Raw genomic sequence first — 72,089 nt, 5'->3', positions numbered from 1 at the left:
TTGGCATCACACCAGCTGATGCTATTTATTTATTGATTGTTTCTGGTATATACACCTTCACAACTTATCCCTTATTCCTTTGCACTATTTAAGCACATGTCACTTTTATCACGTGGCAGGCAGCACTTGATTCTTGTTGTTTGTACACCTTATGTATATGGTCATACATATATATGTTGAATTGGAGGTAACACAACATTCACAGTTACTTACACTTATATGTTTTTTATTAGCACAGCGCCATTTCCCTTTTCTCACGTTTTTACACTTCTATTGGGTTTCACATAGGTGGAACTTTTCTATAGGGAGGCAGCAGTCATATATTCCTAAGCGCGGATAACTTTGACATTCTTCAATGTGATTAACTTCCCCATAGGGGGTTAATACACATGAGATTAATAGTTAATGAATTGGGTATGACACTTGTGATGTTACACCCTGGGTTTGGATAAAGGCATGATGATATCCAACAGAAGGTTACACACAGCCTGACTAGCCTGACAAAGAACAGTGATGTTCATAACTGTACAGTAGTGCAATGGCATTAAAAGTTTGTATCTTTTGAAGATTTTCAGTAAATGGATTGCAGTATTGGAGCAATTGTCCCGTTTTTTTTGTCTATATATATATATATATATATATATATATATTGTGTTGGTATGCAAGGTGATGTAGTGGATAATCGCTATATTTCACCTCGCATTAGTTCTATTGTAAGGGACTGAACCGAAATCTGGCCCGGGTTTTTCCAGCCTCTGTGGCAGGCTAGGTTCTGGTCCGGATGTTTTGGACCACCTAAGTCCACATTCAGGTGGACTTTAAATGACCAGGAAGAGAGCACAGCAGAGCTCTGGCCTGAGTCTCAGAAGGGAATCTGAGAGAGATGAGCTCTGTTTGTTTGGATTAAAAAAAAAGGTTTGCTTTTCCTCATGTTTTGTGGGTGATGGGGACCAGCCCCGCACTGTATAAAGAGCAGTCTGCTGTTTAGTTTAGCGCTAGATGGCAAGGATTTGATTTACTGTTTTTGTTTTTTGTTTTTATGACTTGCAAACCATTTCTAAATAAAGCGGGCAACATGCCCGATTTTAAGAAAACTGCCTGTACGCGGACCTCCTTTCCGGGAAAAAGTGATCCACACGAGCTAATCTCCCACTATATAGATAGATAGATAGATAGATAGATAGATAGATAGATAGATAGATAGATAGATAGATAGATAGATAGATAGATAGATAGATAGATAGATTCAATAATTATAATCAATAATGTAAATTCAACATCAATCATGTGGTGGTTATACCACAATTAAATGAATGATTTACAACTGTAGAAGCTGGAGGTTTGGGTAGGAGGGGGGATTTGCAAAATCTAATGTAGCCCCCTGTTCCCAAAAATGGGGCTATAATGTAAATATTGTTTTTGGCTGAGCTGTAACCAACTCAGATTGATTGTACATAGTTTATTTGGTTCTGTCCTAAATTTGACTGTGTTGTGCATTTCCCACTGTTGCCAGTAGGTGTCACTGATACCACAGGACAGTGTGAGAATAGCAACTAAGTTAAAGTGGATGTAAACCCAATGTTATCCTTTCTAAACTACTGCCATAGGGGTTATCTATAAGGATATACATGCCTTCTGCATGTATCCTTACCTGTCAAATGTCTCCCCTCTGTCTGTTATTAGACCCGAAAAACTGCATATTCTGTGGGTGGGTCTGTTGTCCGGAGCTCGGTGGGTGGAGTTGTGATGTCAGTAGACTCCCTGCCCACCTCTACACTCCCCTTGTCAATGTGCATTTTCTCCTGTGTATTTCTAACACTGAACTTTTGCTATGATCTCTAACAGCCAGTGAAAAGACAGGAAAGTAATCACATGACTTCAGCATGCCAAATCATGCTGAGGTGTGGAATAGCCAATCCTTGCAGAGCTGCTGAAGAAAGGAGTGGGAGGGAATTAAAAAATAATGCATGTCTCTTAGGCTAGTGCAGATATGTAAATCACCTGTCACTCACAGCAAGGGGGAGGATTTGACAAGGTTTTTCTGTTCGTCAAGGTTTATCTCACTGAACAATAAAAGAGGATTGCTCAGAGATGGATTAACTCTGTGTGGCAAGACTGGGCTCAAATGATAGGAAATCTTATACTCTATATTATGACATCAAAAGAAAAAGCTGTAATGAATATTCTTTTTCCAGAAACAGCCCAGTAGGAGGTTCCTGCCGCTGTGCATTCTGGGAAGGGGTATTTTTTGGACAGATGCCATGTGCTTTAGTCAGTCCTCACCTCGTGGCCCTTCTGGCCTAAGGCTACGCTGCTGCAAGCTATGCAAGTAGACCCAGAAGCCTGTCTGGGGCCTACTACTTCTGAAGTGGTCCTTAGGCTGTCTTGCCTGAATGGAAGAAGCCGGGCCAAGCTGAGAAGATCCAGGGGAGGACCCTTGCTGGAGAGAGCCAGGATGCTCCTACATCTAACCTACCCTCACAGTACCACCAGATGGCTTAAAGGTTCTGGTACTGTGAAGCTGTTCTACAATTTAATCAAAGTAATACACTCCTGGCTGCTAAGTTTGTGGGAGAGACTTATCCAGGCATCTGCTTGCTGCTAAGTCTGTGAGAGAGGCTTATTCAGGCACTTACTGGTTGCTAGGTCTGTATGAGAGACCTACCCAGGTATTCAAGATCTGCTGAAAGAAAGTTGTTTGTCCTTTGATTCAAGGAGTCTGTAAGTGATCTGCTAAAAAGGTATCTGAAACCTCCCCTCAACCTCTTTTCTAAAACCTTTCTCAAGTTATAATTAAAGCATTGAAAAATACCTAAAGTGACTGGCGCCCACATTTGTTCTAACTTCCCATTATAGCCATGGACTCAGCCCTGGGGTGAATGTAAGTCCGCTCCCTGTATCTGGAGGTACCCTTTTTGCTCCCAGGATAGATAGATAGATAGATAGATAGATAGATAGATAGATAGATAGATAGATAGATAGATAGATAGATAGATAGATAGATAGATAGATAGACAGAGATATGTATAAATGTCTCACAATGTAAATGCAACACCAATCATGTGGTGGTTATACCACCACTAAATAAATGATTTCCAACTGTAGAAGCTTAAGGTTTAGGTGGGAGGGGGATTTGCAAAATCTAGTTATTTAGTTCTCCTGTTTGGAAAACTGTAAACAGCTTGGGTTTGCTGATCATGCTTTGCTTAAGCAAAGGCCACTGTAAAGAACCCAAATTCTGAAAAAAGATAAGGGCTCATATTTTATAATAATTGATTTTAATCGAAAGGAGAGCTACAAATGTTATTGTTAGTTCTTTTTAACCTTGTACTTTTTTTTCATTTCAAATGAAACAGCAATAAGAGAGATTTATCAATGACTGTTTACTATGCAGAATGCATACCTTAGGATTGATGCTCATGATAGACTGCCTTAGGGTTCAGGTTAGCACTGTGAAGATGCCTCTGTAAAAGACTAAAAGAGTGTTTCAGTTGTTTCATATTTTTGTAAAACAATAATATAAATATAATTGTAAATACATGAATATGTAATTTCCACATGCAGTTACACTATTATTCTTGCCTGGTGTAGGTCAAACTGTGAAGAATGAAAATGCCTAGAGGCAAAAATAAGGTTTTATTACAATTTTAAATATCATTTTTTTGCCCTATATCCTTTTGTATTCCGTTTTTTAGTTTGCAATTTTATCCTTGTTTTGTTTACCTTTTACATTCATTTGATGTCCAAGGCTGGTCTTAGATAAATAGATATCTTGATAGTTCTGACAAGACACAAGAATGATCCCTCAAAACTCGTTGATAACAAGTGACTTTCTCATTCAGTGCATGCACTAGGAAAATTCTGTTTCCTTTTCTTTGCAGAAATATGTTGAAACTTGTATCTACCTGATTAATACTGGAATGTTACATTTCTATTGGCCACTTTTTTTTAGACTGAGACATTCACCAACTAACATCAAAGTTCATGGCAGCCCATACTGTGTTTTAACTGCACGGGAGCCCACTTTTATTTAAGTGAAAAGCAAAGTCTTTACATCACGATTTCTCATACGGGTTTCAGTTTTACTTTGCAGAAAAACAATCAACTGAAAAACACCAAGCCATCTGGTTCTCTTCCCAGCAGTACCTCTGCTCTATTTGGTCTCCCAGACAATGGGCTCCTCAGGTTCTCTCAGCCTTGATTGCAGCACCTTGCTGTATTGGCACACTTCTAGCCTCATGACAGGGTTTGCCCAGCACCTCGAGCATGCACCTTCCAGAGACATCCAGATTTCCTTCAGCCCCTTGGACCCACTAGCCACCTCAGCTTTCTTGGCTTTCCAGACCTGCATAGCTGTCCCAACTTTCCAAGTCCTTGGGCAAGGCATCCCCTTCACAATGGATGCAGTCTCCAACAGGAACTCCTAGCTCTCTTGGCGGGGCTCTGTCTCTACATGGCAGCTACTACAACTGCAGTAGCTCTAATTAGGCTTTTATTGACCCTGCACACCTGTGTACACTTGTGTACTCCCCCAGGCTACAGGGATATAGCCAGAAACACGATTGAGCCCAGGTGCACAATGACTGCCAGTTAGAAATCAAAATTTCATAACTGCATGTCAGTCAGACTTCTGGAGTGATCTCAGAGACATCTGTGCGGGTTCTCACCCAAGGCAATTTGATACCTTCAAACTCTGAATCTAAATTCACATAATGGTAGGGCCTCACACTGTGTGTGTGTGTGTGTGTGTGTGTGTATGTGTATGTGTGTATAGATATAGATATATATATATATATATATAAAACTCAGGGCAGTGGGGGTTAGCTCAATTTGTCTGACTAAAACATCAGACTAAACTCCACCATAGGGAATTAATAACTGCTAATGTGTCATCCACTTCTGTGTGCACCTTTAACTAAACTAGGTGATAGAGATAAATATGTGAAAAGTAGCTTAAAGCTTTACCATCTGCAAAATGCAAGGACACGAAATATCTATATAAAATATTTCATATTTACTTGACTAATTAAAAAAAGCTACTGTATTTTTTTTTTAAATGATTATGCTAGTGCTGAGTATAATAATAATAATTCCAAATTCACTATACATTCCTTTAACCACTACCTGCACTAAGACACGTGTATAGTTTCTCACAAAAGTGAGTACCCCCTCACAATTTTGTGAATATTTTAATATATCTTTTAATGTGACAACACTGAAGAAATTATACTTTGCTACAGTGTAAAGTAGTGAGTGTACAGCTTGTATAATGCTGTGTACACACGAGCTGACTTTTCGACTGGACTGGTCCAACGGAACAAATCCAGCGGACAATCCGACCATGTGTGGGCTTCATAGGACCTTCAGCTGACTTTTTCTGTCGAAAATCTGACGGGCTTTAGATTTGGAACATGTTTCAAATCTTTCCGCCGGACACAGTTCCTATCGAGAAATCCGCTTGTCTGTATGCTGGTCCGATGGACAAAAAATGATGCATGCTCAGAAGCAAGTACGAGACAGAAGCGCTCGGTCTTGTAAAACTAGTGTTCGTATTGTAGCTAGCACATTCCTCATGCTGCAAATTCTGTGATCATTAAAAGCAGCGCAGTATTGTCTTCTTTATAATGCTAGAAGAACGAAGTTGTTTTGCTGCTCATATTCACACAGAGTTCTCACAAACAGATTTATGGATTATTTCTCTTGATTTCAAGAATGATATTGTATTTTTTAAAAGCCTGAACTCCATACTAATGTTTACACATTTTTTATTTGGAGACATCTTTTATTTTTTATTTCATCAAGATCTTTTTTTAGGATTGTTAAAAAATAATTTTCTAGTGAGCTCTGTGTCAAGTTACCACAATAACCTTTTTTTTTGTATTTTTTTTGGTGTAAAGTTACCACAATAACATTAGATATTTTTCATTTTTTGGAACCTCAAGGAGGTTGGTGTCCCTTGTTAATTTGACATTGTCCTTTAAAAATGTATTTAAATAAAAACACATAGGCACGTATTTTCAGAAAATAAAATATCCATTTATTCTGGTTAACAAAATAAAGATGAAGGCAACACTGGAGAAACTTTTGGAATTTGTGAAGCTTTTGGCCCCAGGGCACACATCAAGTCTGGAACCATGTCAAAGCACCAGCACCCCCCATCCCTGTGGAGGAAGGAGAGGTGGAGGAACTGGGTGACATGGGTACGACACCCCAGCTTCAGGTAATCTATGTATGCCTGCATACTTCTAAATACCGTATTTATCGGCGTATAACACGCACAGGCGTATAACACACACATTCATTTTAAGAGGGAAGTTTCAGGAAAAAAACTTACATTTTAAATAAGGAACTTTGAAGCAAAATAAGGGTCAGTGCCTGAGACATACCTAGCCGGGAAAGAGACTTTTGGAGGGGACTGTATGCTAGCCTCTTGCCGATCGATCGGGGGCCCTTGCATTTGGGGGAACGGTGCTCTTTGTGAGCTGTATGTCTGGGGACCCTGGATTTGCCATTTTGGAATAGTGGCTGATTCATAATGCTGGGACAGATACTGTTAGGAGATGCTGATATAAATTCCAACACCTGTCTGTCTATTGTCTGCTAAAAATGTGTATTGTAAATAAGTCTACTATGGGATCTAAGAGTCATTAGATCCCCAATGTTATTTGTGTTAATTAACTCTGCTATTGTGTGAAGAAGAGTCTATGTTGATTGTGATAATGTTGATTGGACTTTCTGAACTACAAGACGGCCAGTCTGGCCTAACGGTCATGTCTGAGTCATCTAGGCTGTCTAAAGGGATTAGTTAATTAGCTCATGTTAATTAGGTTAATTAGGTTACAGCTGTATTGTTAGAGTAATATGAGCAGGAGGTCTGCACCTACACTTTGAGTGTATAAAAGCCTGTATTTTGTCAATAAAGATATATTCCTGTTTGAACTTACATACAGCCTGCCTGGTGTTTGTTCTGAGCTATCACAACTGGACTAGAACGGCACAGAGCTGTGGTTCTAGTCCCGGACCATTGGATGACCGAACCATCAGACATTGCAATCTGATTCAATAGCTACAGAGGAGTGTCGGGAGAGTGGAACCGAGCGAGCAAGGGGCTCGTTACAGTGCCCATCTGCAGCCTCACCATTGCCATCAATGCAGCCTGATCAATGCCCATCTGCAGCCTCACAAGTGCCATCAATGCAGCCTCATCAGTACACATCAATGCAGCCTCACCATTGCCATCAATGCAGCAGCCTCAGCATTGCCATCAGTGCAGCCTGATCGATGCCCATCTGCAGCCTAGAGGGGACAGGGAGGGGGGCGGGACGAGCTCCGACAGATTACATACAGTGAGAATCTCCTATGATAGACAGAACAGTGGTCCAATAGCAGCCCAGGAGACGGGAGTTCCTATTACAGAGGCCGCCAAGTAAACAGGAGATTCTCACTTTATGTAATCAGACGGTGCTCGTCCTGCCCCCCCTCCCTGTCCCCTCCGAGGCAGCTAAAACTGAAGTATTGGCGTATAACACGCACGCACTATTTGCACCCGATTTTTATGGTGAAAAAGTAAGTGTTATACGCCAATAAATACAGCACATATTTTTTCATCAATTGTAGGTGATGTGCTGGTTGTGGAAGGGGAAGCCGCGGAACCCTTTTCAACAGACAGAGCACAAATACTGATTGGCCAGCTCATGGCCTGGAATGGGGATATTGATGTCATGCGCAATCAGCTGGACATCATGCGCAATCGGCTGGACATTATGCAACAGGAAATGAAGAATATGATCAATGTTTTGAGGAGAATTTAATCCCTTTGTCGAGCATGTTCTTCATTTCCTTTTAATATGACCAGATTCTGGCCTTACATTTTTTTACAATTGTGTACAATTTTCAAATCCAAATTTAGAAGATGCGCACGGTGTGTCAACATGTGCTATCTGCCATCAGGGGATCTCAATGTACGCATTTTGTGGGTGCAACCCCTTCCTCATAATGCTAGTAGGTGAGAAGAAGGGATTGCACACACAAAACACATTCATTGATCCCCCATGATGGGAGATAGCACATGTTGACATTACCCATTTGGAATCCCAATTTGTGTGCATCTTCAAAATTTGACTTTTACAGGGGTGACATCACCCCATCTGATTTTAGGGCAATATTAAGACATTTTTGTCACTACAATGTCTGATATTGCCTTCATTTTAGAGAACTTTGTTAACTGCCAGTTGTTGTGTGTGAGTTGTGTGTATGTTTTATATGTTTATAAAACATGTCTGTTTGTTAAATAAATATATAAATATATATATATATATATATATATATATATATATATATATATATATATATATATATATATATATATATATATATATATATATATATATATATATATATATATATATATATATATATATATATATTATTTTTTTAAGAAAAAAAATACTAAATAATTTTTTGTTTCAAAAAACAGAAAAAATATATAAATAAATAATAAAATAAAAACATATTTTTTCTAATAAAAAATAAAACAAAAATAATTTTAAAGAAAAAAATATATATATTTAATATATAATATATATAATTATTTTTAAAAAAAAATCTAAAAGCACATGGGAATGTGCACAGATTAAAAAGTTAGCTAATCAACAATGTGTGGCTTCTTCTTTCAATGCTCAATACCAGTTTTGTAAGTATAATTTTATGTTTACAGTGATAATGGGGCTTATTTACTAAAGGAAAATACACTTGGCACTACAAGTGCACTAGGAGAACCTAGGAGACAGCCAAAAAGAAAAGCAAGCAATAAATACATTTCTAGATTTTATCAGATATTTTTTTTATTAATAAAAATTAGAGATTGTCTGGCATTGCAATGGCCCCCCTACCCATAAAAAAATCAATATATCTATCCTGAATTTGACGGGCGATTTGGGGGGCCAAGTCAGTATGGGCAGTATCCAGGCCCGTCAGAGGAATCTCTGTAAGTCCAGCCTCAGGCCCAAGTGATGCAAGATAATTTCTTGAATTTTTGCTTAAAAAATTGTGCAGGATGCAGCATGCTAGGACAATGTGAATAAGTTTGTAGTCTGCTATGTGGATTGCTGTCTGAAACAGGCAGAACCGGCTGGCCATTATCCCGAAGGCATTCTCCACAACTCTTCCCACTCTGGCCAACCGGTAGTTAAAAACCCTCCTCTCCGGGGTGAAATGGTCGGCTGGTCAGAACGAACTTAACAGAACGCACTGAAGAACAGCAAGGCCTGTGAAGAGGGAGCTGAAAATTAGCAACGAGCGGACAAGAACACACTGAATAAATCAATGCGAACTGACTACGCGCACTGAAAAGCAGATACAAACCTCACAAGCACAAACTGGACAACAGTTAAATGATCTGAGTCTGAAAAGCACGAATCTTCTCTCACCAAACTTCTACTAACACAAGATAAACACAAAATTAGCAGAAGGGGCCCAAAGGGTGGCGCATGAGCTATTCTACTTCCTTTTTATAGTATCGTCGGACCTGGTGTACGTCACCGCTAGGGATGAGCTTCGTGTTCGAGTCGAACCCATGTTCGACTCGAACATCGGCTGTTCGATCGTTCGCCGAATTGCGAACGTTATGGGCCGTTCGCGCTAAATTCGTGTGGCGCGTCACGGCCCATAATTCACTGCGGCATCGCAGTGCATTGCTGGCTGATGATTGGCCAAGCATGCACTATGACCCGCATGCTTGGCCAATCACAGCGCTGTCAGTAGAGAGAGCTGTAATTGGCCAAAGCCAGGGTGGCTTTGGCCAATTACGGCTCAGGGCATTTAGTACACACCCCACACTATATAAGGCCGCCTGCACGGCGGCCCTGTGTAGTGTGTGTTCCGGTGTGCTGAGAGATAGAGAGAGAGAGAGACAGTGTCATTTGATTTGAGTTAGATAGATTAGGCAGAACAGTCAGTCAGTTAGCTGCACTTACAGTGTATTGTGTATATATATGCATCCCAGGTGTTGCATATATATATATACACTGTATTCAGTTTAGCTAGATCCGTTCCTGTTATCTTCTATCTAGACTATTTACATTTAATGCAGTGCGTCCTGCTCACAGTGTTCAGCTAGATCCGTTCCTGTTATCTTCTAGACTATTTACATTTAGTGCAGTGCGTCCTGCTCACAGTGTTCAGCTAGATCCGTTCCTGCTATTTACATTTAGTGCAGTGCGTCCTGCTCACAGTGTTCAGCTAGATCCGTTCCTGTTAAATTCCTACTGACCGGCAGGCTTGTCTGGTTACAGTATATAAAGCTACCTGAAGAAAATTACAGGTGTTCTATTTGATCCTATTAGTACCACGGTCAGGCAGCTAGACTATTTACATTTAGTACAGTGTGTCCTGCTCACAGTGTTCAGCTAGATCCGTTCCTGTTATCTTCCTACTGACAGGCAGGCTTGTCTGGTTACAGTATATAAAGCTACCTGAAGAAAATTACAGGTGTTCTATTTGATCCTATTAGTACCACGGTCAGGCAGCTAGACTATTTACATTTAGTACAGTGCGTCCTGCTCACAGTGTACAGCTAGATCCGTTCCTGTTATCTTCCTACTGACAGGCAGGCTTGTCTGGTTACAGTATATAAAGCTACCTGAAGAAAATTACAGGTGTTCTATTTGATCCTATTAGTACCACGGTCAGGCAGCTAGACTATTTACATTTAGTACAGTGCGTCCTGCTCACAGTGTTCAGCTAGATCCGTTCCTGTTATCTTCCTACTGACAGGCAGGCTTGTCTGGTTACAGTATATAAAGCTACCTGAAGAAAATTACAGGTGTTCTATTTGATCCTATTAGTACCACGGTCAGGCAGCTAGACTATTTACATTTAGTACAGTGCGTCCTGCTCACAGTGTTCAGCTAGATCCGTTCCTGTTATCTTCCTACTGACAGGCAGGCTTGTCTGGTTACAGTATATAAAGCTACTTGAAGAAAATTACAGGTGTTCTATCCCAGCTTAGTGCAGCTACAGGCCATTAGTATGTCTGGAAGGCCAAGAAGGAGAGGCAGACAGTCACAAGCCAATAAGAGAGGGCAAGCAGGCTCTGTGTCTAGTGCTGGTCGTGGAGACGGTGCATCCTCATCAGCACGTGGCCATGGGACACGCTTGGCCTTTTTTTCGGCAGCTGGCCATGTTGAGCCGCAACATGCGGAAGACTTGGTCGAGTGGATGACCAAGCCGTCCTCATCCTCCTCATCCTCTCTCACCCATGCCCAGGGTGCTTTGTCTGGCAAAGCAGCGGCCTCTTCCCTCAGCTCAATGTCATCAGTGACTCCTTCCCTAGCTCCACCATGTCCTCATGAGGATTCCCTCGAACTGTTTGACCACAGTGTTGGGTACATGCTCCAGGAGGATGCCCAGCGTTTGGAAGGCTCTGATGACGATACTGAGCTCGATGAAGGCAGTAACATGAGCGCGGACAGAGGGGGTGCCCAAGAAGGACAGCAATCTGGCAGTCATGCTCCCCCTGCTGCAGCATACTGCCAGGTTTGCTCCAGTGATGAGGAGGGAGGGGATGATGAGGTCACTGACTCAACGTGGGTGCCTGATAGGAGAGAGGAGGAGGAGGAGGAGGAGGAGGAGGAGGAGGAGGAGGCGGCAGCACATCACCAACGAGGCAGGATGCCCTCCAGGGGCCAGCCTAAGGGCAGCACATTGACTGCATCACACCCCAAAGCTCCACATGTGCAGGGCGCTGCAGTCTCTGCGCGTTATTCAAAAAGTTCTTTGGTGTGGGCCTTTTTTGAGACGAGTGCATCAGATCGCACCGCTGCTATTTGCAACATATGTCTCAAGCGTATCTCGCGTGGCCAAAATATCTCCCGCTTGGGTACCACATGCTTGACCAGACATATGTTGACCTGCCATGCAGTTCGTTGGCAAGCGTATCTAAAAGACCCACACCAAAGAACAAAGAGGATCTCTCCTTGCTCCTCATCAGCTGAGATTTCCAACCCCACTAGACCTTCAGTCCTCTCTGAGACCTGCAGTGAGAGGAATGAAGGTGTAGAATTAGGTGTGTCACAGCCAAGTACTTGTGGGCAATCTGCTTTTGGTACACCGACGTCAGATTGTACCAGGCAAATTTCCCTGCCCCAGCTGCTGCACCGCCGAAAGAAGTTTGCTCCCAGCCATCCACATGCCCAGCGGTTGAATGCTAGCTTGGCAAAATTGCTAGCACTTCAACTGCTGCCTTTTCAGTTGGTAGACTCTGCCCCCTTCCGTGAGTTTGTGGAATGTGCGGTTCCTCAGTGGCAGGTACCCAAACGCCACTTTTTCTCACGGAAGGCGATTCCGGCTCTCTACCGGCATGTGGAAGGCAATGTCCATGCCTCGCTGGACAGGGCGGTCAGCGGTAAGGTGCATATTACCGCTGACTCATGGTCCAGCAGGCATGGACAGGGACGTTACCTAAGTTTCACGGCGCATTGGGTGACTCTGCTGGCAGCTGGGAAGGATGCAGGACAAGGTGCAGTAGTGTTGGAGGTTGTTCCGCCACCACGCCTCCAAAATGCTGATTGTGACACACCTCTCTCCTCCACCCCCTCCTCTTCTTCTTCCTCCATGGCCTCTTCCTCGGAACCAGCGGTGCTCCGTAGGCGTTCAAGGGGCTACGCAAGTACGCAGGCCAAAAGATGCCATGCGGTGCTTGAGCTGGTGTGCTTGGGGGACAGGAGCCACACTGGGGCAGAGGTTCTGTCAGCTCTGCAGGGGCAGGTTCAGAGGTGGTTGACGCCACGCCAACTTAAGGCAGGAATGGTGGTTTGCGACAATGGCACCAACCTCCTCTCTGCCCTCCGACAGGGACAAATGACCCATGTGCCCTGTTTGGCTCACGTCCTTAACTTGGTGGTGCAGCGGTTCTTGGGCAGGTACCCGGGCTTACAGGATGTCCTGAGGCAGGCCAGGAAAGTCTGTGTGCATTTCCGCCGGTCATATAATGCCAGTGCTCGGCTGACGGACCTCCAAAAGGAGTTTAACCTGCCCAAGAACCGCCTAATCTGTGACATGCCCACCAGGTGGAACTCAACGTTGGCCATGCTGCAGCGGCTGCACACGCAGCAGAGGGCCATCAATGAGTACCTGTGCGACTATGGCACCAGGACAGGGTCAGGGGAGCTTGGTTTTTTTTCCCCACGCCAGTGGGCCATGATCAGGGATGCATGCACTGTCCTGTCACCATTCGAGGAGGCCACGAGGATGGTGAGCAGTGACAGTGCATGCATCAGTGACACTGTCCCCCTTGTCCACCTGTTGGAGCACACGCTGCGTGGAATAATGGACAGGGCACTTGAGGCAGAACAGAGGCAGGAAGAGGAGGACTTCCTTAGCTCTCAAGGCCCCCTTTATCCAGACAGTGTTCCTGCGTGCCCGCCGATCACACAGGAAGAGGACGAGGAGGAAGAGGAGGAGGAGGAAGATTGTGTCAGTATGGAGGTGGAGCCTGGCACTCAGCATCAGCAGCAGTCTTTAAGGGATCAGTCCCAAGAAACACATGGACTTGTACGTGGCTGGGAGGAGGTGGCTGCGGACCATGTCGTTCTTAGTGACCCAGAGGACTCCGGACCGAATGCCTCAGCAAACCTACGCTGCATGGCCTCCCTGATCCTGCAAAGCCTGCGTAAGGATCCTCGTATTCGTGGTATCAAGGAGAAGGACCAATACTGGCTGGCAACCCTCCTTGATCCACGTTACAAGGGTAAGGTTGCGGACCTTATCTTGCCATCGCAGAGGGAGCAGAGGATGAAACATCTTCGGGAGGCCTTGCAGAAAGGTCTGTGCAACGCGTTCCCAGAGACTGGGAGGTTACAAACTCCTGTTTCTGGACAACGTGTTGCTGAGGCTTCGGTCAGTCAAAGAAGGAGCGGTGGAGAAGGTGGCCGTCTGACCGATGCGTTCAGACAATTTTTTGGTCCGCAGCCCCAAGGTATGATCGGTTCCAGCAACCATCGCCAGCGTCTGTTTTACATGGTGCAGGAATACCTAGGGGCAAGATCAGACTTGGACACCTTTCCCACCGAAAATCCTCTGGGTTACTGGGTCTTGAGGATGGATCACTGGCCAGAGCTTGCACAGTATGCAATTGAGCTACTGGCCTGTCCTGCATCCAGCGTTCTTTCGGAACGCACATTCAGTGCTGCTGGAGGCGTGGTAACCGATCACAGGGTGCGTCTGTCCACCGACTCGGTCGATCGGCTGACCTTCATAAAAATGAATGAGTCTTGGATCACCACCAGCTACCAAGCACCTGATGCTGATGTAACCGAATAATTTTTTTTGAAATCTCAGATCCCTTCAAAGACTGCCTATGCTGATGCTGAGTGACTATCCCTGAGTAATTATCCTCTTCCTCCTCAATCATCACGCTGATAGCTTGTAAGAACATTTTTGGTTCTGGGCGCCACCACCAGTGCCTAAGGCACAATTTTTCAGCCCCTGTTTAACAGGGGCGTGTAATTACAATTTTTGATGTAATACTTTGCAGCAGGGCTCGTTCCTGCATTCCAACTAGAGTGTCTGTGAGGGGTTGCAGTGTTGTGGCACCAGCACCAGTGCCTAGGGCCCAATTTTTCTGCCCCTGTCTAACAGGGGCGTGTAATTACAATTTTTGATGCAATACTTTGCAGCAGGGCTCGTTCCTGCGTTCCAACTAGAGTGTCTGTGAGGGGTTGCAGTGTTGTGGCACCAGCACCAGTGCCTAAGGCCCAATTTTTCTGCCCCTGTCTAACAGGGGCGTGTAATTACAATTTTTGATGCAATACTTTGCAGCAGGGCTCGTTCCTGCGTTCCAACTAGAGTGTCTGTGAGGGGTTGCAGTGTTGTGGCACCAGCACCAGTGCCTAAGGCCCAATTTTTCTGCCCCTGTCTAACAGGGGCGTGTAATTACAATTTTTGAAGCAATAATTTGCAGCAGGGCTCGTTCCTGCGTTCCAACTAGAGTGTCTGTGAGGGGTTGCAGTGTTGTGGCACCAGCACCAGTGCCTAAGGCCTAATTTTTCAGCTCCTGTTCAACAGGGGCATGTAATTACAATTCTTGATCTAATATTTCACAGCAGGGCCCTGTGAGGGCTTACAGTGTTGTGGCCACAGCAACACCTAAGGCCCAAATTTCTGCTGAGTATATAGGGCAGGACCCTACTTTCAAACATCTAACTTACAAACGACTCCTACTTGCAAACGGAAGGAGACAACAGGAAGTGAGATGAAATCTACCCCTAGGAAGGGAAATTCTCTCCTGTAAGAGTTAATATGGGAAAACAAGTTCTCCTTTCCACTGATGCTTTCCAATCCTTGTTCCACAAAAAAACCCAAATTTTCAAAAAACATTTTTCATTGGGACAAAAAAGTGAGGTGAAATCTTCTGAAGAGGAGGAAAGACAGCAAAACAAATGTCACAGGGGTGATAACCCTTCCCTATGTTTTCCAAAAAGCTTAGAAAAGATTTTTTGGCTGGAGCTAAACACGTTAAAAATGTTCAAAATTACAAACAGATTCTACTTAACAACAAACCTACAGTCCCTGTCTTGTTTGCACCGCCTGTATACTGCTGTTCAGAGTATATAGGGCCTGGTGGCCCCACACCTTTCCTTATTTTAATTTGGGTGCGGGGTTCCCCTTAATATCCATACAAGACCCAAAGGGACTGGTAATGGACTGGGGGGTACCCATGCCGTTTGTCTCACTGATTTTCATCCATATTGCCATGACCCGACATGACATTAAACCCGCAAGCAGTTTTAAATGAGATTTTTTCCTTTAAAAATGACATTTGGTGCAGGGACTGTTCTAAACATGGGAAACACGCGTCACTTTACAGGCATACTATAGACACCCCCCAGGTACGATATTTAAAGGAATATTTCACTTTTTTTTTTTTACTTTAAGCATCATTAAAATCACTGCTCCCGAAAAAACGGCCGTTTTTAAAAGTTTTTTTTGCATTGATACATGTCCCCTGGGGTAGGACCCGGGTCCCCAAACCCTTTTTAGGACAATACCATGCAAATTAGCCTTTAAAATGAGCACTTTTGATTTCGAACGTTCGAGTCCCATAGACGTCAATGGGGTTCTAACGTTCGTGCGAACTTTCGGTCCGTTCGCGGGTTCTGGTGCGAACCGAACCGGGGGGTGTTCGGCTCATCCCTAGTCACCGCGTACTAGGCTGTCGGATTTGGGTGTGATCATGTGTAGGCAAGTCCAATTCAGTGGAACTCCATCGGAACTACGACGGAAAGTCCGTCAGAGTTCAGTCCAACGAAAAGTCCGCCCGTGTGTACACGGCATTACAGTGTAAATTTGCTGTCCCCTCGAAATAACTCAACACACAGCCATTAATGTCTAAACCACTGGAAACAAAAGTAAGTACACCCCTAAGTGAAAATGTCCAAATTGGGCCCAATTAGCCATTTTCCCTCCCTGGTGTCATATTACTCATTAGTGTTACAAGGTCTAAAGTGTTTATGGGGAGCAGGTGTGTTAAATTTGGTGTTATCGCTCCCACTCTCTCATACTGGTCACTGGAAGTTCAACATGGCACCGCATGGCAAAGAACCCTCTGAGAATCTGAAAAAAATAATTGTTGCTTCACATAAAGATGGCCTAGGCCAGTGATGGCGAACCTTGGCACCCCAGATGTTTTGGAACTACATTTCCCATGATGCTCATGCACTCTGTAGTGTAGTTGAGCATCATGGGAAATGTAGTTCCAAAACATCTGGGGTGCCAAGGTTCGCCATCACTGGCCTAGGCTATAAGAAGATTGCCAAGACCCTGAAACTGAGCTGCAGCATGGTGGCCACAACCATGCATCGGTTTAACAAAACAGGTTCCACTCAGAACAGGCCTCGCCATGGTCGAGTAAAGAAGTTGAGTACACGTACTCAGTGTCATATCCAGGATTGTCTTTGGGAAATAGACGTATGAGTGCTGCCAACATTACTGCAGAGGTTGAAGTGGTGGGGGGTCAGCCTGTCAGTGCTTAGACCATACGCTGCACAGTGCATCAATTGATCTGCATGGATTTCGTCCCAGAAGGAAGCCTCTTCTAAAGATGATGCACAAGAAAGCCTGCAAACAGTTTGATGAAGACAAGAAGACTAAGGACATGGATTACTGGAACCATGTCCTTTGGTCAAGATAAACTTATTTGGTTCAGGTGGTGTCAAGCATGTGTGGCGGCAGAGAGGTGAGGAGTACAAAGACAAGTGTGTCTTGCCTACAGTCAAGCATGGTGGTGGGAGTGTCATGGTCTGGGGCTGCATGAGTGCTACCGGCACTGTGGAGCTACAGTTCATTGAGGGAACCATGAATGCCAACATGTACTGTGACATACTGAAGCAGAGCATGATCCCCTCCCTTCAGAGACAGGGCCACAGAACAGTATTCCAACATGATAACAACCCCAAACACACCTTCAAGACAACCATGCCTTACTAAAGAAGCTGAGGTTAAGGAGTTGGACTTGTCAAGCATATCTCCAGACCTAAACCCTAATGAGCATCTATGGGGCATCCTCAAACAGAAGGTGGAGGAACGCAAGGTTTCTAACATCCACCAGCTCCGTTATGTCATCATGGAGGAGTTGAAGAGGACTCCAGTGACAACCAGTGAAGCTCTGGTGAACTTCATGCTCAAGAGGGTTAAGGCAGGGCTGGAAAATAATGGTGGCCACACAATATTGACACTTTGGGCCCAATTTGGACATTTTCACTTAGGGGTGTACTCACTCTTGTTACCAGCAGTTTAGACATTAATGGCTGTGTGTTGAATTATTTTGAGAGGACAGCAAATTTACACTGTTATACAAGCTGTACACTCACTACTTTACATTGTAGCAAAGTGTAATTTCTTCAGTGTTGCCCCATGAAAAGATATAATAAAATATTTACAAAAATGTGAGGGGTTTACTCACTTTTGTGAGATACTGTATGTCCTCAGGTTTAAGTGGTTATACCAGGATCATGGCTGCAGCTGAGATCCTGGTATCAAGATTTGCAGCGGACGATAGGCTTTACTGTAGAAGTGATTCAAGGAGCTCTACAGCCACTTGATCGCTTCTACAGGGGTCAGAAGAGGGTCCCCTCCCCACTGCCATTCCCAGGATCTCTAGTGCAATTGGGGAGCCCAGAACTCTTCTGAACACAGAAGAGGAGGAAGTACATTCATACCCTACCCTCCTCTGTGATAAGTGAAACCATAGGTGACAAGGTTTTCACTTCTGGTTTCAGTTTGTTCTGTACAAATTGTTACCCACTTATAAAGCATCTGATCAAACCGATCAACTGATCAAATCTCAATTTGATCTGCTTTTTAATATGGAGGAGAGACCTGAGGCCGAATAGACCCCAGATCTCCCAGTAAAGAGTACCTATCACTGCCCATGCTATCATTAGAGATGTTGCTCATCCCTTGTGATAGAAATAAAAGTTGATGCCTCCCCCCAAAAAATAAAAAATAAACAGTGTAAAAAATAAATTTAAATGGGTTGTAAAGGTTCAGGTTTAAAAAAACAAACAAACATGTCATACTTACCTCCGCTGTGAAGTTGGTGGACCCGATCCCCCTCTTCTGCTTTCTCTCCGTGGCGCACCTGGCTCCTCCTCTTCTTGAGTGTCCCGTTGGAAAAGCGTTCTCCTATGGGACACCCATGCGGACGCACTCCCATGTCCTGCTGCTTCATCTGTTGACACAAACAGCAGGACTTGGCTTGGCCCCCCGTCGCCCGCGTCATTGGATTTGATTGGCAGCAGTGGGAGCCAATGCCCACGTTGCTATCAATCTATCCAATCAGAACACCGGCCGGAGCTGGTGTGCTCATTCCCATTGTGGGAATTACGGGGCTCAGGTATGTATAAGGGGGGCTTGGGGGTGCTGCTGCTGTAAAGAAGGTTTTTCACCTTAATGCATAGAATGCATTGAGGTTAAAAACACTGTGGGTTTACAACCCCTTTACATAAAATAAATGATAAAATAAAAACATTACAGCACTAACACCCATCTGCCCCTGCTCACTCACAAATGCAAATGCATACGTAGGACCTGCATGCATATGTTAATGGTGATCGCACAACACATGTCAGAATGTAATGGCAATATGTATAGAGCTAGACCTCATGTTTAACTCTAAACTAGTAACCAGTAAAGGCTTTTAAAGTGTTGCCTATGGTTAATTTATTTGTATCACAAAAATATTGATAATTATATCTTGTGTTTGTGTGCACTAAAATGAATTAATAGGATATTCTTTCCTGAAATTTTTTTCTTTTAAATAGCTGCACAAAAATCATGCAACATAAAAAAGTTGCAACACCTTTTTATTCTCCAGGGCCTCTGATTTCAAAAAAATGTATTATTTGTTTAGGTGTTCCAAATCATTTTCTAGCAGAAAATTGCAGCTTTTGACATGTATGTGAGAAATGTCAAAATTGTCCCCAGCGGCACGTGGTTAACATTATATTTTTAATACAACATATAAGAAAATGTGTATACCCCTTTTCCCTTGGGTAATTTGTAACTCAATGACATGACATGGTGCATCTTGCCATACTGATATCAGCCTGCAGATTTGATGACATGCACTGGTAGTGGAGCGACTTAAAGCTTTTTTTTTTTAATATAGTTTTTAATTAAACATTTAGATGTCAATAAAAAAATACTATCAACTATTCAATTTTCAAAAGAAAACACGCAGCCTGGCTTTAAACTTCAATATGACTAGATAATATTTTGAGTAACAGGAACCCAGTTATAAATAAGATGAGTCTAATGCTGGATTAAAAAATACTAATTTGTTAAATAGACTGGCAAATAAAACCTTAACAAAATAATAGGAGGTTGCATTTATGAACATAGTTTGGACAAACTCAAGGAAATTAAACAGTTTTAACCTCACATAAACTACTAGTCATTTTGGTGTAGGTCTTACTCCTGCTTCTAGTTAAAAGCCAGGAAATGTTCTTTAAAATGTAGACAGACAATTGCTTTGGTGGCAACGCCTACATTACGGTGACCAGACGTCCCTGATTTCTGGGGACAGTCCCTTGACTGAGGGCATGGTCCCCGGACCCCGTCTGTCCCCAGTTTTGTCCCCGATTTTGCCACGACGATCCTGGGCAGGCAGTGTCCTGGTGTACGGGGGCCACGTTGGCTGTGAGAGGAGCCAGGTCTGTGGTCGCTTTTGCGGTAGTACTCGCAAAGTTATTGGAGAGGAGGAGGTGGAGCGGCTCTTGCCTGACTGTGTGCTACTTGTAGCCAGTGTATCATCAGATTAGACAACCCGCCAGAATTTGTAACGGAAGTGACGTTCTGTCGCATCTTGCTACACCCCGTACTTGTCCACTGTAAGGATACAGTGAGAAGGTGGCAAGCGGACATTTTGTTACACCCACCAGACCATGCATTTCACAGTTTTTGCTGATCTCACAGGTTTGCTAATCTGACAGAACACCGCTGCTTTGAAAAATCAACATGAAAACAGTGTGAGGGATTTGAAAATACTAAATTTCACTATATAAGCTGAGTTTGTTAAAAATAAGCCTGAAATGCAACTCTGGTGGGCAGAGGCGTAACTAGAACCTTCAGGGCCCCGGTGCAAGAAACCATGATGGGCCCCCCTTCCATCCGAGCCCCAGGCTTCCAATTTTGGGGGGGTGTCCATGGACATCCTCCCAAAACCGTCCTTCCCGCATGATACCTGGGACGTACAACCAGCACAATCACAGCGGCCTTTTACCATGTGATCAGCTGATCACATGTAAACAGACTTGTCGGTTATCCGCAGCCCTTTCCTCCCACGCTGTGTCTGTATTAGAAAAGGACTGCCGTTAACTATCAAGAATGACAGTAAATTGTTTACACTGATAATCAGTGCCTCAACCATCAGTGCCATCTATCAGTGCCCATCAATGCTGCCTATCAGTGCTCATCAATGCCACCTAACAGCGTCCATCAGTGCCACCTATCAGTACTCTTCAATTCTGCCCATCAAAGCCCATCAATACTGCCTGAGTTCTGCCTATCAGTGTTCCTCAGTGCCCATCAGTACCACCTATCAGTGCTCATCAATGCCAGCTATCAGTGCAGCCTATCAGTGCACATTAGTGCCTCCTATCAGTGCCCATCAGTGCCTCCTATCAGTGCCCATAAATGCCTCCTATCAGTGCCCATTAGTGCCTCCTATCAGTGCCCATCAGTGCCTTCTATCAGTGTCCATCAGTGCCTTCTATCATTGACCATTAGTGCCTCCTATCAGTGCCTTCTATCAGTGCCTTTTATCAGTGCCTTCTATCAGTGCCCATCAGTGCATTCTATCAGTGCATTCTATCAGTGCTCATCAGTGCCTTCTATCAGTGCCCATCAGTGCATTCTATCAGTGCTCATCAGTGCCCATCAGTTCCTCCTATTAGTGCTCATCAGTGCCTTCTATCAGTGCCCATCAGTGCCTCCTATCAGTGCTCTTCAGTGAATGCTATTAATTTCCATCAGTGCCATCTGCCTTTTCAGGACAGCACGGCTCTGAGCGGAGATCGTTGTCTGTCATGGAACAGTAGCACAGAGACACCGGCATTAACGTTCTATTTGCCCGTCTGTCCTCTCTGGCAGGGCCATCTTTAATACTGATTGGACCGGGCAAACATTTTCTTGGGCCCTCCATTCTGAGGCATACAAAAAAAATAGCAGGTAGACTCAAAATTAGTTTACTGCAGCAGATCACCCAGTGATTGCAATTGGTTGCCAGAGGTCGCAGCCTATCATTACCGCTCACTGACTGGTTGCTAGAGGTTACAACACATAATTTCTGCTTGTTGATTGGTTGAAAGAAGGTCACAGCACATCATTACTGCTAACTGGTTGCTAGAGATTACAGCAAATCACTATTGTTCACTGATTGGTTGCTACAGGTTATTGCACATCATTACCACTCACTGAGCAATCCCAAATAATTGAGCAAGAAAAGCAGCACATTAATACACATACTACAGGAGATGGTTAGAGACTGCAGACATACTACAGGAGATGGTCAGAGACTGCAGAGATAGTACAGGAGACGGTCAGACTGCAGACATACTACAGGAGACGGCGGACATACTACTGGAGATGGCGGACTTACTACAGGAGACGGCGGACATACTACAGGAGACGGCGGACTTACTGAATGGTTGCTAGTGGTTACAGCACATCATTGCCACTCACTGAGGAGGAGACAGTCAGAGACTGCAGACATACTACAGCAGATGGTCAGAGATGGCGGATATACTACAGGAGATGGCGGACATACTACAGGAGACGGCGGACATATTACAGGGGATAGTCAGACTGCAGACATACTACAGGAGACGGCGGACATACTACAGGAGATGGTCAGACTGCAGACATACTACAGGAGATGGCGGACATACTACAGGAGACGGCGGACATACTACAGGAGACGGTCAGAGACTGCAGACATACTACAGGAGACGGCGGACATACTACAGGAGACGGCGGACTTACTACAGGAGATGGTCAGAGACTGCAGACATACTACAGGAGACGGCGGACATACTACAGGAGATGGTCAGAGACTGCAGACATACTACAGGAGAAGGTGGACGTACTACAGGAGACGGCGGACATACTACAGGAGACGGTGGACTTAGTACAGGAGACGGTGGACTTACTACAGGAGACGGCGGACATACTACAGGAGACGGCGGACTTACTGAATGGTTGCTAGTGGTTACAGCACATCATTGCCACTCACTGAGGAGGAGACAGTCAGAGACTGCAGACATACTACAGCAGATGGTCAGAGATGGCGGATATACTACAGGAGATGGCGGACATACTACAGGAGACGGCGGACATACTACAGGAGATGGTCAGACTGCAGACATACTACAGGAGACGGCGGACATACTACAGGAGACGGTCAGACTGCAGACATACTACAGGAGATGGCGGACATACTACAGGAGACGGCGGACATACTACAGGAGACGGCGGACTTACTACAGGAGATGGTCAGAGACTGCAGACATACTACAGGAGACGGTGGACATACTACAGGAGATGGTCAGAGACTGCAGACATACTACAGGAGACGGTGGACGTACTACAGGAGACGGCGGACATACTACAGGAGACGGTGGACTTAGTACAGGAGACGGTGGACTTACTACAGGAGACGGCGGACATACTACAGGAGACGGCGGACTTACTGAATGGTTGCTAGTGGTTACAGCACATCATTGCCACTCACTGAGGAGGAGACAGTCAGAGACTGCAGACATACTACAGCAGATGGTCAGAGATGGCGGATATACTACAGGAGATGGCGGACATACTACAGGAGACGGCGGACATACTACAGGAGATGGTCAGACTGCAGACATACTACAGGAGACGGCGGACATACTACAGGAGACGGTCAGACTGCAGACATACTACAGGAGATGGCAGACATACTACAGGAGACAGCGGACATACTACAGGAGATGGTCAGAGACTGCAGACATACTACAGGAGATGGCGAACATACTACAGAAGACGGCGGACATACTACAGGAGACGGTGAACTTACTACAGGAGACGGTCAGACTGCAAACATACTACAGGAGACGGCGGACTTACTACAGGAGATGGTCAGAGACTTCAGACATACTACAGGAGACGGCGGACATACTACAGGAGATGGTCAGAGACTGCAGACATACTACAGGAGACGGTGGACGTACTACAGGAGACGGCGGAGATACTACAGGAGACGGTGGACTTAGTACAGGAGACGGTGGACTTACTACAGGAGACGGCGGACATACTACAGGAGACGGCGGACATACTACAGGAGACGGCGGACATACTACAGGAGACGACAGACATATTAAAGGAGACGGCGGACATATTAAAGGAGATGGCAGACTTACTACAGGAGACGGCGGACATACTACAGGAGACGGCGGACATAATACAGGAGACGGCGGACATACTAAAGGAGACGGCGGACATACTACAAGAGACGGTCAGAGAACTTTCAGAAATGCACAGCTTTGCAGTTGTACAACAGCTCAGGGTTTAGCATTCAGGCAGTCTATGGGGGAAGGACATACCTAGCCAGCTGGGCATTTCATACACGTTTAGAGGTCTGGGACTCCCACTCAAATCTCCTTTAATAGCCGCTCCTTCCTGAGTACACAGACTGCATGGGGCGGGGTCAGAGCTTCAGTGGAGCTCCTGGCCCCGCCCCTCTCTGCTGGATGGGGAATACAGGGGGGTGGGGCTCTCAGCTCCTACTACGGCTGCTCCCTCCCAAATACACAGGCTGCATAGGGCACAGCAGCGTGTCAGTGGAGCTCCTGGCCCCACCCCCTCTCTGCTCGCTCATACAGCTCTGCTGCCCATGTCTCCGGTGCACTCTGCGGTGCCATTATCGGGGCCACAATTTGCGGACAGTTTGGGGCAAACAGGGCAGCAAAGACAAGGCCCGGGGTAGATGCCCTGTTTGCCCCACGTTAAAGACGGCCCTGCTCTCTGGCAGGGGATAAGGGAGGACACACAGGCACAGCTGATCTTACGGCTCTCCCTTCTCCCCCCTCCTCCCTCCTGTGTGTTCCGCAGGAAATGTGAGCTCTTTAGCTTCACACTTGACTGCCCGCGGAGCACACAGGAGGGAGGAGGGGGGAGAAGGGGGAGCCGTAAGATCAGCTGTGCCTGTGTGTCCTCCCTTATCCCCTGCCAGAGAGGACCGACACGATCTCCGCTCAGAGCCATAAATAGCAACCCCGCTGGGCCCCCCCACAGTGGCGGAATGCCGGCGGGCCCCGTCGCAAGTGCGACTGTTGCGACCCCGGTAATTCCGCCACTGCTGGTGGGTGTAACAAGATGTCTGCTTGCTGCCTTCTCACTGTATCCTTACTGTGGATGAGTGCGGGGTGTAGCAAGATGGCGGCGACAGAACATCACTTCTGTTAAAAATTCTGAGGGGTCACCTAATCTGATGTAGCACCGCCACTCCTCCTCCCCATTTGTCAGCTAGAAGAACCGGCCATGATCCTGGGGACACATGACCACCCCCTCTCCCAGCATCCCACCCCTCACCTCCTACCTCTGCTTCCTGCTCCAATCATTCTCTCGGCAGTGGCAATACATAGGGGAGAGAACAATGCACAACCTTCTTTCCCCTCCCTCCTGTACTGCAAAGAATTATGGGTATTGTAATCCAGAGGGGCAGGATTGCCTCGAGCTACAGAGTGTAATGGCCACAAGCACAAGAAGGAGGTGAGTTTCCATTATAACATTTTAATAAGTAATTTTTCTCCTTCACTGGTGGGCACTCATGCGGTGGCACTGAGAGGCGGCACTGATGGACATTAACAGGCAGTGGCACTGCTCTGAGACACTGATAGGTGGCACTGATAGGCAGCACTGATAGGTAGCACTGATTGACACTCATGCGGTGGCACTGATAAGCGCACTGATGGGCACTCATGCAGTGGCACTTACATGCAGCACTGACAGGCAGTGGCACTGATAGGCGGCACTGACAGACAGTGGCACTGATAGGTGGCACTGATAAGCACTCATGCAGTGGCGGCACAGTGGTAGTAAAATCATTCTATAAACACATGCCACATACATTGCATGTACATGTTCATAATTTGAGGAAAATAGGCTTATAAAATAGTTTACCATTTGCCAAAAAATATATACAGTATGTATGTCCCCAGATTTCATTTTAAAAATCTGGTCACCTTAGTTTAATAGTATTTTTCCATTTTGTCTTACTGTTTTTACTATTCAGTCAAAATATATCTTTGGTGCATTGCCAGCTGTACATTTTAAGTCATTCAATTCATATTTTTTTATGATAGTATATCTTGAAGAATCAGTGAAATCTATAAATGAGGTTAACCAAATAACCTCTTAATTTTAACTAACTTGACGATTTATGAGTTTGTGCATAGGTCTTATGCCAGAAGCATAATTTTCGGTATTAAACATCATATTTTAATATATTTTGTAGTACATTTGTAGCAAGCAATCACTGCTAATGCTTTAAAACCTTTTTTTTTATTCCAATAAATGCCACTGTGTGGTTGATTAGTTTAATATAAGCCAGGTTTATATTAAATGTAATTCTGCTCACTCTCACAGTATGCACAGCAGGAGACAGAAGATGTAGAGTCATTTTGCTGCTTATTTTATTATTCCATAACATTGCCAGAATATGTAAAATGTTACCAGGAATGAAACTAACAATCTAATCTGCTTTACCTTCACTGTTATTAGATGCATTCAGATGCATTCAGCACATTTTATTACATTGCACAAGGCTTCAAGGAATTGCCTACTTGGACACATCTGCTAATCTTTATGCATGGCTTTAAATATAGCTTGAAGTGGTGGTTCAAAAGAGGGGCACAAAAAATGGTAATCCCTTTTTAGGCAAACCAGAATGGGGAAACAAACTATTAGTTTATCTTCTAGAAGCCATAGAATGAAAGCATCTCTTCATAGTTATGTGTGAGGAGCATGGAGGAATCAAAATCTGAAATCAATCATGGTGGAAACTGAATCAAAATCACTATTAAAGCTGAGTTCCAGGCAAAAAGATAACTCGGTCTCAAACTATAGCCAGTATTATTTTTAAAAGGTTGCATGTAAATCAAACAAAAACAAACAGAAAATAAATCCTTGCCATTCAGGCACTAACTACACATTTTCAGGTTCCTAACTTTAGGATATTGCGTGGCATAGTCCAGTATTACCAGTATGTGCTGATGGCCCCGGGCAGACTGAACTACTGGTCCCACCAGTTCTATGCCAATTCTTTCAAAATTATCGGTAACGTACCAGCAAAATGCAAAAATGGAGCGATGGCGCAGAATACTGATACTCTATGCATGGCTCACAATTTTTTTTGACATCTGCATCTAAACCAGGCCAAAAGAATCTCTGGGTTATTCTCTCCTTAGTTTTCTCTATACCCAGGTGTCCACCCTTTAGATGACCATGGGCTAAATCTAATACCATCTGACGACAGAGTTTGGGAACCACTAGCTGCTCTACCTCCCCCTTCATTGCTTTACCTCTTAAGTTATTTTTAAGAGCTATGTAGGGAAAAGACACCCCTACATTAGATTCAATAGGTTCCCCATCAATAATTTTAATGTTTTCTCTGGCTCTATTGAGTTTGGAGTCTCTTAGTTGTTCTGTACAAAAGCCATCTTTCCTGACTTCTGACTTCGTCAGGCACCACATTCTGTCCACTCTCATTATTAGAGTCAGAGATAGTTTCTTGTTCATTATCCTCAAGCTGGGGGCTGGATTCCATCTCATCCTGCTCCCCAGCCATTACAGAAAAAGGAAAAGGATCTACCCTTTCCTTGAACACACTAATGCCCCGTACACACGGTCGGATTTTCCGATGGAAAATGTCCGATCGGAGCATGTTGTCGGAAATTCCGACCGTGTGTGGGCTCCATCGGACATTTTCCATCGGATTTTCCGACACACAAAGTTTGAGAGCAGGCTATAAAATTTTCCGACAACAAAATCCGATTGCGTCAATTCCGACCGAGTGTGGCCAGTTCCGACGCACAAAGTGCCACGCATGCCCAGAAGAAATTCCGAGACGGAACCGCTCGGTCTGGTAAAATTAGCTTTCGCAATGGATACAACACTTTCGTCATGGTGCAATGTTAAAAATGGTTTAATACAGCACACACTCTTCTTCTTTATAATGTGAGAAGAATGAAGTAGTTTTGCTGCTCATATTCACACAGACTTCTCACAAACTTCTTTCTTTATTATTTATCGGGATTCCCTCAATATATTTTGATTTGTCACATCTGACAAAATTATTTTTGTGTTGTTTTATTTTTTTTATTTTAAGGCATAATTTTATTTATTTATTTTTTTTAGGTTTGTATTTTTTTAAAGGCTGATCTTTGTTTTATTTTATTTTTAGTTTTACTCCAGAATATTTTTGTGTGTGTTTTGTGTGTCAAGTTACCACAACACCATTGATATCTTGTATTATTATTCTCAAGGAGATTGTTTGGTGTTGGTGTCTCTTGTTAATTTCACATTGTACTTTAGAAATGTATCTGTCTCCTCACAAACAAACTGTCCTTTTTGAAGGAAGACACACATAGGCGAGTATAATTGAACCAAAAATTCATTTATTAAGGGCTCAGAACCAAACAAAGAGGGAGGCAACGCTGGAGAAACAGCAGAAATTAGCGAAGCCTTGGACCCCCAGGGCACACATCAATTCTTTAACATCATAATTGGTGGCCTGAGGAGTCCATATGTAAGGGAGTGCAGTCTGGTCCAGAAGTCCCCGAGATCCGGAAAGCAGCAGATGACATCTGTGTCCCCAGGCTGTGGTACTACAACAGGCTGCATCTTTGGCCAGACCAGACTGAACCCAGGGTCATCACTTTCTGGTCTTCTTTCCACGCTCCCTTCCTGGCTGTGGCTCTGCTGTTGGAGATGTGGCAGGAGGAGGAATAGGACCTGGAGGAGGAGGAGGACTAGTAGGACCTGGAGGAGGAGGAGGAGGAGTAGTAGGACCTGGAGGAGGAGGAGGACCATGTGTGATGTTATTTGGCCCCTCAACCCTTTACTGAGAGCTTCCAACATTAAGGACTCACACATGAGTTGTTGGCCCTCCTCCATCCGCTGGATTTTGCAGGCAATTATGCCAGCAAAGTCCTCCTCCACAGTGTGGGGGCTTCTCAGGGCCTCTGTAGCCTTCCAAAAGAGGCCTATGGCAGCCTCCTCCAGGGTACTCCTCTACCTGCCACTTTTCTCTTTGCAGGTGGCTGGGAGGGACCTGGATATCAGGCAGCCTGCTTGGCCCAGCCACCTCCTGGCTGAGACTTCCCTGTGTATGAAAAAGGGACATGGTTTTACTTTTTGCATCATCAATCACAATCATAAATTAGTACTCCAAACTAACATCTAGTTAACATCATTGATTGGACAAGCAGAAATATTTAGAGGAATGCTATACCTGGCTCAAGCTGTTCTCCTCCACATGTTGCTGCCTGGAAGGCCCAGGTTGGGTGTCAGAAGCCTCAGCTGGGGGGGAAGGAAGCATGGAAGGAAGACTGGAGAGTGATGACCTGGGTTCAGTCTGGCCTGCCAGAAAATGCAGCCTGTCATAGTACCACATCCTGGGGACATAGATGTCATCTGCTGCTCCTGATCTCTGGGAATCCTGGACCTTCTTGTGCTCCCATAGATAAGTGCTCCTCAGGCCACCAATTAGGATCTTCAAATAGGTCATGTCTGCCGTGGGGATCACCGTCTTCACAAATTCCAGCAATTGATCCAGTGCTGCCTTCCTCTTTGTTTGGTTCTTATAATGTGGGTGGTTTATCTCCCAAAGACAAGGCAGCTCCCTGAACATATCTATGAAGATTGCCATAAAGTCGGTATCTTTTAAGATATCCATTTTCACAGCAAGACACAACACAAGACAAACCCTAATGTCAGGCAAAACTATCCTAATCTAGTTACAATATAGGCCTCAATCTAGAAGCAGTATAGGCCCAAGTTTGGCTCTTACCTTCATTATCACGATCGGCGCCTCCGATACTCCTTCCTCCACTCACAGATCGTACATACTACGCACACGTGTTACGATTTATACACACTGCGCATGCGTGTAACTCCGCCCGCCCCTGACGTTCTTTCTAGTCTATTCCCCGCCCCTTTTCGTTCGGCGCAGTGGGTGAAGAGCACATGGCGGAGTCAGAGCAGGTGCGTGCTAATTATAGCAACGAGGAGGAGGAGAAGGAAAGCCCGGATCCGTAAACGTCCCGATCCAGAAGGAGACAATTTAAGGCCTCAAATATGTCCTTTGGTGAGATGTTGGAGATGGTCGACATAATGAAGAAGGCCGACTATGATGGAAAGTATGGACCTTACCCCAACCCCAATATCAGAAAGGCCAAGATCAATGGGAAATGTGGTCAAAAGTCTGCACTGGAATTTTGGGGTACGTCGATTGAAAGATCAGCTCAGGAAGCGGTGGTCGGACCTGAAATTAAGAGAGCCCGAGCAGTACAGAAAGATCCGGAGATTGCTGCAAAAAAGTAAGTAGTTGTGCTATTTTCCTATTCTTTTTGTCTTTATTACGTTTGTGCTGCTCCATGTGCTTTTCTTAAGTGTTGTACAGTTTAAAATGGCAACTTTCATGTTCATGGGCACATTATTTGTTCGTATCAGACATTTTTCTTAAAATAAAACACCATTGTTTTGGCCATATGCATTTGCCCACATTTTTTAGGGCCTACTTGTCTGTAAAAAATGTGGTTGTGTAGATGGGTTTGTTACTAGAATGAAATGCAAACTAGATTCTGTGTAAGGAGAGGACACTCAGCAGCTGTTTTCACATCTGGACGCTGGAGCAGCTGAGAGGAAGAGGTTGCTCCCCCAAAACACGTCCCTTGATCCCCTGTGATGGCAGCTAGCACATGTTGACATTGGGAAATTTGTGTGCATCTTCCAAATTTGGCTTTTCCTGGGGTGACTTCACCCCATCTGAACGCAATATCAAACACAGTTCCTAAATACTCATGTCTTATATTGCCTTCAAGTTCTATCTAATGTGAACTTTGTAAGTTCAAGATTTGTGTCTTTCTTGTTGTTTTGAAACATGCCTGTTTTATCTTAAATGGACATTTCTATATTTGAGAATGCCACCCCAAAAATTGTTATACAACAAACATGTTGGTTTGTTTTAAAAACCTTTTCTAAATGCACATGTGATTGTGCAGGTATTAAAAAGATTGTTAATCAAGAATGTGTGGATTATTGTCTCAACGCTACAACGCTTTTGTGGTGATGTAATTGCTGCTTTCTGTGACAATGGGTGTTATTTCCTAAAGGCAGATCCACTTTGCACTACAAGTGCAGTTTTAGTGCATTTTCAAGTGCACTTGTAGTGCAAAGTGTCTTTGTGTTTAGTAAATAACACCCAACAGTGCTTTGTATAAGGTTACACAATCACGCCATTTTCATGACTCACCACATTTCGTTCAGGGTCAGCTAAAACAAACACACTTATTTTTTTTTTATTTGATCAAGATTTCACAAATTGTCTGGCATATTGATGGCCCCCCTACCCATCAAGGAACTCAAGGTATCTTAGCCGGACATCACGGGCACTCAGGGAGGGCAAGCCAGGACGGCCACTTTCAAGCTCCGTCAGGGTTGGTTCATTTATAATTCTGGCCTCAGGCCCAACTGAGCCAGCATAGTTGGCAGAATGTTGACGTAAAAAGTTATGTAGAACACAGCACGCCAAGATTATATCATTCAGTTTATACTCCGCCATATGGATGGGTGTAAGAAATAGGCGGAACCGGCTGGCCATGATTCCAAATGTGTTCTCCACCACTCTTCTGGCTCTGGCCAGCCGGTAATTAAAAACCCTCTGGTCCAGGGTGAGGGTCCTCATCGGAAATGGCCGCATAAGGTGGTCCCCCAGCGCAAAGGCTTCATCCGCAACAAAGACAAATGGGAGTCCTTCCACATTGTCTTCTGGAGGTGGCAAGTCCAAGCTGCCATTCTGGAGACGCCTGTAAAACTCTGTCTGGGCGATGACTCCACCATCAGACATCCGGCCATTCTTCCCCACGTCCACATACAGGAACTCATAATTAGCCAACACCACCGCCAACATCACAATACTTTTGAACCCTTTATAATTATAATAGTATGACCCCGAGTTGGGTGGTGGGACGATGTGGACGTGTTTCCCATCAATTGCCCCTCCGCAGTTAGGAAAGTCACACCGCTGGGCAAAGTGGGAGGCCACAGTCTGCCATTCCTGTGGCGTGGAAGGAAACTGTTGAGAAAAAAAATAAAATTAGTCTTTTTGCACATTAAAACATGGAAAGCAGATTAGACACAAACCTTCTTGGCCAACATCAAGATAACATTTATTAATGGGAATTTTTAAACACCAAAGTATAAGGTACACCTATCAGATTCCCCCTCCCCCACCCCCTCTCATGGGCCATTTCTAACATTATAGGGGGGGGAGCTCTTGGACAGGTAACCCTCTCCACTTCATTGAGAGATGAATGCCTAAATAATGGGTATTACTTTGAACAGCCCCTCCTTAGTTACACTATTGGCAGCCCACTGGACAGGTAAGAAGTGTCATAATACAAAGATATAGATACACACTGTACACATTTCTGCTATTACCTATCAAGATAATAATAGTATACAAAAACTTTAAACAGTACCATTTGAAAGTATACAGGCAGGCCCTTGCACTACATGCTTTGGGGAAATCATCCATACATCTGACCACAAAAGAGATGGCTATAGTGTGTATGGGTTTGGCAAAGTCACCAGATAGATGATTGAGGATAGATAGAGAATTGGGATCAGCTGACTTAGCAGTTGGGGGGAGGGAGGGTTAAAAATGATTTGGGGACACCCCAACAAAAAAGCCTCTGGCACTCTGCCTGAATTTAAAGCAACAATCACATTTTCAAACATTTTAGGGGGTGTTTGGGGTAAAGCACTACTATGGAGTTGATAAAATACATTGTTAAGTGACTACATGAGGTGAATATAGGGCCTGTAGACCATGCTGGGGAGGTCAGTGAAGGCAAATATGTATGAAGTACAAAAAAAATTAGATAAAAATCCAGCATGAATGAGGATAAAGGGGACATTCACAGCATATTCCAATCATGGTAATTAGGGAATGAGGAAAGACATACAATACATTATCAAACATTAAATACAATAAAATGTGATATTAAAGGATAAAAATCTTACCTTAATATACTCCTTCTGCAGGACCTGGATGATGGCAGAACAGGTCTCTGGGATAATGATCCCCAGAGCCTGGGGGGAGATGCCTGTCGAGAACTTCAAGTCCTGCAGGCTTCTCCCCGTAGCCAAGTACCGCAGGGTGGTGATGAGCCTCTGCTCCGGAGTGGTGGCTTGCCTCATGCAGGTATCCTGCCTGCTGATATAGGGGGGGTCAGCGAAGCCAACAAACGATGAAATACGGGGTCCGTCATCCGGAGAAAGTTCCTGAAATCATCAGGATTATTCTCACGGATCTCACGGAGCAAAGGCATATGAGAGAACTGGTCACGCTGAAGCAACCAATTCTCGGTCCATGAACTTCTCCCCACCCTGTTCATGGATTGGACTTGTGTCAAGGTCAGGACCCCAACACCAAGCCCCCGTACTCTACGAGGAGTACATATATATGCAACATGGCTAGAAAACAGTCGGCTGCTCAGAACGAACTAACAGAACGCACTGAAGAACAGCAAGGCCTGTGAAGAGTGACCTGAAAAACAGCAACGAACGAACAAGAACACAATGACTAATGAAAGTCGCGTGTAGCTTGCTTGCACACACTGAAGAGCAGATACAAACCCACAAGCACAAACTGAACCGCAGAAAACGATCTGAAAGCCACGAGTCTGAAAAAGCGCGAATCGTCTCTCACCAAACTTTTACTAAAGTGAGATTAGCAAAAGGAGCCCAAAGGGTGCCACGCTTGGTTCTGAAATGGCGTTTTCTAGTCTCGTCGTACGTGGTGTACGTCACCGCATTCTTGGCGATCAGAAATTCTGACAACTTTGTGCGACCGTGTGTACACAAAACAAGTTTGAGCCAACATCCGTCGGAAAAAATCCTAGGATTTTGTTGTCGGAATGTCCAATCAATGTCCGACCGTGTGTACGGGGCATAACAGTTTCCCTTTCAATTTTGCAATCAAAAGGGTCCAAAGTGAGTTCCGGTGTTTCCTCGGCAGGGGGAGCTCTGTCCTCCTTTTGTTTTCCCACAAACTCCAAAAGTGTGGTAAATCTCTCCCCACTAGGGCCTCATGATACAGTGAGGGTACCACCCCCACTGAAAGTGTCACAGTGCCCCTAGGGGAATCAATCTCAATCACAGAATTCTGGTAGTCATGTGTGTCAACATGTATGCAAAAAGCCCCAGTAGTGCTTGGGTCTAATTTTGAAGGCTCAAAATCACCTTTGACTAATGTCACAACACTACCAGAATCTAGCAGAGCAGTGACAGGTGTTCCATCCACTGAAATTCCACACATTTGTTTTTCCATGCATTCCTGACATGATGCAGTACATGCCACCTGTGCATAAAGAGACATCCGTTTTTTTCAAATAAGCATTATTACATTGCATTGTTTCAACATTTAGGAAACAGTTAGCTGCAATATGACCTAACGCATGGCAACGATAACATGTTATGTGTTCTGTACCGAGTCCACTAAATGGCCTCAGAGACCTTCCTGACCTATTTGGATGGTCTCCAGGTCCTGAGCCCACAGTCTCATTATCTGTAGCAACAGTCTTGTAATTTTTTCCAGAGCCCTTGAAACCTGGAACAGTCCTACCGGATCCTCCGGGTGGTTTTTCACCACTAGAGACATTGGGGTGGGGAACGGATGGGTCCTCAGCAGCAATATATCTCTCCACCAGGTCCATCAGCTGTTTTTCAGTCTTAGGGTCCCCTTGGCTGATCCAATTCCTTAAAGTGGCAAGGAGCGTGTGTATATAGCGGTCCATGACCACACGCTCCACAATCTTAGGGGATGACAAAGTCTCTGGCTACAGCCACTTCTTGGTGAGGTGTATCAAGTCAAACATCTGGGAGCGGGGTGGCTTGTTCGTATCAGGCATGCAAGGATCTCAGCCTTTAGCATCTCATAATCCTGGACAACATCTGCTTCCAGGTAATAATAGGCCTTTTGGGGTTCACCTGTCTGGAAAGGCGCTAGCAGTCCCACCAAATGCTCTTTTTGCCATCCTTCCCGAACCGCAACTCTTTTAAAAGTTGTGAGGTAAGCTTCTACATCATGTGCAGGTGTCATCTTCTGCAGATAATAGCTGGCATGCATCATTTTCTGTTCCACCAGCAAAGAACCTGCGGACTCCTTCTTTATTTCCAGCAGGGCCTTCGCAAAATGGTGATTAACCTCCTGTTGTTGGTGATTGATTACCTGCTGGGTTTCAATAGCCTGGTGATTCACCTCCTGCTTCTGGTGATTCGCCTCCTGCTGCGTTGCAGTGGCCTCTGTGAACTGCTGGTAGTTTAGATGGCAGGTTTTCTTAAAACCAAATTTGTAGCCAGTTTTATTTTTTAAAGGTTGCATGTAAATCAAACAATAAAAAACTGAAAATAAATCCTTGCCATCCAGGCACTAACTAAAAATTTTCAGGTTCCTAACTCACGGTGAAGGGCTTCTCTCAGTAACCCACAAAACAAAGATAATGCAAAGCATTTTCTTTCTCTCACAAAATGAAATTCACATCAATAGCTCTCAGGTTTTGGTTTTGTGAGTCCCAGGCCAAGAGCAATCTCTTGCTCCAGTCCTGCTCTTTTTATACCACCTACTGGTGGTCACTAGTGGACTGCAAAATCTGGTCCGGAACTAACACTGCCAAGGTGGCCCAGAAAACCTGGACCAGATTCCACCTTAGTCCCCTGCATATGAAAACATGCAAAGTGATACATAACATCAATCAAACACCTCAGCTTTAATAATGTCACACTGTGTTAAAGAACTAGGGTTTATAGAATATCTGGTGAGTCAACACTAGAAAAGTGTGTTTAGGCACATAATTTCCAACCAGCAAAATATACTTTTTCAACTTTTTAATGTTTGTTGAGGTTTGCTGTGCCCTGTAGACAATATAAAATATAAAGACTTTAATCAGCTACAAATGGAATATATAGAAGGTGTTAGAAGGGTGTGATCACATAGAAACATAATTACAATAAACCGTCTGTATATTGTTGCTCAAACATACTTGTTTGTTAAAGTGGAGTTTCACCTAAAAGTGGAAGCTCCACTTATCTGCCTCCTCCCCCCTCCGGTGCCACATTTGGTTTTTGACAGGTACCTGTCACACCTAGTTACATAGTAGGTGAGGTTGAAAAAAGACACAAGTCCATCAAGTCCAACCTATGTGTGTGATTATATGTCAGTATTACATTGTATATCCCTATATGTTGTGTTCGTTCGGGTGCTTATCTAATAGTTTCTTGAAACTATTGATGCCTCCCGCTGAGGCCACAGCCTGTGGAAGGGAATTCCACATCCTTGCCGCTCTTATAGTAAAGAACCCTCTACGTAGTTTAAGGTTAAAGTGTGGCCACATGTCTTGTTAAACTCTCTTCTGCAAAAAAGTTTTATTCCTATTGTGGGGTCACCAGTACGGTATTTGTATATTGAAATCATATCCCCTCTCAAGTGTCTCTTCTCCAGAGAGAATAAGTTCAGTGCTCACAACCTTTCCTCATAACTAATATCCTCCAGACCCTTTAGTAGCTTTGTTGCCCTTCTTTGTACTCACTCCAATTCCAGTACATCCTTCCTGAGGACTGGTGCCCAGAACTGGACAGCATACTCTAGGTGCGGCCAGACCAGAGTCTTGTTGAGTGGGATAATTATTGTTTTATCTCTGGAGTTGATCCCTTTTTAATCCATGCCAATATTCTGTTTGCTCTGTTAGCAGCATCTTGGCATTGCATGTCAAGGACCCCCAGGTCCTTTTCCATTCTAGATTCCCCCAGAGGTTCTCCCCCCAGTGTTTAGATTGCATTCATATTTTTGCCACCCAAATGCATTATTTTAAATTTTTCTATATTGAACCTCATTTGCCATGTAGTTGCCCACCCCATTAATTTGTTCAGATCTTTTTGCAAGGTTTGCAAGAAGTTATTGCCCAGCTTAGCTTAGTATCATCTGAAAATACAGAGATTGAACTGTTTACCTCATCCTCCAGGTTATTTATGAACAAATTAAACAGGATTGGTCCCAGTCCCTGGGGGACCCCACTACCCACCCCTGACTATTCTGAGTACTTTCCATTAATCACCACCCTCTGAACTCGTCCTTGTAGCCAGTTTTCAATCCATGTACTCACCCTATGGTCCATGCCAATGGACCTTAATTTGTACAGTAAACGTTTACAGTAAATGTTTATGGGGAACTGTGCCAAATGCTTTTGCAAAATCCAGATACACCACATCTATGGGCCTTCCTTTATCTAGCTGGCAACTCACCTCCTCATAGAAGGTTAGTAGATTGGTTTGGCAAGAACGATTCTTCATGAATCCATGCTGATTATTGCTAATGATACCGTTCTCATTACTCAAATCTTGTATATAGTCCCTTATCATCCCCTCCTACATACTATTGATGTTAACTGGTCTGTAATTCCCAGGGATGTATTTTGGGCCCTTTTTCAATATTGGTGCTACACTGACTTTTCTACAATCAGCTGGTACCATTCCAGTTGGTAGACTGTCTGTAAAAATTAGGAACAACGGTCTGCCAATCACTTGACTGAGTTCCCTAAGGAGGCACCAAATTTGGTGATAAAGAAAAGCGACAAAGGGGGCAATGTGGTATTGCTTTCAACAGAATACTATGAAAATGAGATAAAAAGACAGTTAAATGACCGATCCACCTATGAAAAACTTCCTGCTAACCCCTTTACCTCTATAATCAATGAACTGAATTTTAAACTTATGTTTGCACAGGAAGCCGGCCTCTTCTCATCTCGGAATGAGTATGAGTATCTGAAAGTGAAGGAGTTTAATACCCCTACAATCTACATCATTCCTAAAGTCCATAAATCCCTGACGAACCCACCAGGCAGGCCAATCGTTTCAGGTGAAGGGTCCTCTGGAGAAAATTGGAAGATACCTAGATGCCCTACTGAAAGAAATGGTCTTTGAGTTACCCTCATACATTAGAGATACCCTTGATGTATTAGCAAAAATTGAAGAGGTAACCGTATCTCCTGGAACTCTCCTGGTAGGCATTGATGTAGAGTCTCTTTATACATCTATACCCCATGCATGGGGCTTGGCAGCAGTGGCACACTTTCTTGACCAGAAATTTCCACGTATGGGACCTCAGAATGAGTTTATCCTTGAGATGCTGCAGTTTGCCCTGACTAACAACTGCTTTGAATTCCTAGGGGTCTATTATAGACAAATACAAGGCACCTCTATGGGGGCCCCTTGGGCACCTTCCTATGCATGTTTACATCTTGGTTATTGGGAAGAGGAAGTTGTTTATTGCTTTGAATCTTATCTAGACCATGCCAAATTGTGGCTAAGATTTATCGATGATGTCCTGCTGCTTTGGCAAGGGTCTGTCGAATCCCTTGAAGGGTTTTTGAGCGAACTGAAAGAAAACAGCCGTAATATACGCCTAACATTTACCTACGACTTGAACGAAATTTCTTTTCTGGACCTCCTAATAAGGATTAATGGAGACCATCTGTCCACGAAAACGTTTCGTAAAGCAACAGCAGCAAACACCCTTCTTGAGGCAACCAGCCATCATCCTAAGTCCTTGGTCAGAGGTATACCAACAGGGCAGTTTCTGAGAATTAGACGCAACTGCTCACTGGATCAAGACTATCAGGCTGAATCAAAGCAACTCTATAAAAGATTTAGAGAAAGGGGTTACCCGCATAGATCTTTAAAGAACTCAAGAAAACCAACATCTGCAATTGACCGGAAAGAACTACTAATACCAAAGAATGCCAACAAGAGCCTTTCTGATCAAGTGAAAATCATCACCACGTTTGGTACACAGTGGAAAGATGTGCGAACAATCTTGACTAAACATTGGCACGTACTGACTCGAGCTCCCCAGATGGCTTCTATAGTTGGCCCTAAACCCTTCATGGTAGCGAGAAGAGCCAAAAATCTGACTGATGAACTCATCAGATCTGAATATACCAGACCCAATCCATGCAATTGGCTCACGGACCTGCCTCCATTGCGAGGGATGTATGCTTGTGGAAAATGCCATATTTGCAGATTTGTAGATAGATCTGACTCATTTACAGATGCAACAGGAAGAAAGGTGTATCAAATTAAACATTTCATTAACTGCAATACTACACGAGTACTGTATATGCTGGAATGTTCCTGTCATAAACTGTATATAGGCAAAACAAAGCGTCCTTTAAAGGTCTGTATAGGGGAACATCTCTCAAGCATTCATTCCCCAGATGACGATACCCCCATAGGAGAACACTTTTAAAAATATCACAATAAGGAAACAAACGGATTCAAAATTAAGGGGTTCTATGCCTTAAAACTTCCAGTAAGAAGAGGTGACTTCGACCTGATACTACTTCAAAAAGAAAAGGAGTGGATTTTTTGTCTGAGGATGCTCGCACCAAATGGATTAAACACTGAGCTGAATTTACAGGTATTCCTGACTCCATAAGTTGATCTCCACTGAATTGATCGATTGTCAAAATATCATACTAAGCCTCAGTTTGTATAAATGTATCTATCTGTATTTAGCTTTACATTCACATCTTAATACAACTACTATTGAATTTAATAGATGTGATTAAAAGCATATAATGTCAACTTGTGAATGGAGATTTTACCTTATACAAAAATGAACTGCAATAGTCATATACTGCCACAAGATGGCAGCGGTGGCAGCGGTGTAAAAACACTTTTTCCTTACAGCAGTCTGAATTCCCCTATGGGGTTAACATGACCATGTCTAGGCAGGAAGTGATGTAACAGGAAGTAATTCACTGAGTGTCACTCTGCCTATAAAAGGATTCTGTCCATGCAAACACTTCACCCTGAAGAAACCCACGTCACAAGTGGGTGAAACATGTTGGTGTGTGTGCCTACGCATGCCCTCTGCTGATAGCCAACTTGGGCTTTTCATCACTCCTTAGCCCTCATCCTATCTCTGCAAACTGGAAATCCACAAACAACCGAAAACTGGAAGTAAATGGCCAGGCGGCCCCATGCTGGTTTTGAGTGGATAACATCCTGTGCGTGTCACCAGGACTAGGAATACAGAGATTCGCATCCTGCACACCTGTGGACCCCTGCAAAGGACTCTGGATTCACCACCTTGTCACTGCTATTGAGGACCAATCTAATATCATCTAAACAGTGAGTCTCTTTTCAACTGGTATATCCAGCAAGCAATCACAGCCTGAACTTTAAAAATGTTTGTTTTTTGTTTTTTTTGTTTTGAGGCTCTGTATTTTGACTCAGCTGACTATATTTTCCTATCCAATCTATATGCGGTGCTATCTTTAATGTTTCATGGAAACATGGTGCTGAATGACTAACAGGCTTGTTGTGGATCTATTGTTTCTCCTTGACTCAAGTTGCATGCTTGCATCACAGCGTGCCTTTTTTTTTTAATATATATTATCTCTATGATTGACAGTGCTACATCCAGAAATCAAACCTGTCTTGTTCACTAACTATCAGGAATACTTTCTAGCCAGAATTGCATTTATTTGTCTGAGATAACCAATGCTTTCTTTAACATTGTAAAGACTTAATGCAGCAACTCTATAGGCATATAGGGAGTCTGGAGGTCCATGGTTAAGCACAATATGGGTACCGACTTGTGCTACCAAGGTTTCCCGGAACTCACCTGCCTAAACATATGTAAGCATTATATATTGTCACACTTAATGACTTGAGATGATTGACACGTGTGGATGACTGGGATATGGCTGAGCTCATGGGCATGCGTTTTTAAGTGACAACGTTGTCAGTTTTTACCTTATGCAATCTCCTATTGTTTATGCTTTCCTTTCAACGATTAAAATGTTTTTCTACTAATTGTTCTAATAAAGTTATATCAGGTTAAACCGCAGTTTGTTCTTTTTCCTCCACTGAAGGTAAGGACACCTTGGGTCCTATCCCCACTCCCCTTTTATTATGACTACTTCTCCTGTTCTGACAAGGAACACCACCCTATTAGGTGAGCCAGTAACCAACGATACTGGTCATCAGGACCCCGCCCATTGCATTTTTTTATTACGATCTGAGTTCCCTAAGTACCCTCTGGTGCAAATCATCTGGTCCCGGTGATTTATTAATGTTAAGTTTCTCAAGTCTAATTTTAATTCTGTCCTCTGTTAACCATGGAGGTGCTTCCTGTGATGTGTCATGAGGATAAACACTGCAGTTTTGGTTACTGAAGACCCCCGATTCCTTCGTGAAGACTGAGGAGAAGAATAAATTCAATACCTTCGCCATCTCCCCATCCTTTGTAACCAGATGTCCTTCCTCATTCTTTATGGGGCCAATATAGTCTGTCCTCTCTTTTTTACTGTTTACATACTTAAAGAATTTCTTGGGATTTTTTTTGCTCTCCTCCACTATGTGTCTTTCATGTTCTATCTTAGCCGTCCTTATTGCACCCTTACATTTCTTGTTGCATTCTTTATAAAGTCTGAATGCCGATGATGATCCCTCAACCTTGTATTTTTTGAAGGCCTTCTCCTTTGCTTTTATATGCATTTTTACATTGGAGTTAAGCCATCCAGGATTTTTGTTTAATCTTTTAAATTTATTACCCAATGGGATGCATTGGCTAATTCCCTTATTTAATATGCTCTTAAAGCAAACCCATCTCTCCTCTGTGTTCTTTGTTCCTAAGATTTTATCCCAATTTATGCCTGCTAGCAAGGTTCGTAGTTTAGGAAAGTTGGCTCTTTTGAAATTCAGTGGCTTTGTATTCCCTTTATGTTTCCTATTTGTGTGATTTATACTGAAACAAATTGACCTGTGATCGCTGTTACCTAAATTGCCCCGTATTTCCACATCCGTGATCAGGTCTGTATTGTTGGTAATCAATAGATCCAGTAATGCTTTATTTCTAGTTGGTGCGTCTACCATCTGACCCATAAAATTGTCCTGCAAGACATTAAGGAACTGGCGAGCCTTAGATGAATGTGCGGTTCCCTCCAACCAGTTTATGTCTGGATAATTAAAATCCCCCATCATGATAACACTTCCCATCCTTGCTGCTAATCCAAATTGTGATAGGAGATCTGTCTCCACTTCCTCCCTCATGTTAGGGGGCCTATAGCATACTCCCAGTATTATTTTCCCCTTAGCTTCATCCCTTTGGAGCTCTACTCATAAGAATTCCACCTCCTCACTAGCTCCCTTAGTGATGTCATCTCTCACATTCACTTGTACATTAGTCTTGATATATAGGCATAACCTTCCCCTTTTTTACCCTCTCTATCCCTGCGATAAAGGGTATACCCTTGAATGTTTGCCAGCCAATCTTGAGAGCTGTTGAATCAGGTCTCTGAAATTCCCACAAAATCCAAATCCTCCTCGTACAACGGTATCTCTAGTTCACCCATCTTGTCCGCCAGGCTCCTGGCATTGGTGAACATGCCACATAGTTTATTCCAGTCGCATATTATCCTCACAATGGGTGTTCTGAGATTGAAACTAGGACTTGCTACAATACTTACCTTGGGTTTTTGTGCTTTGGTCAACATACCACTAATGCCCCCAATACTGTCCTCTGGAATATGTTCCACGCTGACTATCTCTACCTCTGGACCCTCCCCCATCACCTAGTTTAAAAACCCCTCTAACTTTTTGGACATCTTCATTTACAACTGATCTGCACCCTCCTCATTTAGGTGCAGTCCGTCCCTTCTATAGTACTGGTTATCGACTGAGAAGTCGGCCCAGTCCTCCAGGAACCCAAACCCCTCCTTACTACACCAGCTCTTCAGCCACTTGTTTACTTCTCTAATCTCCCTCTACCTTTCTGGTGTGGCTCGATGTACCAATAGTATTCCTAAGAATACTACCCTGGAGGTCCTTTTCCTCAATTTAGCTCCTAACTCCCTAAAATTGTTCTTTAGGACACTCCATCTGACTTTGTCATTGGTGCCAACGTGCACCATGACAGCTGGGTCTTCCACAGCCTCTCCCAGTAATCTGTCCACCAGATCTGTGATGTGCCCAACCTGTATCTCTTACATCTGAACCTAAAAATAGGATGAAAACTGTATTTTCCCCAGCATGTAAATGAGTAGATTTGTCTATTTCACAAGAAATCCTGCAAGACAGGGGTTGTTTTTCAGGAAAATTAAAGTATACCTATTTTAACAATGGTAAGTTTATTATGCCCGCAGATAAGTTTAAGAACTAACTTATTTGTTCATAGTTATTTAAAAATGCTTGTTTCTGTGTCAGGTTTGTCACTCAATTATACCTGTTACTAACTCTGCATTAAAATCAGAATTGTCACTCAGATATAGCTGTTACTTTTTCTGCATAAAAACAAGGATGTCACCAAAATATATTTGATACTTACTCTGCATTAGAGATGAAATCTAGCAGATATAAAAGACACATATGAATGCAGCTATTGATTTTTAATAAAGTGCTACTGTTTTTTTGTTTTGTTTTTTTAATACAGCTGGTGTGAGCATTTTAATTTGACTAGATACAGCGCCTTGAAAAAGAATTCATACCCCTTGAAATATTCCACATTTTGCCACCACTGAATGAATGAAAAATGTAAATGTATTTGATTGGGATTTTATTCAAATAGTTTTCATTGAGTTTTATCAGAGTACATGGAATAGAGAAGTTGAAGCATAGATTTGTTGGATGAGAATATAATCACACTTGGTTACAACAGGTTATTTGGTCGTACCTATAATCGTAATTCCCAATAAATCCCTCTATTCTCAGACATAAGAAAAAAAAGTAAACAGAAATAAAAAGCAGATAAAAAAACATAATAACTAGAGTTATGAGGGTAAGTTAACTCATAAACTATCAATTTTCCTGTGCTCAGTATCAATGGTTATTCCAACAAGGTGTGGAAACAGTGTCTAAATTGGGATCCATCTCTGTATGCCAAGATCTTTTCATATTCTGCTATTGTGTTGACTTTCATGGTGAGCTCTCTTGTACTAGGTTGTACATTGGTTTTCCATGCACTCATTACTGCAGATCGTGCAGCAAAAATTATGTGCATTACTATTGATCTAACAGATATTGGATATCTAGAAATATTAATGCTCAGCATAGCTTGTTCAATGTTGGGACGCATAAAGACTCCAGTAACCTTTGATATTAATTTGAATGTTTCTGACCAGAAACTACAGAGGTGGGGACATACCCACACCATATGTGTTAGTGTGCCTACTTGACTACGTCCTCTCCAGCATTGGTTTGAGTTGATATCTGAGAATTTTGCAATTATATATGGGGTGAAGTGCCATCTCAGAAGGAGTTTTTGTGCCAATTCCACATAGTTAGAGCAACGTAAGAAATTACGGTTGCATTTAATCGCAGATGTCCATTGTTTATCCGTGAATACTTTGCCTAATTCTTTTTTTCCCATTTAAGTAGGGGACTGTATTTGACAAAGGTGGATTTGTTGTTGAGTATGTTGAGATATGCCTCTTGCTTTTGGGTTGGTGGATTGCAGGTTCTTCCACAGTTACGTGGATACTGGTGTGTGGGTGCGATTCAATTGATGACTATATCTGGGCATATGTAAAGATCTGAGGATGGGATATGATACTTTTCTTGTATGTCTGTGAAAGGCAGCAGTTTGCCATTCATTGTGAGGTTTTCCAGATAATGGTTATCTTTTTTTTTTATCCATTGCGTTAGGGATATGTTTGGTATTAGCCATTTGAGAGATTCTAGTGGAATGGGAACATTGGTAGATATTGAGGTGGGGATCTCTGCCTCTCTCAGATATGCCCATGCTTGGACTGTTGCTTGTATGATAGGGTGATCAAATTCTAGTCCTGTATGGATAGGCTATGTGCTATAAGAGGGGAATTAAGAGATAGCAATGGGTGTTCCAGTTGGCACCACGGTTTTGTGTCTGTGTTTTCAAACCAGCCTCTGAGCTGGTCCAGTATCACTGCTGTGTAGTAGTCCTTTAAGACTGGTATACCCAGGCCTTCCGCTGCTTTGTTTCCTCTGTAAAATAGGGGGCATCTAGCTCTATTCCCTGCCCATATAAATTTAGATCATTGTATTTGCATAGATGTAAAGAAGGATGTTGGGTAAGGAATCGTGAGAGCCCTGAAGTAATATACAATTTTTGGGAGTAGTAACATTTTATACACCACTAGGCAACTGGACCAGGAGATAAAATGTTTTTGAATTCTGACTATTTCCTGTTGTATTGAAGAGATTAGTGGGACATAGTTGGTCCTACATATGTTGGATAATGGGGATGTCGGGTGGATTCACAAATAAGTAATGGAATCAGTGAACCACAGGTATGGTAGATCGGGTTGTAGGGATGATTTGGTGGCTTTGTGTATCACTACACTTAAAATGCTTGACTTGGAGGCATTGACCTTGTAGTAGACCACTTACTGAATGGGAGGAGTATATCGTGGGCTGCCGGTAGGAAAATGGCCGGGTTGGATTAAGTCAATATGATATCATCTGTGAAGAGTGAAATTTTATGTTGTCTGCCCCGGGAAGGGATGCCCTGAATTAGTGGGTGCGAGGAGGGGTTTGGTGCTGGGTTGGTCTAAAAGGTAGGATGAACCCACATCCCAAGTTAAACTAGCTACATGGAAATTGATCCTCTAGCGGGACTTTTAAAGGGAACACCTACTCATGGGTCATAAAGAGTATGGAGGATATAGAAATTGTATGATAAAGTGTTTATTAATAGTATAGATATTTAAAGGGATCTGTGGTACATAGGGGTACATATGCAGCATACGTAATACATACAAAAAGATAGCAATACAAGTGCAAACAATTCACAATCATGGAACTCCAATACACATGGAACACATATGCGGGGAGTACCCGACGCGTTTCGAGATATATACTCTTCCTCAGGGGTATCAGATTGGAATCGGCAAGCAAAGGGTATGTCTATAAATTAAGAAAACAGTAGTAAACCAATTGTAAGGGTATTGTAAACAAAGTATATAAACATAAAGAAGGTAATGGTTGGAATGCAAGTATACAATATATATATATATGGAAAAAAAAAAAAAAACAGTAAATTACTGACCATAAAGTATTGCTTGGAGGGCATGTGTCTAATGCTGCATCCATATTAAAAAAGGGGGAGATAAAGGGGTCTGAAAGGGACGTAACACCGCTGAACATAAAGGTGTGTCCTGGTCCTGGTCCACAACCCGCAAGGCTTGTGTGCCCACCACGGCGCGGCCGCCAGGAAAAAAGTTCCCCAACAGAGGGCGTCAGAAAAGACCACCAGTGGTAGAAATGATCCTGGGAGGCTCCAATCTGTAGGGAGCAAAAGATGTGAGAAAGGGTGGGGTAATGAGGGGGCAAGGAGGTGTACATGGTTGTTGTTAATAGTGCAAGGGGACCCCAGGGGCATGGTAACCCAATAAAAGGTAGTGACAACAAGAAGTACCTGAGTAAGCCCATCAGTGGTATATTGGCGGGAGGCTGGGAGAGTTGTAAGCAGTGGTGCATCTAGGCCTGGGTCCGGGGTGGCCGGGTGTATTACCCCAGCTGGGTGACCCCCAGGATCGGGGGGTCCCTGGTGCTGCAAGCAGGGGGGATAGAGTGATGCCGGCCAGAGGATGGTCCAGATCAATGCAGAGGTGGGATGATGGACAGAAGATGCCAGACCAGGGGGAACTTACAGGGGCCAGTCTGCAACGATTAGGAAGGAGAGTGAGCTAAGTAAGTCCCTGGGGAGGCGGATGCCAAAAGTTGTTGTCTTACCTTGTGGGGTCCCGGGTGTGGGCTGGATGTAGTGGGGATCAGCGTGCTGCGGCCGAGGACGCCATGGGATTGTGGAGGAATGAGTGCCCGTTCATATGGCGCGGTCGCGCCCGTGATTGGGCGCGGCCAATAGGTGGGAAGGTAGACGCCCCCCGAGCCTGGGGCGCACGCGCTAGCCCCATTGGACACCGCCACCCGGAGTATGTACAAGCCTCCGGGTGCAGTGACGTGTATTCCCCGGCGTAATGACGTACGCCGCACGGGGCGGGACCGAGACCTGCGCCGAAGGCCCGCGGCGCGGAAGTCGGGAGAGGCCGGACCGGGTTGCGATCCAGCATCTCCTGGTTACAAGAAGGCCACCTGCAGCAACATAGCTGCATCAGGTGGCCCCCCCGCGCCGAGTGGGGAAAGAGATCCGGCGGCACACGCCGGAGCGGGACGGCCCTGTGGTGTGGAGAGGAGGGACAGGACAGACCAAGCCGTGGGTGGAATGTCAGGAGCTACAAACAGGAATGCATACAGGGAAAGAAAGAGCAGAGTGAAAAAATTGGCCAGGATATGGAGAAGAGAAATGTGAAAGAAAAATAAAAGAAGAAAAATAAAAATAAATATGAATGAAATGAATAAAGAGAGAGATGATTGTAGGCAGGAAAAGATGAGGATAGTGGATAATGAAGAGCCAATAAATACATAAAATACAATATATAATAATAAAATAAAATGCATAGTGTATCCTTGTGGGTATAAATCCAAGGGGCAAGGACATATGCTATATACAGGATATACAACTGTGTACAAAGGGATAAATGAACAATGAATGAGTGTGATTGTGGTAACTGGGAAGGGAAAGGGGGGGAGTGGCTAAAAATATATACATATATATATATATATATATATATATATATATATATATAAAGGGATGTATGCCAAAAAAAAAAAAAAAAAAAAAACTTTTCTCAAGATCCTTCCTTTTTTTTCCTTTTTTTTTTTTTTTTTTTTCTTTTTTCTTTCCTTTTCCTTTCCTCTCTCTTTCAAGATTCTTTTTAGGAGGGGATCTCATCGGGTTCCCATTCGGAGCCCCCTGATGAGAAGCCCTCCAGGAATGGTCTGAAGGATATACATGTATTTAACCCTGGGGGTTGGGTGGCTCTGAGTCTAAAAATCCACCTCTGTTCTAATTGCAAAAGTGTTTTGTTCATATCTCCTCCTCGTATACCGGTGTGTACACGATCAAGGATAATGAACCAAAATTTTGGACAGATGCCCTCGTGTACGTTTGTGACGTGGCGACCCAAAGGTAAGTTCGGGTTGCAGGTTTGCATGGCTGTAATGTGTCTGTAAGCCCTGCGCCAGAATTCTTGGATGGTTTTCCCTATGTAGAAACATGTGCATTCACATGTGAGCAGATAAACTACCCCACATGTTTTGCAATTGGCATAGTGTCTGGGTTTGAAAAGTTCGCCATTGGGCAGGGTGATGTGTTTAGAGGTGTTAAGAAACCTGCAGTAGTTGCATCCGCCACACGTGAAAGTGCCTTTGTTTTTGCATGGGTCGTGTTTACCACTGCCTTTGAACTCACTACAGACCAGTTGGTCTCGGAGAGAACCAGCTCGCCTGTAAGTAAATGCTGGTGTAGTGGGTACAAAGGGGCCAATGGATGGATCCATGGTGAGCATGTGCCAATACTTGGATATGACTTTCTTGATGGCCATGTGTTGGTTGGAGAACCTTGTGATGATGGAGATTGGTTGGGATTTGGGATTTTTGGTTGAAGGATTATATAGTATGTCATTACGTGTTCTGGCCCAAACTCTCCTATACGCTTTTTTGAGGCAGGAATTGGAATAACCTCTGGCACGTAATCGTGTTTGTAAGATTTTGGCTTCTTTGATGAAAGTTGTATCATCAGTACAGTTTCTTCTGGTGCGGAGGTACTGACTGTATGGAATGGAAGCAATGAGTGGCTGGGGGTGAAAACTACTGGCATGAAGTATGGAGTTGCCTGCTGAGGATTTTCTGAAAAGACTGGTACTGAGGGAGCCCTCACTATCCTTGTAGATGGTGACATCAAGGAATGTGATTGACTTATGGTCCCAGGTCATGGTCAATGATAGGTTAAAGTCATTATTGTTGAGTGAGTGAAGGAGTGCAGGTAGTAGAGATGTGGGCCGGTTCCACACTAGGAGAATATCGTCAATGTAGCGGTACCACATGACGACATTTTCCATGTATGGGGCGAAGTGCACAGATTCCTGTACCATGTGCTCCCACTCCCCCAGGTACAGGTTGGCGTACGACGGGGCACATGAGGTCCCCATCGCAACGCCCTGCACCTGGAGGTAGTGGGAGCCATTGAATGTGAAAAAGTTGTGGGTGAGAGTGAATTCGAGTGCTGCTAGTAAGAACTCGTTGGTCTTGTGGTTGTACTGGCTGTTGAGGGAGAGAATATGTCGTATGCAGGAAAGGCCTTTGTCATGTGGTATGGAGCTGTAGAGGGCCTCCACATCCACTGCCACGAGTGCTGACTCGGGAGGGACGCAGAGGCCATCAATGTTCTGTAAGAGATGTGGAGTATCCCGGATGTAGCTGGGGAGTTTAAGGACATGGGGGCGTAGGTATCCATCTATGAATTGGCTGAGTCGTTCAGTGAGGGAGCCGTTGCCCGAAATGATGGGTCTCCCGGGTGGGCATGTGAGACTTTTATGTACCTTGGGTAGGGCATAAAATGTGGGGGTACGTGGGTGTGGGGTGCGTAAGAAGTCCCATTCAGCTTTGTTGATAACGCCCTCACTGTAGGCGTGGTCAATCAAGCTGTAAAACTCTCTGTGATATCTTTCAAGTTTGATTGCCGGTATCTTGCAATACCAGTCATGGTTGTCAAGTATTTGAGTGCACATGTTGATGTACAGCTCGTTGTCCATAACCACAATGTTCCCTCCTTTGTCGGAGGGTTTAATGGTTATAGTGGGGAGGTCCTTGAGTAAGCGGAGAGCCTCATGTTCGGGTCTCGTCAAGTTGTCCTTTTTAGAGTCTGGGGATTTGATTCTGCATATATCCCTGGTGGCGAGTTTGACAAAGGCGGCAACATTGGAGTTGGTATTGAGGCTGGGAAATTTGTCAGATTTGTTTTTGAGTGTGCATGGTGGGGGAGGAGGGAGGTCCGATTGATCGAAGCGGCCAAGCAACTGTTCCAAATCAATACGGTCAATTAAATCTGGTGTGTCGTTCTCCTCAAGGAGTTCAACAAGGGTGTCAAGAGCTTTGAGTTCATGTTGCTCAAAATTGGGTTTACTGGGTGTCTCTTTTGTGTACATTTGTTTAAGTATTAACTTTCTGGCGAAAAGTTGAATGTCTTTGATAACCTCGAATTGGTCTAAGTTCTGGTTGGGACAAAAGCTCAAACCTTTGGCTAGAACTTTTGTCTGTATGTCTGATAGAGGGTAAGATGACAAGTTAATGACATTGAGGTTGTCTGTGGTGGAATCGATGGTAAGGGGGGATTCAGTCCTTACCTGATCCAAGAGTCATAGTGGTTCGAAGTTCGGAGGAAGTCCACCGCTGCGATTGTCAGGGTGGACTTGTAATGGTGGTACAATCCTGGGAAGCAGGGTGTTAGTTTCAGATTGAAAACTGGAAGAGGGGGTGGGATTACTGTGAGGTATGGGGGTGTCATGTCTGTCTAGCATGGGTTCTGTGATGAGTATTTTGTGTGATTTTTTCCTGGGAGCTGTTACCTTGTGAGTCTCTCTTATTTTTCCTTGACTTATTGTGGTGGAATGGTTTGCGGGAGGAAGTGGATGATACAGAGGATGCATCAGAGAAACCTGGATCCTGAGTGTTATATTTGGTTTTGGGATAAGGTCTGTTTCTGGGGTAAGGGCTCTTCCAGTGATAGGCTTTAAGTTCCCGGAAGGCCTTTCAGTCCCTAAGGAATTTGTTTTCTTTTTTTATTAAAATATCACGGTTAAACCGTTCTAGATGCTCATTGAGTTCTTTATCTTGTTGGTTGTATTGGGCATGAGTCTTCAGGGTAGATAGTTTGGTGTAAAGGGGTTCCAGTTCTCTGTCTATTTGTGTAATGGTGGTCTTGTATTCATCTATAAGGAGTGACATCATCTTATTAGAGCATGTGGAGAGGTTATCCTCCCACTCCTTTTTGAACTTGGATCCGATGTTCTCCATCGTGGGGAAAATCTGGATCCTTAGGCCAAAGGGATTGATATGATTGGTAAGGTATTGTTGGAAGGAATGAATGTGCCAGTGATTAAGAGATTTTTTTCTCCAGTAGTTTTCTCAATTCAGAGAAAGTGGCAAATAGTTCAGAGTCAATTTTTTCTTTCTGTGTGAAATTCCTGTAGTGTCCTGACATTACACTGTCCCAATTTGGGTGGGTATAATTAGTCATAGTGACAGTGTGAAACTGTACTTGCGGTGATATGGTGTGGATAAGTGTGGTTGGATAGACCAACTGGGCACCTGGCGAGGAATCGTGGGTATTTGCTACCCGGAGAAATCGAATGCGAGGAGGGGTTTGGTGCTGGGTTGGTCTAAAAGGTAGGATGAACCCACATCCCAAGTTAAACTAGCTACATGGAAATTGATCCTCTAGCGGGACTTTTAAAGGGAACACCTACTCATGGGTCATAAAGAGTATGGAGGATATAGAAATTGTATGATAAAGTGTTTATTGATAGTATAGATATTTAAAGGGATCTGTGGTACATAGGGGTACATATGCAGCATACGTAATACATACAAAAAGATAGCAATACAAGTGCAAACAATTCACAATCATGGAACTCCAATACACATGGAACACATATGCGGGGAGTACCCGACGCGTTTCGAGATATATACTCTTCCTCAGGGGTATCAGATTGGAATCAGCAAGCAAAGGGTATGTCTATAAATTAAGAAAACAGTAGTAAACCAATTGTAAGGGTATTGTAAACAAAGTATATAAACATAAAGAAGGTAATGGTTGGAATGCAAGTATACAATATATATATATATATATATATGGAAAAAAAAAACAGTAAATTACTGACCGTAAAGTATTGCTTGGAGGGCATGTGTCTAATGCTGCATCCATATTAAAAAAGGGGGAGATAAAGGGGTCTGAAAGGGACGTAACACCGCTGAACATAAAGGTGTGTCCTGGTCCTGCTCCACAACCCGCAAGGCTTGTGTGCCCACCACGGCGCGGCCGCCAGGAAAAAAGTTCCCCAACAGAGGGCGTCAGAAAAGACCACCAGTGGTAGAAATGATCCTGGGAGGCTCCAATCTGTAGGGAGCAAAAGATGGGAGAAAGGGTGGGGTAATGAGGGGGCAAGGAGGTGTACATGGTTGAATTAGTGGGTGGGATATGATTTTTTTCCGCCAGGGGCTCCATGACCGGGGCAAAAATGAATGGAGACAGTGGGCAACCCTGTCTGGTCCCATTAGTTATAGGGAAGCTTTTTGGAGAACATGCCTTCTGTGAAAACGTATGCAAAGGGGGAGGAACATAGTGCTAATATGGCTTTCTTTTTTTTTTTTTTCAAATTTTTTATTTAAAGAATTGGCAGAGACACACGAAATACATCATCTCAAAGTCACACAAGGAAAAAATATCACATCGTAAGATGAACTTAACATTACACCATGACATAAGTGAAAAATACAACTAAAAAGAGAATACACTAATCTTTGGCATTAGGAACATTTCCATCCGTGACTCTGGCTGAAGTGGAGAACAACCTACTCTGAGGTAGGGATGAGCTTCGAGTTCGACTCGAACATCGGCTGTTCGCAAGTTCGCCGAACAGCGAACAATTTGGGGTGTTCGCGGCAAATTCGAATGCCGCGGAACACCCTTTAAAAGTCTATGGGAGAAATCAAAAGTGCTAATTTTAAAGGCTTATGTGCAAGTTATTGTCATAAAAAGTGTTTGGGGACCTGGGTCCTGCCCCAGGGGACATGGATCAATGCAAAAAAAAGTTTTAAAAACGGACGGTTTTTCAGGAGCAGTGATTTTAATAATGATTAAAGTCAAACAATAAAAGTGTAATATTCCTTTAAATTTCATAGCTGGGGGGTGTCTATAGTATGCCTGTAAAGGCGCGCATGTTTCCCATGTTTAGAACAGTAACAGCAAAATGACATTTCAAAGGAAAAAAGTCATTTAAAACTACTTGCGGCTATTGCATTGCCGGTCCGACAATACACATAAAAGTTCATTGATAAAAACGGCATGGGAATTCCCCACAGGGGAACCCCGGCCAAAATAAAAAAAAAAAATAATGTGGGGGTCCCCCTTAATTCCGTACCAGACCCTTCAGGTCTGGTATGGATTTTAAGGGGAACCCCGCGCCAAAATAAAAAAAACGTCCCCCCAAAAATCCATACCAGACCCTTATCTGAGCACGCAACCTGGCAGGCCGCAGGAAAAGAGGGGGGGACAAGAGAGCGGCCCCCCTCCTGAACCGTACCAGGCCACATGCCCTCAACATTGGGAGGGTGCTTTGGGCTAGCCCCCCCAAAACACCTTGTCCCCATGCTTCTTCCTTCTTCTTTCTTCTATCTTTCTTCTTTCTTCTTCTTTCTTCTTCTTTCTTCTTCTTTCTTCTTCTTTCTTCTTCTTTCTTCTTTTTTCTTCTTTTTTCTTCTTTCGTTCTCGTCCAGCATCTCCTCCGCGGTGTCTTCTATCCTCTTCTCAGGCCCCACGTCATATATTTTTTTTTTTTTTTTTTTTAATTTTGGTTTGGGGTTCCCCTGTGGGGAATTCCCATGCCGTTTTTATCAATTAACTTTTATGTGTATTGTCGGACCGGCAATGCAATAGCCGCGAGTAGTTTTAAATTACTTTTTTTCCTTTGAAATGTCATTTTGCTGTTACTGTTCTAAACATGAGAAACATGCGCCCCTTTACAGGCATACTATAGACACCCCCCAGCTACGAAATTTAAAGGGATATTACACTTTTATTGTTTGACTTTAATCATTATTAAAATCACTGCTTCTGAAAAAACGTCCGTTTTTTAAAACTTTTTTTTTGCATTGATCCATGTCCCCTGGGGCAGGACCCAGGTCCCCAAACACTTTTTATGACAATAACTTGCATATAAGCCTTTAAAATTAGCACTTTTGATTATTCATGTTCGTGTCCCATAGACTTTAACGGTGTTCACGTGTTCGAACAAACTTTTTTCCTGTTCGCATGTTCTGGTGCGAACCGAACAGGGGGGTGTTCGGCTCATGCCTACTCTGAGGTTGCACTTGAATCATCGAGAGATTCCGTGAGTCCTGCACCTCTTTTCAGTTTAATGTAAGAATAAAGCCATGTAGGTCCACGGGGCACTAAATAATAATACCCCATCCACCCACAGTGGCCCAGCAGAGAGCGGGAACAGAAAGAAGAAAAAAAAAGGAGAGAAAGGAAGGAAAGAAAGAGATAAAGGGGAAGCGGTAGGGAGGGGGGAAAGGGGTAGGAAAAAAATGGGGTACATTGAGGCAGCACACGCACCCCTCTCCGAATCAAGGTTCAGAGTGGTGCAGTCATATGACATCTATAGACCGAGTCGACTATCAGGCAATCTAGAATAAGACAATTTCAGTCTGGTATATCCCTCCCCAGCAGAATCTGGCCCTCATCTGAGAAGATGAAGATATTCCAGTTGGACCATGTCTTAGTGAACTGTTCACTTTGATGACGGGCCGTAAGGATTAAGTCCTCCATCTTTTTGATTTCCTCTACTTTCCTGAGCCATAAACTAATAGGAGGAGATTGTGTGGATTTCCAGTATAAGGGGATGCGGGCCTTCGCTGCGTTGAGTAGGTGCAGTATTATTGATTTTTTTTTTTATAAGCTTTTCGGGATTTGTTAGATGCGTGAAGTAGAAAAAGGGCTGGATCCGCTTGAATGGGGTATTCAGTGAACTTCTGCATCGTATGTTGAATGGTTTTCCAAAACCTCTCCAACAAGGGACAGGACCAGAAGATGTGGAGAATCATTCCACATTCTCTCTGACATCTCCAGCAAAGATCCGGGGCAGAAGGAAAGATCCTCCATAACTTTGCTGGGGTATTGTACCATCTGGTAACTATTTTATAGTTGGTCTCTTGTGTCTTCGAGCAAATTGAGGATTTATGTGTGAAGTGGAGGATATTTTGTTTTTGTTGCGTCGCAAAGGTGCACCGTAGATCTTTTTCCCACTTATCTATGAAACGTAGATGATGTCCATCTGGTGGTGTAATCAGCAATTGATAGATGGTCGATTAATGTGTGGGACATGGCACCATCCTCCGAACAATAGGTCTCGAGGGTGGTTAGAGTTTGGTCAGGGCTACTGGGAAGAGGCATTGATTTAAGGAAATGGTAGAGTTGTTGAGCTCTCCAAAAATCTAAGTGGAAGGGACCATCTATATTCATAAGGTCTGTTACGGATGGCCATTTACCATTAACCAAGAAGTGGGATGCTTGGAAATATCCCGCCGTTCTCAATGCGTGAAGGATCTGTATGACCCCGAACAAACTCTGGGCTTTCCAATACTGGGTGAAGTGGGGAGTTCAGTGACACCAGGCCATAGCGTACAAAAAGAGCAGAGCATATTTGTATAGTAGTACCTATCAGAGGGTGATTCTTCATTTCTCTTGGCAGAGAGTTAAGGCACCAGGGGTCCCTGTTGAGGGGTATATCACATTATGTCTGTTCCAGACTGGGCCATAATTTCGTGGATTAGTGTCGGTTCCAGTCAATAAGTCTTGTTAAGTGAGTCGCTTGGGTGATATTTGCGGAGGTCTGGTACTGCCAATCCCCCGAACTGTTTGGGTAACATAAGCTGACGTCTGTTGAGTCTAGGTCTCTTATGGGCCCATATGTAATCAAAGAATAAGGCTCTGGTCTGGTCAAAGAAATTAGAGGGAATTTGGATCGGGAGGGCTTGGAGAAGATAAAGGAATTTAGGGAGAATGCACATCTTAAGGATATTGCATCTCCCAAACCACGAATGTAGCCCTGTTTGCCATTTGGTAAGGAGAGCTCAAACCTTAGCAAGCAGGGGGGCGGGAATTCAAAGGAAAAAGCTGTGAAATTTTGGAAGGGATATATGTGCCAAGGTATTTTAAGGCTGAGGTTGTCCAATTAAATTTAAAACTTGGAAGGCTGTGAATTGATGTGAGGAGAAACTTATACCCATTGCCTCGGACTTGCTGAAATTAATCTTCAAGTTTGAGAGATTACCATATGTTTTAAATTTGTTTAGAAGGTTTGGGAGAGAGATCGATGGGTTGGTAAGTGAGAACAACATGTCATCCGCGTACGCGGCTATCTTCTCTCATAACCACCCCAATGATGTCCGGATTGGCTCTTACAGTACGCAGAAACGGTTTCAGTGACAGGGCGAAGAGGAGCGGGGACAAATGGCATCCTTGGCGTGTTCCGTTCTTAATCCCAAAGGGGTCAGATAATATCCCATTGGCTCGTACCCGAGCCGATGAATTACTATATAATGATCTTATCCAACATAACATGGTGGTGCCCAGACCAATATGTTCCAGGACAGAAGTCATAAATTGCCAATTCACCCTGTCAAAGGCTTTCTCTGCGTCCGTGCTTAAAAAAATACAGGGGATTTTATTCTTATTAACCACGTGTAGGAGGTTAAGGACTTTAATTGTATTGTCCCTGGCTTCTCTAGTCGGGACAAAACCAACTTGATCTAGGTGGATCAGGGAGGGGAGATAAAGTTGGATCATGGTAGAGAGTATTTTTGTAAACATTTTTAGGTCAGTATTGAGTAGAGAAATTGGCCTATATCTTCCACAAAGGGCGGGATCTTTCCCTTCTTTGGGGATCACTGTGATATGTGCCGACGAGTCTTGGGGGAAAGTTATATCGGAGCCTATTGAGTTGAAAAATTTGCACATAAATTTCTCAAGTGATGGTAGTAGGGTTTTAAAGTACAGTGCGGTGAGGCCATCCGGTCCTGGGGCTTTCCCTAATTTAGTAGCTCCTATTGCTGACCGTATCGCTGCTGTAGTAATGGGCTCATTAAGTAATTCTCCTACCTCTGCGGAAAGTTTGGGCATACCCGAATTGGTAAGATAATCTTCTATCTGGGACTGAGAGGGAGCAGGGGTCTGCAGATTGTATAGGGATGCATAAAACTCCATAAATTCTCCAACTATGTTATGGGGAAATGTGTGCTTCTGACCAGAGGAAGTCCTAATATGAGGTATGTAATTAGCCAATACTTGATCTCTGAGCGACCTGGCCAGAAGTTTACCACATTTATTCCCAGATTCGTATGAAACTCAACAGCAAATCTGAATCGCGGCTTTGGCTCGGAATTGCATCAAGCCGGTAATTTTCTTACGTAGAATCAAAATTTCTGTCTCTAGAGATTGGGTCTGGGTATGTTTGTGTCAGGCTTCCGCAAGGCTCAATTGGTTTAAAAGTGACGCCATCTGTTCCAAACGTTGTCTCTTAACGCGCGAACCATGCTTGATGAGTACTCCGCAAATCACTGCCTTGTGAGCTTCCCACACAATACCGGGATTACTATCGGGGGTAATATTAGTTTGGAAATAGGAATCCAACTCCCTGGTCACGTCCTGAAGTATTTCTCTGTTCTGGAGGAGGCTCTCATTTAACCTCCATGTTCTCATTTTGGAGGTGAAAACGTCAGTCAGGGCATAGGTCAACAGAACTGGTCAGACCACGTGATGGATCCAATTGAGGAGTCCCTAATGTCATGCAGTTGGGAGTGAGGGATCAGGAAGTAGTCGATCCTCGAGTAAAGTTTATGTCGCATGGAATAAAAGGTGTAATCCCTCTCAGTGGGGTGAATAAGTCTCCAGGCATCAATTAATTGTGCTTTATGCAGTGAGCGCGCTATGCGTTTCCCAACACCAGGGGTAATTGAGGAATGGCCCGTCTGTGTCCTCTGAAGGGATTAGTGGAACATTGAAATCTCCCCCTAGCAATACCTGGCCTCTGGCAACATCTAATAATATGTCAATCATTTTGGTGATAAAGGGATCGTGTCCGCTATTCGGGACATATACGTTGGCTAGGGTCACCTCCACCCCTCCAAATGTGCCCCTGAGGAACAGCTAATATGGTTTTCTGGATCAGACCTATCAAACCAAACTTCTCCAAGACTCTGTGTAGGTACCCCCAGTGTACTCTATTGAAGGCCTTCTCTGCGTCCAAAGTGAGGAGCAGAGAAGGCCTTCTTGAATTTTCCGCCAGATGTATGAGGTTTATCATTCTCTTAGTTGCGTCTGTAGCTTGGCGGCTGGACACAAAACCCACTTGGTCGTAATTGTAGTTTCGGTAGCAGGTTTGACAGTTTATTGGCAATTAGCTTGGCATACACTTTGACGTCAACATTTAAGAGGGAAATTGGTCTAAAGTTCTGTGGTGCGTTAGGCTCTTTACCTGGTTTGGGCAAAGTGACTATCGTGGCTGAAAGCATTTCAGGTGGAAAGGAAGCCTTGGACATTGCGGCATCAAAGACCTATTTTAGGTATGGGGATAATACCGTGTTGAATAACTGCTAATATTCAGATGAGTAGCCATCAGGTCCTGGAGACTTGTTGTGAGGCAAGCTTCTAATCAGTTTAAGGAAGTCAGATATCATATCATCCATTGGCTGATGTGTTTTGGGGTCATTTTTAAGGTTACAGAGTGATTCGTAATAGTCGCTGAAGGCGTCTGCTACTTCTTTTGGGTTGGAGACTATGGGGGTTATTTATGAAAGGCAAATCCACTTTGCACTGCAAATGCACTTGGAAGTGCAGTCGCTCTAAATCTAAGGGGTAGATCTGAAATGAGTGGAAGCTCTGCTGATTTTATCATCCAATCATGTGCAAGCTAAAATGCTGTTTTTTATTTTCCTTGCATATCCCCCTCGGATCTACAGTGACTTTACTTCCAAGTGCACTTTCAGAGCAAAGTGGATTCTCCTTTAGTAAATAACCCCCTATGTCCCCTGTTTTGGGTTTTTTCATGTGTGGGAATCTTTGTTTGGTTACCTTTTCCTTCAATTGATTGGTCAGCAGTTTCCCTGCCTTATTCCCACAGCGGTAAGTGTGGGCTTTCAATGAGCGAAGGCGGCTATCCTGCTGGGATATCAAGTAGTTCTTGTCTAGTGAAAAACAGTAGTTCTCTAGTTTTTGGTGGATTGTTTGTTGAGGTTTTCTAAATGTTGAATTTGAGATATCAAGCTGTTGAGCCGCTTTGTCCGCTGCTTTTTTATTTTTGCTGGCATGAATGATGGCATCTCCATACGTCAAACAGTCAAGAGGAAGAGATAAACTGGGCTAGCATTGCCCTGAGTTGTTGAGCTTGTGTGGAACTTGAGAGAGCCAGTTCTTTATTTGGAATCGTATTAAAGTCCCCACGCATAATCACATGTCCTTGTCGTAAGGTGGATACTTTTTCCAGATTTTTTTTACAAAATGGTAGCTGTTTTGTGTTTGGGAAGTAGAGGTATTGATTTCGCAGATGAGAATTATGTATCTGCCTGAATCGTCTAGATAAGAATCCAAATGTATGAATGGTATTGAATAGGGATGAGCTTCGAGTTGAACTCATGTTCGACTTGAACAATGGCTGTTCGCAAGTTCGCCGAACAGCAAACAATTTGGGGTGTTCGCGGCAAATTCGAATGCCGCGGAACACCCTTTAAAAGTCTATGGGAGAAATCAAAAGTGCTAATTTTAAAGGCTTATATGCAAGTTATTGTCATAAAAAGTGTTTGGGGACCTGGGTCCTGCCCCAGGGGACATGGATCAATGCAAAAAAAACTTTTAAAAACTGCCGTTTTTTCAGGAGCAGTGATTTTAATAATGCTTAAAGTCAAACAATAAAAGTGTAATATCCCTTTAAATTTCGTAGCTGGGGGGTGTTTATAGTATGCCTGTAAAGGGGCGCATATTTCCCGTGTTTAGAACAGTCTGAGAGCAAAATGACATTTCAAAGGAAAAAAGTCATTTAAAACTGCTCGCGGCTATTGCATTGCCGGTCCGACAATACACATAGAAGTTCATTGATAAAAACGGCATGGGAATTCCCCACGGGAACCCTGAACCAAAATTTTTAAAAAAATGACGTGGGGGTCCCCCTAAATTCCATACCAGGCCCTTCTTTTCCTGCGGCCTGCCAGGTTGCGTGCTTGGATAAGGGTCTGGTATGGATTTTTGGGGGGACCCCACGCCGTTTTTTTTTTTATTTTGGCACGGGGTTCCCCTTAAAATCCATACCAGACCTGAAGGGCCTGGTATGGAATTTAGGGGGACCCCCAAGTCATTTTTTTTTTTTAATTTTGGTTCGGGGTTCCCCTGTGGGGAATACCCATGCTGTTTTTATCAATGAACTTCTATGTGTATTGTCGGACCGGCAATGCAATAGCCGCGAGTAGTTTTAAATGACTTTTTTCCTTTGAAATGTCATTTTGCTGTAGACTGTTCTAAACATGGGAAACATGCGCCCCTTTACAGGCATACTATAGACACCCCCAGCTACAAAATTTAAAGGGATATTACACTTTTATTGTTTGACTTTAAGCATTATTAAAATCACTGCTCCTGAAAAAACGGCAGTTTTTAAAACTTTTTTTTGCATTGATCCATGTCCCCTGGGGCAGGACCCAGGTCCCCAAACACTTTTTTTTATGACAATAACTTGCATATAAGCCTTTAAAATTAGCACTTTTGATTATTCATGTTCGTGTTCCATAGACTTTAACGGTGTTCGCGTGTTCGAACTAACTTTTTTCCTGTTCGCATGTTCTAGTGCCAACCGAACAGGGGGGTGTTCGGCTCATCCCTAGTCTTGAACCTTTGAAAGCTATGGTGATTTCCCCTTTTTTCTTTAGGCTATTGGCCAAGTATACATGTGGGAATTTGTGGTTCTGGAATGTTGGAGGGTTACGGAATAGAACGTGAGTTTCTTGAAAACAAACAATGTCACTGCTGAGCCTGATCGCTTCCTTCCAGGCCATTATCTTTTGTGAGGACTGTTCAATCCCTTCACATTGAAGGATGTGATATTGAACGACATTGTTTGTGGTCAGAAGGGGTGAGTGATATTATTGAAGATACCACCTCATCAGTGAAGCATGGTGGTGGTAGTATCATGGCATGAGCATGTATGGCTGCCAATGGAATTGGTTCTCTTGTATTTATTGATGATGTGACTGCTGACAAAAGCAGCAGGATGAATTTTGAAGTGTTTCAGGCAATATTATCTGCTCATTCAGCAAAATGCTTCAGAACTCATTGGACGGCGCTTCACAGTGCAGATGGACAATGACCCGAAGCATACTGCGAAAGCAACCAAAGAGTTTTTTAAAGGAAAGAAGTGGAATGTTATGCAATGGCCAAGTCAATCATCTGACCTGAATCCGATTGAGCATGCATTTCACTTGCTGAAGACAAAACTGAAGAGAAAATGCCCCAAGAACAAGCAGGAACTGAAGACAGTTGCAGTAGAGGCCTGGCAGAGCATCACCAGGAATGAAACCCAGCATCTAGTGATATCGATACGTTCCATACTTCAGGCTGTAATTGACTGCAAAGGATTTGCAACCAAGTATAAAAAAGTGAAAGTTTGATGGATGATTGTTAATCTGTCCCATTACTTTTGGTCCCTTAAAAAGTGGGAGGCACATGTACAAACTGTTGTAATTCCTACACCGTTCACCTGATTTGGATGTAAATACCCTCAAATTAAATTTGAAAGTCTGCAGTTAAAGCACATCTTGTTTGTTTAATTTCAAATCCATTGTGTTGGTGTATAGAGCCAAAAAGATTAGAATTATGTTGATGTCCCAATATTTTTGGACCTGACTGTATATGCTGTTACCTTACAGCCATAAGGTAAGAGGCCATCCTACACTGAAGTATGTTGCACAGAAGAGGAGAAGTCACTTTGTGCAGATAAATGCAATGTGCAAAGTACAAACTGTTTGCACAGAGGACAAGTCACCTTATACGTTATACCTGCCCTCAGCTCGAGAGGGCATACATCATTTTATTTTTTTCACTGCATAAGACTGTCGTTTATTTATTTATGTTGCACAATTTTTCACATGAGTACTGCTACCTTTCGCACTTTATTGTTTTTTTCATTGTTTGGACATCCTTTAACATATATTGTCTAGTTAGTAATTATTTTATTTGGTTTTATTCATTTTAATCTTAATAACAGCGCAGCACCATCTACTATATATATTTTGTTTATTTGTGGTTATGGACTGGCCCTTTCAGTCTTTGCGGAAGTTAAATCGCTATACTGTACAGTAGCGCAGAAATATGCATTCTATTTCTTTTTGGGGATGTCTCTACCAGCTATAGAGACATTTTTTGCCCAATCTTTGCAAAATAGCTCAAGCTCTGTCAGATTGGATGAAGAACATACAGTATCTCACAAAAGTGAGTATACCCCTCATGTTTTTGTAAATATATTATTATATCTTTTCATGTGACACTGAAGAAATTACACTTTGCTACAATACAAATTAGTGAGTGTACAGCTTGTATAACCATGTCAATTTGCAGTCCCCTCAAAATAACTCAACACACAGCCATTGATGTCTAAATAGCTGGCAACAAAAATGAGTACACCCCTAAGTGAAAATGTCCAAATTGGGCCCAAAGTGTCAATATTTTGTATGACAACCATTATTTTTCAGCACTGCCTTAACCCCCTTGGGCATAGAGTTCACTAGAGCTTTACAGGTTGCCACAGGAGACCTCTTCCACTCCTACATGATGACATCACAGAGCTGGTGGATGTTAGAGGCCTTGCACTCCTCCACCTTCCATTTGAGGATGCCCCACAGATTCTCAATAGGGTTTAGGTCTGGAGACATGCTTGGCCAGTCCATCACCTTTACCCTCAGCTTCTTTAGCAAGACAGTGGTCATCTTGGAGGAGTGTTTGGGGTCATTATCATATTGGAATACTGCCCTGTGGCTCAGTCTCCGAAGGGAGGGGCTCATGCTGTGCTTTAGTATGTCACAGTACATGTTGGCATTCATGGTTCCCTCAATGAACTGTAGCTCCCCAGTGCTGGCAGCACTCATGCAGCCCCAGACCATGACACTCCCACCACCATGCTTGACTGTAGGCAAGGCACACTTGTCTTTGTTCTCCTCACCTGGTTGCCGCCACACACGATTGACACCATCTGGACCAAATACGTTTATCTTGGCCTTATCAGACCACAGGACCTTCTTACCACCCTTCCATAAAGGGCAGATTTGTGGAGTGAACGACTAATAGTTTTCCTTTGGACAGATTCTCCCACCTGAGCCGTGGATCTCTGCAGCTTCCCTAGAGTTATCATGGTCCTCTTGGCTGCTTCTCTGATTAATGCTCTCCTTGCCCAGCCTGTTAGTTTAGGTGGACGGCCTTGTCTTGGTAGCTTTTCAGTTGTGCAGTACTCTATGTTTTTTTCGGATGGTGGATTGAACAGTGCTTCTTGAGATGTTCAAAGCTTGAGATTTTTTTTTAACCTAACCCTGCTTTAAAATTCTCAACAACTTTTACTTTCAATAGATTTTTATTAGTAGTAACAAAAATTTTACAGAAGCTTTATAGTAGGCATTACAAAGCAGTAAAATATGAAGAAACATAAGGAGCAAATTAAATCGAGGTAAAACCCCTCAATGCAAGGTGTAAAAAGAAAGTCCAATAAAGCAAAATTCTGTGTTACAATTTAAAGTATATCAAATTTATAAACTAAAATAGACATGTCTCAGAAGCTAGACTAATAATTGATGTGTATTCTACCAGGTCAAAAGACTAGAGGAGACAGATATAACACATTTTCCGGGGTGAGGATGATGTGGTTGTATAAATAAGGAAGACTTTACTCGATTATTTGCCAGTGCTCAGGGAGCAGGAGAGACAACCGCCACCCGCCCCATATGGGAACACACTGCGGGCGTGGGGCCACTCCCCCCTCCCGGATCCCCAACCTCAGTCTAATCCCAAGCAGGAGAGCCCTATATCATTATTCTAATCTAGCAGTGAGAAAAGTCCAACCCCGCTAACGACTATAATCAAGTGATCTAACCAGCTTAGATACATAGACTCTAGCTTAAGGGGAGGTATTCAATCAGGTAAACCCTAGGTCCGGGGAGCCGAGGGATTGTTAAGGTAATATCATGTCCCTCCAAAGAAAATCAAAAGAAAAATACATAAATAAATAAATAAATATCAGGGTTGAGCAGTTTACAGAGAAAACAATCAGAGAGTCTGAGGTAATAAAAGGAAAGGGGAGGAAGGAAGACCAGGGGGAGGGGAAGAAAGTAGGGGAAGAAGACAATCGCACTTGATGAGGATTATCAATGGAGTCACTCAGTGTGCCTGTTGCCCTGGTGGGCTAATGCCAGGGCATAAAGAAATATGACAAAAATTGGCCCAAGGTTCCCATGTTAACTCAAACTTACGAACTTTGTCTTGTATAATGCTAACTATCTTTTCTTGAGCCATAATCCAGGAAATTTTATGCTTCACCGCTGTGAATGGGACTCTTCGTTTTTTTCCAACAAGAGGCTATTGTTGTTTTGGTGCCCAGTAGGATGAAAAAGATCAGTTGTTGGGTATATTTATCTACCTTATCTACTTTCAGATTCAATAGGGCTATCTCTGGGTTTTGAGAAATCTGAGCGGTGGTTACTTTGCGGATCACTGAGAATACTTTGTTCCATAAGGTCCTTACTCGTGGGCAGGTCCACCATACGTGGAACAGAGTCCCTATATGGTTTCAACCACGGAAGCACAGCGGGGAAGCATCAGGATATATCCTAGCAAGAAGAGAGGGTACCCTGTACCATCTCATGAGCACCTTAATGCTGCCCTCTATGAGGGAAACATTAAGGATTCCCTTAAACGAGCGATGAAAGTAGGAGAACCATTGATCACTATCCCAGGAGATATCAAGGTCTTTTTCCCAGGATAAGGCGTATGGAGGCTTGGACATCGCTGAGGCAAGTGAAGCATATATGATGGAGATCCCCCCTCTCTGATCCATTGCACCCGCACACCATGATTCATAGTTAGTTACTGAAGGGGGTTCTGGTTTATTTGGCCAAATGGAATGAAGGAAGTGTTGGATTTGCATAAAACGAAAACGTTCATCAGGGGGCATTTCAAGCTTACTTGTACAGAATGCCGAGGAGAGCGGGCCTGTGGAGGAGAAATAGTTCCCTATTCTAAGTAATCCTTTATTCAGTCACCAACTAAACGCTAAGATGTTCATTCCAGGCGGAAAGTCGGGATTATGAAAAATATGTGTCAGGGGTTTAAGGGGGGAAATCAGGGAGGGATTTTTATAGAGACGGTCACATAATGCCAGAGAGTGTGATAACGTGGGGGCTAGAATGGGTGGTCTCGATTTAGTGGGTGACCAAAGCAAAAAATCAATCGTGTGGTGAGGGACTGCGTAACATTCCATTGATACCCAATCAGGTTTCGGACCCTTTGAATATACAATGGAGATCTGGGCCAACTGGGCTGCTTGATAATACCACCAAATGTTGGGTAGAGCTAGACCACCTTGCGATTTAGGCCTGAATAAGATATGTTGTGCGCAACGACTTCCCCTCGATCCCCAAATGAATTTTATGATTTTGGATTGGAGTAGGTGAACTTGTGATTTATGGATAGGGATGGGCAAAGATCTGAATAAATAAAGAATACGGGGTAGGAGGGTCATTTTGACTGCGTTAATACGGCCTAGCCAAGATAAGTTATGATTATCCCAAAGGGATAGGTCCGAAATCAATTTACGAAAGATGGCCGGGTAGTTGGATGAATAGAGTGAGGCTATATTTGCTGTAAGATTGACCCCTAGGTATGGAAGTGAGACCTCGTTCCAGGAAAACGGGAAGTGGTTTTGAAGGCTACATAGAACATTAGGGGGGACCGTGATGTTTAGGGCAGAAGATTTGGCTACATGACTCGCAGACCAGATACCTCCCCAAACTTATCAAGCAAAGAGAAGATATTAGGAGTAGAGACTAGAGGGGAAGTCATGAAGAGCAACAAGTCGTCAGCAAAAAGGGTGCATTTGTGCTCGCGTTTACCACACAACACTCCTTTGATGTCAGGATGAGTTCTAATTGCAATAGCCAAGGACTCCATGGCTATGGCAAACAGAAGGGGGGAGAGAGGGCACCCCTGTCTAGTTCCCCTCTCTATAGTAAGAGGCTCGGAATAGTAGCCCTGCAATCTGACCTGTGCACTCGGGTCGGAGTACAGGGCTTTAAGGATGCTCATGAAATGTTGACCAAAACCCCAGCATTCTAGTATATGGAATAGGTAGGGCCAGGTGACTGTGTCAAAAGCTTTTTGCAAGTCGATGGATAACAGATAGCCGTGTTGTGGGGAGCCTCCATCCCATTGAGATTTGAGAAGTGAAATAATGTCAATTGCTCTCCTGATCTGATCAGGTCCTTGTCTCCCCGGGATAAAGCCCACCTGGTCTTTATTGATATAAAAGGCTATACAGGATGCTAGCCGTTTGGAAAGAACTTTAGTTAATATTTTTAAATCATTGTTAATTAAGGAGATAGGACGATAATTGGAAACCATAGTTGTGTCTTTGCCAGGCTTTGGAATGACCGATATGAAGGCAAGATTGAGGGCTTTATCCAGGGGAGAGCCAGACCTGAGAGAGTTAAAGAATTTGACTAAATACGGTGTTAAGATAGGTCCGAATTTTTTGTAATATCCGACGGAAAAGCCGTCGGGACCCGGGGCGGAGTTTTGTTTCAGGTGCTTAATCACCTTGAGTACTTCTGCTTCTGAGATAGGATCATCTAGTAGGTCCGAATGTTCAGATGATAATTTGGGGAGGGATAGGTTGTTTAGGAAGTCCGATATAGAATGATCAGGTGTTGTTTGTTCCTTTTTATATAGTGAGGTATAAAAACCGTGGAATGTTTCCATTATGCTTTTTGGGTTTTGAGAAAGTACACCCGAAATAATGCGAATTTTGGGGAAGGCAGCTGATCGAGGTCTTGGTGACAATTTGGCTGCTAATTTAGTTCCTATTTTGTCAGTCTGGTGGTAAAAGCGGGCGCCTGACCACCGGAGCTGTTTCTCAGCCTCGGAGGTGAGGGCCAGGTTTAAAGATGTCTGTGCATTTTCCAGCACCTCTAGAGAATCCTTGGTGGGATTCCTTTTATGGGCTCTAGACAGGGATTGAAATTTTAACTGAAGATTATTAGTTTTAGCCGTGCGTTCTTTTTTAAGGTTGGTGGAAAATTGAATAATTTTCCCTCTGAGTACTGCCTTATGGGCTGCCCACAATGTTTCCGGAGAAACTTCTTCCGTGTCATTTAAACGAAAATATTCCTGTATTTCTTTATCTAGGATTGAGCATTGTATTGGGTCACTGAGGAGCCCTTCATTAAGGCGCCATATGAATTTGTTACCCGGGTTAGGAGATTGTTGCATATATAAGAGAACCAAGGAGTGGTCTGAAATGGAGGAGTCTCTAATAACTGCTTTGATAGCCCTGGGGATGTTATGTGATTGGATAAAGATGTGATCGATTCTGGTGTAGAGGTGGTGTGGGGCGGAGTAATGGGTAAAGTCTTTGGACCTAGGATTCATTTCTCTCCATATGTCCACCAGGCCTAGAGAATACAGTGTGGAAGCTATTTTAGTACTTTGTTTTGGAGGTTTTCTGGAGCGGGGAGGTCCAGCCCCCGATTTGTCTAGGGAAGTATCGAAAGGGAGGTTTGTGTCTCCTCCCATTATTATTATTTTCCCCTCAAGTTGCGGGCCTAGTGTGGACAACATTGTGGAGAAAAAGGAAGCCTGACCTTTGTTTGGGGCGTAGTAAGAAATAAAGGAGTACAATGATCCCTCAATCGTCCCTTTTACTAGTAGAAACCTGCCCGCTTGGTCTTTAATAACTTCGGAGGGGGAAAATTTAAGGTGTTTTGCAAAACAGATGGCTACCCCTTTAGACTTGTTTTCAGCGTTAGAAAGAAAAAACTGAGTGTAGTGACCATGTAAGAAAGAGGGGTTGTACGAGGATGGGAAGTGAGTTTCTTGCAATAAGAGAATTGCGATTTTTTTTTTTTTTTTTTTTTTTGTGACTTGTAGTGATTAAATAATTTACGTCTTTTGACAGGAGAGTTCATGCCCTGAACATTATGCGTGGCTATACAGAGTTGGGAAGGAGGGATGTGTGTGTCAGGATGCATGGATCAGAGGGGGGGATGTGCGCATCACACAACAAGTGCTTACCTGAGACATCAAGACTTGTGCTCGTGTCCAAGCCTCCGCAGCCTGAGAGTTTTGGATTCTGGGTTGTAGTTGCACAGTTGGGCTTCTGAGTGACTCTGGGAATAGGTGAGAGGAGGAGGGGAGAAAATGGGGGAAGATTGACCCTGAGAAAGAGAGACAGGACATGTCAAAAGCAATGTAAAACAAGAGCCATAAGCAATCAAACATACTTAGTGTAGCTAGATAACAATCTAAGAACCCTCACAGGAGGGAGGGCAGTTAGCCACCCCCTGTAAGGTTTTCCCAAGAACAAAAACCTCTAAAAGAGGGTTATGAAGGTGTTTCTGAGTGGGGGAAAATACCACTCCGAAACTCGTGGAGGCGAAGTGCAGCCACTCCGGCCAAACCGCCATAAAAAAAAACCCAAAATAGAACCATAAGAGCAAACTTGTAGGAGTCCTGAGAAAATTGAGGCAGGAAGAAATAAAAAAAAGAAAACGTCTCAGAATCCAAAAAAGGTCCGGATAAAATCCAGCCAGAGGAAAACGGGGGCTTGGGAAGTCAGCGTCCCATTGCCAGAAGGTTGCCTCAGGAAATCCTGGGGAGGAGAAGGCACTGTTGATAGTAGACTTTTCATTAAGGAGGGCGTCCATCTTTGGATCTCTTGGCTTGTTGTTTGTGCCATAAGGGTTGGATGGGGCTCGAGGGTGGTGGTCTCTTCGCAGATTGAGGTGTTCTGGGATCCATGGCAGCTGATGATGCTGGCGAGTGTGATATAAGTCTCAGTTGTAGCAGCAACCGTTCCCCATCTCCAAAATTTGTGAAGCTGTAGGACTTATTTAAGTAGGCAAAGTTGAGGCGAAAGGGGAACGACCATCTGTAGGCGATCGATTTTTGTGATAGGATGATCAAAAGAGGCTTTAAGGATCTCCGTCTCTGAATCGTGAAGGGGGAAAGGTCCGCAAAATTTGAATGGAGTGTCCTTGGATGGAGAGATTTTCTGATTCTCTTGCTCTGTGCATAACTTCTTCTTTAACTCTGAAGAAGTGGGGTTTAACCACAATATCTCTGGGTAGGCCGTCTTGGCGTGGAGGTTGCAAGGCCCTATGTGCCCGGTTTAATTCCAGCCTGTAGTCTGGTATATCCGGAATTAAATGTTTGAAAGAGCGAACGATTTTATCTGTGTCCTTAAACGATTCTGGAAGGCCTCTTAACCTAAAATTGTATCTACGAGACCTGTTCTCGAGGTCATCGAGTTTTGAGTATGCCATATCCAGTTGGTCATGTAATTCTTGGATCCTGTCAGTGTTCTGGTTGGCAACTGCAGCAATTTGATCAGTCTTAGATTCGATTGCTTCAATTCGTGCACCCAGCTGCTGCAGGTCAGCCTGTATAGTTGTGGTGATTTGTGAGGCATTGTGTGCTAACCCTCTTGTAAGCATATTAGAGAAAGTGTCCATTAGGGTTACAAAGTCAGTGGGGATGGGAGCAGAGGGATCATTCTGAGGGCTGGATGTGGGGCAGCTCTCCACCATCTGGGATAGGGGGGGACTTCCATGGGGCTGCAGCCAAAGGAGTTTATGGGGGATCCTGGTAATAACCCATCCTGGGAATTACTCACATTTTGCGGATTCATCCTGTCTTTGTGTGAGGGCAGAGGTGGAAAGTCTTCCAAGGATGCCTCTGGATTCCCTGAGGAGCCTCGTGTGGCGCCGGCGGCCGCCATTTTCGTGGAGGCCGCGGCCCATGGCCGGAGTAAAGGAATCGGGATCGGTCCCGTCTGGCTGAGCCCCTGGTCATGCGAAGGGGTCCCTCAGGACTCCAGTAAGTGAGGAGAGGGTCCGATGGTCCGGTCCGCCACTATTTGTGGCTGTGGCGGGGATTGTAGGCCGGAGTGGAGCGGAGCTCTCAGAACGAGCGACCGTTCATGGACCTGCCGCGCATGCGCCCTGGGCTGCCGCGCATGCGCCCTGCCACTTCTCAACAACTTTATCCCTGACCTGTCTGGTATGTTACTTGACCTTCATGATTCTGTTTGTTCACTAAGATTCTCTAAAAAACCTGTGAGGGCTTCACAGAACAGCTATATATTTATGCTGAAATTAAATTACACATAGATGAACTCTAATTAGGTGACTTCTGAGGGCAATTGGTTCCATTAGATTTTAGTTAGGGGTATCAGAGTAAAAGGGGGCTGAATACAAATGCACGCCACACTTTTCACTAATTTATTTGTAAAAAATGTGGAAAACCATTTATCATTTTCCTTCCACATCACAATTATGTGCCACTTTGTGTTGGTCTATCACATAAAATCTCAATAAAATACATTTACATTTTTGGTTGTAACATGACAAAATGTGGAAAATTTCAAGGGGTGTGAATACTTTTTCAAGGCACTGTATGAACCTCTTGATTTATAGTAGATCAAAATTAGGAGCCAATCTGGTGTGATGCATCCAATTTTTTTTGAGGAGCAACATGTGAGAATGACCTCATGAGTCTGTGTCTGTCTTTTACTCTCCAGTGTGGGGAAAAGAAAGGACCCCCTAACTTTAAATGTGTCATTTACCTGTCTGTGCTGTGTTATTGGGCTGTGTTAATCTTTGGCAGGTAACAGTGGGTAAGATTGTTATCTGTGTATGTATTTGTTTGTATAAAGTTCAGCTTTAAAACTATGCCCTGTAGACATTTTAGTGGTCATTTACTTATTCTGAACATGAACTGGTGCTTTTTCCCATGCAGGCCAAAGTAGCAGGACCACTTATCAACAGGTTTTAAATATCATGCGACTTAAAAAACTACCACCTGTTTTATTCTACAGGTTCTCTTCTTTCAGAAAAAAAAACATATTTTTGTGGGGAGTTATAAGTATTCTTTAGGATAAAAATACATTATTTTAGCATGTGTGTAAAAAAAAAAAAAAAAAAAAAAAAAAGAAAAAAAGAATGCTATGGCAACAAAAGGGTTAATACTGGCTTCACCAGATGTGCATACCTACTTTACTTAGATTGAGCCCTTTGTTATTTCTGAATTACCTTTGTGTGATATTGCTGGGTGCCTGAAAGGCCAATCACCAAGCATCAGTGCTGCAACATGGAGGAAGGGGAGGGAGTCTCATTCACCCCTATGCTCAGAAGCAGGGATGGGCTCAGGCATGTTCAATTACTAGTCAAAACCCACTTGAGCTATCCTTTCAAGAAGATGTCACTGCAGACCACTAATCATAAGTGGTTGAGGCATTCTCTGCCCAGAAGCTAAATGTATATGCCGGTGGAAACTCCCCCCTCCCGGTTAGTCAGTCGGTGGCACTTACTCCATCACCGGCAGCTTCCAAAGCTTCTCCACAGGTCATCACGGCGATGGCGGCTTCCGTTTCCTCCCTCCTCCTTGGCAGCCAATCGGGAGACTTCTCTTTTCGGCCAATAGGAAAATGGGTCTTACACCAGCTTCTGAATGGCCGGATTGAGGATCAGTGTTACAACAGCGAATATTCATTTGCTGTTGTAACACACCTGGGTGGGCTCCGGTCGCATTCTCTGTGACCCGAGCCCAACCTATTTTAAACCGTGCTTAAAAAAAAAAACCCTGGCCACTGTAATTCATTTTCCCGGGTGCCGTTAAAAGGGCCGGACACATGAAAAGGGGGTGGCCGTGGCGACCCTGGATAGATTCATGTTATGAATCTATCCAGGGGGTGGCCTGGGGGTGGGGACGGCGGGCGCCCCTAATGGACGGGCTGCCACTGGTATATACACCCCTTGTATATGTGAAGTTGCGGGGCGGGGTATGTCTTGGCTGCCAATGATTGGTGGTCAGCAGTAACAGCTTCCTGGCAGGATAGCTCTGCTGTTTTTGTATCCAAAAATGCCTGAATTCATCCCTACCCAGAAGTAGAGGGTATATTCTTTGGTGGCTAAGAACCAAATGAAATAAGGGAAAGGAAGGTGAATATGTGCTACAAGTGGGTTCACTGTCAACACAAAAGTGTTTATTTGCATGGAAAAGGCACGGGCTTGTTCATTACAATTCAGATCAATTCCAAGCACAACATTATCGCTTGAAACAGCATTATTCTTTATCCAACCAATTAGAATTAAATAAACCAAAGTTTTTTTGTGAAGGATAATTGTTATCAATGAAATTCTCCCACTGAACATTTTGTAATGAACTGTGTAATTATATATTAAATGCAATGTTGCATAAAGTACTTCAGCTAATTACATGCATAGTGTAGCCTATAAACAGCCTTTCATTCAACAAA

Source organism: Aquarana catesbeiana, linkage group LG02, assembly GCF_042186555.1.
Source record: "Aquarana catesbeiana isolate 2022-GZ linkage group LG02, ASM4218655v1, whole genome shotgun sequence".
Taxonomy (NCBI): domain Eukaryota; kingdom Metazoa; phylum Chordata; class Amphibia; order Anura; family Ranidae; genus Aquarana; species Aquarana catesbeiana.
The sequence above is the reverse complement of the archived record's forward strand: the minus strand, read 5'-3'. Positions refer to the sequence as shown.